The following is a 67912-nucleotide window of genomic DNA, read 5'->3' as shown; positions in this document are numbered from 1 at the left end:
TTGGGAGGACGGCGCTGTCGTCTTGCCGGGCAAAGACTCGCCGCTGCCCAAGCGGGGTTACGGCAACGCTGACGAGAGCAGTTGAGTGATTCCACTTATCTATTTGGCTATATCGAAGCAAGGCGCAATCAAGTACACCGAAAGGCACCGCGTCTTTGTTTCACGTTATAAGGCTGTTTCACATGGCGCGATTGGCGCGAAAAAAAATCGTTCTGCAGCGCACGTTGCAGAGCGATTTTCGCTGGCAGCTTTCACATGCGTCTGCGACTGTGCAAGCGACGCCGATGGTTGCCACCTGCTCACGAAGCATCCGTCCCTGCATCGCTAAATAAAAAAAAATGGAAACAAGTCAAATAATGCAACTTTCTATTATTATTTCAAATAGAATGAGTACACCATTTTTTAACACGAAAGTGTTTTATGCCGGGGTCCACCAAGACTTCACTGACGTATTTCCGTCACGGAAATACGTCATAGAACATAATACAAAGAAAGAAACCAGAAGAAAAAGTTCCACAAACATGCAAAATTTGGAAATCGAACCCACGACCTCTCGGTCCGCGACGATAGATCGCCGAGCGTTTAACCCATTGCGCCACAAACGCATTTGCAGAGAGCTACACAGACGCGCATTATATATCTAACACTCCTCCGTGTACCCGCGCTCTTGCTCGGGGCGGTGCCGCCGCCTACGAGCAGAAAAGAGAAGTACTGCATTTATGACACTAACGCGCACCGACAGTGAACGCTTCGGTGGTCTCAGCACTACGACGCCTCGATGCCAGCATTCGAAGGGACGCTGGCATCAAGAAGCACTACCAACGCCACCTAGGTGGCGTTCACCGTACTCAGCACAGCGGTGCGTGGCCTCCGCAATTAGCTCTGAAAATGTTTCTGAAGTTGATCGCGGAGGCTGCAATTACGACGCGCTGTACGCGCTGATTTGACTCGGTGACGATTCAGTTACGTGGCTTTGTCTTGCGCGTTGTATTAGTGTGTCAGTTACGTGCTACGTCTTTCGCGTTGTGCTAGCGTGTGCAGCGTAGTGCAGCTTCCATATGCACGACGGTTGCTCATGGTCATCGACGTTGGTAGTCGTGATGGAGGAGACGTGCCACCAGGCGTCAGCGTGGGTGCATCAACGCCTAAGGGCGCTTTAGCCACAAAACACCAATAGACATTATATATCAATGTGCAATAAACATTACACTACTTCTGTGAAGACACGTTCACTTTCGTGTTCTATACCGATTCCTATATAAGAGGGATCAACCCATTTTTTTTTACATTTAAAAGCGTTGAGACTTTACGATCGCTTAGTCTGCAGCCGCATCGAGTGAAACGCTGCACAACACCGCATTGTATGAGCGTGGGGCTTATGCGGCGTCGGTGGTGTGGTTTCGTTTAGTATATTCTAGTTTCTTTCTTTGTTGCGCCACAACTATATCGAAGCCACAACTCTTCTCCTGGAAGAGTATTTGCTTCGGCAGAAGGAAGCTACCACTGAGTGTGCAAACACATGGCGCAATTTGTAGCGATGAAGAGGTTCACGACGGTGACGATCAAGTGGGTACGTGCCGTAAGTTGAAGGCGGCGTCTGCTCACGACCTGTAGCGTGCAGCGTGTCCTTTCATGAAGCTCCTGTTCATGAAGCTCCTGAGCCACGGGCTCCGATGGATAGGCCCTGTTTTAAAACATAATTGAAGCTAGCACGCGACATTGCTCCGCTGAGCTTCCAACACGCGGTAAAACAAAGAAGCGCCCATTTTCGACGGCGCCTGCTGTTCCGTCACGTTGCTCCGCCCACATCGCGCCGATCGCTGCGACTCAGCGACGGAGCGACCAACATGTTGAAATCCCGTCGCGGAGAGTCCGCGACGTCGTGGCGGTCGCTGAGCGACGGTATTCGCTGTGTGTCTGAGTGAAAATCGCGCCATGTGAAACAGCCTATAGCCGTTGCAATATTTCGATATGGACGCCGTGTCATGATGAATATGCCACGCAATAGCTTAGGTGTCCCCCATGAGCGACGCAAATACTTTGCGGCCAACGTTTTTCTCCTTCCACGTATAATTGTACCCTAATGGGAAAAAAATGTCACAGTTTCGCCCTAAGGGCGAAGCAGTGAATGCGATAGCAACACAGCAATGTCATACGAAGTAAGGTGAGCGGCTTTGGTAGCAATATGAATTGTAGTAAACATGAGCTGATTAAGTAAGCAGGTGTGCTGCGGCGTAAGTAGACCGACATGAAGAGAGACTCGATGACCACGAGGAGGCGCGTGTGAAACGGTGGTGTTGATGAGAGAAGCGCTTCCCGTGGGCAGCGCGTGCGAAGGGGCACACCTGTAGTGCTGCACTGCCGATCCGGGCAGCATTGCATGTGTAGCGTGCGTTGGAAAATGCGGCCCGACTTTTACTAACTGAATGAACAAGCGTGGTGTGAGCGCGCACAAACAAACATGAATAGATCACACTGAATGACTGCAGACAACGACTGTCAAAACGCTGGCAGCGAGCGTATATACGCCGCAGCGGGCGAAGGTACGTGCGGTCTATCGCTTCAACGGAAACTGAGCGGCGAATGCACGGCGCATAAAGGTCAGAGCCGTGTGGAGATAAGAGATGGTGCGGGCGAGCGACGAGCGTGGTTGTTGGCAGCGTAGAAGTGCGCCCCCTCCCCCCTCCCCGCGCTCCCTCCGGCGCTGGCTTCCCGCTTCCTTGCTTGCGCGTGGGTGATTGAGTACTCGCGTTCGCTCTCCGTGATAGCGCGCGTCCCCGCACGCTTCCGCTCGGGAATACGGCGTGCGGCAAAGATTTTATCTATAGGGAACCTCACGGCGACGGCGACGGCGACGACTACGGCGACGGCAGAAATCCGGTAGAAGTGTCCATATAATTGCTATCGCAATAAAATATTTGGTCAAGCTTGATAGAATTAGGCTTCCGTAATAACGAATTTATTATTCGTAGCGTTTGTAAGCAAGAAAATGGCGAAAATGAAAAATCGCAGTGCTGCCACAAGTTGTGGGCTATATGGTAGCTGTCATGTGACGTTAACACTGGCTGCTTCACGTGCGGAGGGCGGTCGCGCGGAGATTGAGATTGCGTGAACTTGTCCGTTTGGCGATTCAAATTCAAAATAAAAGCAGCAGGACGTTCAGTTGTAATTTTCTGAGCAACGCAGTCAGAAATACTCATACAGGAAACGATGGTAGACTTGAAACGAATAACCTATTGATCTGACTCGGCGCAATATTTAGTGTCCCTTTATTGAATGACTATTCAGGCCGACATGAAATAGAGTTGGATCATGCGGTTTCCATACTCACGGCGCGGGATTTAGGTCACCGTTCAAATCAGCACATGCTTCAGACTTGTAGTGGCGCCTGAATCCAGAACAAGAAATCTGCTTAGAACCAGTGTGGCTATGCACTCTAATAGCAGCTGCACGCTTTGGGCCGCATTTTTTGTCACGCAACGATAATCGTCATCTATCTTACGTGCCTTTCCTGTTTTTTAACACTGCGTACTTCCAGGTCACGAAAGGCACACGTCCTATCAGCGTCACACAACGTTCTTGACAGGAAAGTAGTGAGCGTAGAGTTTTCAAGCAGGAAAACAAAAGCAAAGGTTGATGACAATTATCGTTGCGTGAGAAAAACACACCGCAAAGTGTACAAACTTTGTTTAGAGGGTACCAGTTCTGGTTCAGCTTCACTGGGAAGCCCAATTGAGATTCAAAAAGGTGCCTCTACGTCAAAACTCGAAGTCCACACTATCGCTGCAGTAATTGTATTATGCATCTCGCAGTAATACGGCGGCGATAAAACTTCTTGGCCAGCTGACCGTGACAAAAGGATTACTGGATGCCAACAGGGTGCTCCTGGAAATTTAGTGTAACCACGTTCAACACGCGATCTCTATCGAGGGAGGCCAGCTTAACAGAGCTCCTTTAGTAATTATCCGGCGTTATCCCGGATATATTAGGTCTTGGCGAGGCTAGGAGGACATATATGTACACTGATGAATAATCGCCCTTCTAATGAGAAAGAATTGAAGAACGGGTATTGTATTGTAACTGCTCTGAACAAAGTACTCATTGAAAAGATGAAATTCTGAAATCGACCTAATACTTAGTATTGATACCGATATTCCAGAGTATGTAAAGTCATTGGGTAGGGTAAAGTGGCTAGCCATGACCCGGGCCGACTTTGGTTTGGAAGTCATTCCCAGAGAGAAACGGACAATTAGTCAGCAAAAACCAGGCCAACGTTAAAGCAGCCAGCGGCAAAGCGGAAGAAATAGGATTAGTTCTCGGGAACAAATATGAGGCTTTTGCACATGAGAACGAGGGTGCCAAAATAAGTGTGCTAAGGTCTAATTAGACCTTAGTAAAATATAACTTCAGGCGCTGCAATAGAAGTCGCGATGTAAGAAGCCCAGACAGGAAATTGCCAGCCCTCCAACGACTCAGAGGACCTAATGAAAAAGCTACAGAGCGCGAAAGTGTGTAATTCCAGATTCCATAACAAATTGGATGTACTCAAAAAAGTGACCCAGAAGCTGAGAATAGATGGGATTACGAGGATTAGGAAGGCTGCTAAGAACAGGGTAAGGATTAAATCACCGAGGAGACATCAACCCGTAGCTTAAAAGGGACATTTTCATGTTCAGTAGCGTTGGAGAGGACTTGCAAAAAAATTACTGAATTTGAACCAGCAAAGTCCAGGTGTAGGCTTGACGATTACAATGTGGCAACGTAAAGTATATTAGAAAGCCTGGCAAGGAAACAAGAATGAGTTATTGGTAGTCACCTTTTTGAAGCTGCGCTTCAGCGCGTTCATCTTGGCTAAGTAGTCACAATCAGGAGAAGGAAATTTCCAGACGAATGAAAATTAGTTAGAGCGTAGAGGCAGGCATACTCGAGTCGTAAATGTTATTTTACTATCATTCTCGAAGAGAAATGTGTACACGTGGTACACTGCACTAGTATAAGCTTTTAGAATAGCAGATAAACTTGAGAAGAAACGATGGACCGCGCCACTAATACGGCAACAGAAAGTGACAGGTGCGACTTCGGTAGACAAAAAGACGGCAGTTGGGATTAACCCTTTAACTGGCAGCTCAACAATATTGTTTACCTAACAAAAGCATCTGCAAAAACTAGACAAACGTAAATTTTAGTGTCTGGCTTTCAATTTACTTTTATTTGTGTACCCGCTCAACAGTGGTATTCAGTAAAATGTCCAGCGTGAGCAGCAGCCGACGTATATTGGTTACAAATCCTGAAGGCTTCGTCGGTATCTTCTTAGCGTACGTGGGGGTCATATTCTCGACAATGCGATTTTTTTTTCGTTTAACGCAATAGCGTTAAAGGACCCGTGTCACAGAAAATCCGGCGTCGTGGTCGGCCTAAGCGTCGGCGTCGTCGTCGGAAATAATCGTCCCGAACCACCCCGAGCGGGCAGGCCCTTCGCGTGGCGCAAGGCGTTAGTGAACAAAAATTGAATTTCTCAAAGTAAAATCTGTCAGAAAATCGTAAAGTACGACTTAACACAACCTACAGATATGATAGCGTAGGATTGTAATTTGAATATACGAGAAAAAAACCTGATAAGCAGCCAGAGATCTTTGAATGCTATGACGTTTCACTCTTAAAGACGAAGCTTAAGCGCCCTCCAAATTTTTCTAAGCAAGCTCTTATTTCTTAGCTTCATAAAGATACATCCCAGAACACCTTGCCAAAGCAAGTGTCAGAGACCAGTTTTGGGCCATACAGCCATACAGTGTCACCACTTGGTCAACAATAATTTTGACCAACCGTATCTCGCTTAGTTTTTTAGAGAAACCATCTAATATTTCAATTGGTATGTATTTTAGCAAAATAAGGAAGAACGAAAGCAATAAAACCATTCTAGGTGAAGTCTTTCTTATCTTGCCAATGAAAGGGTTAAAGACGAAAAATGGTTGGCTGATTTATTTAAAGTACCTTACAGAGCCCGCATTGTGTAAGGGGGAGGGGGGGAGGGCAGTACAGTGAATACATACATAAAGATTAAAGCACAGTAACATCTTAACAAAGTCAAACATCGATTAGGGCAGAAAGTTGCGAATGAACCCGAAAGTTTTACCACATACATTATAAAAGCAAGGGAGTAACACTGACATTCAAAGTTGAAGAAACACAAATGGCAACGCTACAACGAACAAATAAGCAATTCTAACTCAGCGGCAACAGTGCTACGGAGAATATCGTTTTCACGTAATAAAAAAAAGAAAAAAAAACGACGGACATATCGGCACCAGTACTAATGGCAAGGGCAATGTTGGAAGTGGCAAATTCGAAACATCAAATTTTGGAGCATAGATATATACACATATATATATTTTAATAACTTTGCGTGATCTCGCTCTGATGCACGGTTATCCGGAAGGTCATTTCACAAACGTATAGCTCTTCGGGAGCTGATAAGTTAAATGCGTCGGTATCACCGTACACACGCGCTAGGCTAAAGTTTTATTGCGATAGCAACTATATGGACACTCAAAGCGGATTTCTGCCGTTGGCATTGCCGTCGCCGTCGCCGTGAGGCTCCGTATGACGTCAAACAGCGATGAAATCGTCGCCGCGCGCCGTATGCTCTATGTGCGAGTGAAAGCGCGCGAACGCATGGCAGAGGGCAGAACGCGCGTTCAGCGCCGTTTTCCCAGAAGGCCTCCAGAATTAAGCGTCTCTTTCCTCCTTTACAATCACCATATATATATATATATATATATATATATATATATATATATATATATATATATATATATATATATATATATAGAAAAACGCGACTTCTTCCGTCGCGCGAAATGCCGTGGGGGGACGGGAGGGAGGGGAGGCGACGTTTAGCTGCGGCACCAAATGCATATTTATATAAAAACTTTGCGAGGCGAGAAGGTGGTAAAGACTTCCGACTCTGCTCGACGAGTGTCCCTTTCCGATCTCGTCGAAAACCTCCGAGCCGCCCCGAGAGGATCCCAACACGGATCTCGCCCCGGTGTCTTCTATGTGCATGCTGCGGGTCCTTCCCCCTCTGGCTACTTTTCGGCTGCCGTGATCCACGAGGGAAACACGATTGATGGCCTCTCCTTTCGGGCCTCTACTTCAACTTAGGCGGAGGAGGTGGTCATTGCCTTGGCGGCCTCCCACCTAAACGCAAAGGTCATCATCTCGGACTCGCGCTCTGCCTGCTCCCAATACCTTGCCGGTTCCGTCTCGACCGGCTCACCTACTCCGGGCCGCCTCCTGGCGCTTCGTATTTCACCCCGTCCGACTTGTCTGGTCCCCGGGTCACGAGGATGTTCCTGGTAATGAGGCCACCGATGCGGCCGCCCGCGCGCTTCTTCCCCGGGCCGTTACCCCTTCTCCCCCCTCGCCTGATCCTGCTCACATCTTTTCGAGAAATCTTGGCCTATTACCGCGATGGTCGTCGGCTTTTACCGGCCCCGATCCGGGGTTTGTCTAAGGCCGATGAGCGAACCCTGCGCCGCTTACAGACCAACACCCTGTTGTGTCCTGTCGTGGCTCGCCATTTTCTGCCGAATACAAGTGGGCACTGTCGCCATTGTGAGGTCCTGGCCGAGACCTACCACATGGTTGCAGCTTGCCCTTTTCTCTTTTCCTCTCCCCCCTTTTCCCGTTCGCACACAAGAGGCCTGGGAGGAGACCCTACTCAGCTGCTCTACCTTGTGCGCCCAGCCTGCGCTGGTGCCGCGTGCCCGAGCGGCGGCCATCTCCAATGGAATACCGGACTAGGGAGTCCACTTAGGTGTCCCCCCTTTGGGGGTCAACTCTTGTATTTTCCTAAAATAAATGTTTTCACCACCACCACCACCCCGAGGGGCACGGGCTACAGTCACCAACGCCGCGCGTTCGGAGCGAACGCGGGCAAAACGCCGACGGCATCGACAACCGTTCTGCGCGTTGCTGGTGCTGTTGCATGTCCAAGTTTATACAGCTGATAAAACTACTGTCCTTACTCCGTATAGCTCTCTACTAATTTGCTATCGCAATTGATGCTTCGCCTTTCGGGTGAAACTGCGACATTTTATTGCGATAGCAATTATATGGACACTTCAACCGGATTTCTGCCGTCGCCGTCGCCGTCGCCGTGAGGTTCCCTATAGATAAAATCTTCGCCGCGCGCCGTATGCCCGAGCGGAAGCGTGCGGGGACGCGCGCTATCACGGAGAGCGAACGCACTCAATCACCCACGCGCAAGCAAGGAAGCGGGATGCCAGCGCCGGAGGGAGCTTGGAGGGGGGGGGGGGGGGGGGGCGCACTTCTACTTTGCCAACAACCGCGCTCGTCGCTCGCTCGCCCGCACCATCTCTTATCTCCACACGGCTCTGACCTTTATGCGCCGTGCATTCGCCGCTCAGTTTCCGTTGAAGCGATAGACCGCACGTACCTTCGCCCGCTGCGGCGTATATACGCTCGCTGCCAGCGTTTTGACAGTCGTTGTCTGCAGTCATTCAGTGTGATCTATTCATGTTTGTTTGTGCGCGCTCACACCACGCTTGTTCATTCAGTTAGTAAAAGTCGGGCCGCATTTTCCAACGCACGCTACACATGCAATGCTGCCCGGATCGGCAGTGCAGCACTACAGGTGTGCCCCTTCGCACGCGCTGCCCACGGGAAGCGCTTCTCTCATCAACACCACGGTTTCACACGCGCCTTCTCGTGGTCATCGAGTCTCTCTTCATGTCGGTCTACTTACGCCGCAGCACACCTGCTTACTTAATCAGCTCATGTTTACTACAATTCATATTGCTACCAAAGCCGCTCACCTTACTTCGTATGACATTGTTGTGTTGCTGTCGCATTCATTGCTTCGCCCTTAGGGCGAAACTGTGACATTTTTTATGCAGTCTGCGTGAAGTTCGATGAGCGAGATTAAGGTTGACAGAAGACGTCATACTGGTGTGAATGAATTTGTGGAATAGTCATAAACGAGCAATGTCACGACGACTAATTAATGGCCCAAGTGAAAGGTCTTGTTTAATTTGTGTTATGCTATACGGGTATCTGTAATTATGCGTAATGAACCGACTGGATCTGTTCTGAATGGCTTCTAACATGTTGATCGGACATTGGGCCTCTTCGATTATCCGTTCCTGACAGTCCCGGACTGCCCGAGACGATGCTTTCAGCCAATGAGCGTTGCGTATGCAGTCTTTCGGACAGTCCAGGACTGTCAGAGGCGGATAATCGAAGAGGCCCACTGTTGATACGGGGACCAAATTGAGGAGGCAAACTCAAGTTGAGGACGAACTAAAGTGCGATAAGCCTGTTTACACACACTGGAGGGAGAATTATACAGGTTACGGCGTAGATGACCTGATGACCTTGATGCGTTAGCACGGATGGAAGTGATATGTGCGAACCAATAAATATCCAGGGTTAGGTTGGTGCCTAGGTACTTGTACTGCTTAGTACGTTCCACAATGTTGTCAATTTTATATAGGCCGCTAGAGTTATGAAGTTTACGACTGAAGGTGATTAGTTTGCACTTGGAAACGTTTATTGTAATTAACCAAGTCTCACCAATACGTTCAAGGTCCTGTTGAATGGCGATATGATCACCATTGTTGTGAATTGGACAGTAAATAATTTTATCATCAGTAAACAACCCGCCGTGGTTGCTCAGTGGCTATGATGTTCAGTTGCTGAGCATGAGGCCGTGGGATCGAATCCCGGCCACGGCGGCCGCATTTCGATGGGGGCGAAATGCAAAAACACCCGTGTACTTAGATTTAGGTGCACGTTAAAGAACCCCGGGCGGTCTAAATTTCCGGAGTCCCCCACTACGGCGTGCCTCATAATCAGATCTTGGTTTTGGCGCGTAAAACCTCATAATTTCATTTCAATATGCGCATACAAGATGATATGTTGTCGGGCAAGTTACTATAGTGCAGAGTATTCCAAAGAGTATTGCGAAACAAACGTTGATGTCAATGTTCGTGTATAGTATTTAATGCGCTGCAAATTGCCGTGTTTCTCCTCCTCCACTACCTGCAGTACTGCGAGTCCCGATTGCGTCACTGTTCGCCCAAGGCCTGGTCCGAGATGTCATGTTCTGGGAGACCAGGTAGGCCCGCCTCGCTCTTTTTGCGCGAGACAACGTACCGAAAAGCAAGCACAAGGAACAGAGCACCAGAATGCACCCCGGTAGTTCACGTTTTGAACCCCCTGCATGCAGAGGTGGTTAGTAAAGGAGTTCATTTTAGTCCCATGCACGACTCCCAGGAATCCTGAACGCTTCATGTTGACAGTGGTGCGTGTGCAGAAGGAAGCCAATCGCTGTTGCTGGACGCGCATAGAGCTGCTGCTAAAGCTCTCTATATTTATATAAAGGCGAGCGTTATTCATGTGTTAAAAGATACAGTTAATTCCAACTCGACCTTGTTCGGTCTTGTACTTATCAGCTAAATAATGTATAGCAAACACACATGCGCCGACATGTATGAGATCCCCATGTTTGACCTCTCCTCCCAATAGCTGTGCTTATTGCCGCAAGTGAAGAAGTGAAGAACGCACAGGCATCTCGGAGGCAACGTGTTTGTCTAGATAAGCCTAAACACGCCCTCGTATTCTTTGACAAGAGCCTACCGCTCAACGGAGAACGCTAATAGATGGCGCGTGGCAATACTCGATTTGAGTCAAACGTCTCATCGGTATCAAATCGTTTCTATGACGTTATCTATTAGGTGTTCTTTTTTTTTTCTGGCTCTGAAAAGCCCGTGAAATATGTAAACATAACGTCATAGCGCTCCCCCTAGTCCAAAGTGCAGAGCCCTGAATCGTGTTTCGAAAGAATGAAGCGCATTATCCAATTGCAAAATAAAGAAAGCGATCAGCCGAAGCGTCGAGCATACGTCCCTGTGAAGATCGAAACCCGCCATGCTCCTAAATGATAAGCGATAGGACATGGCTGTCTTCTGGATAACACTCTCGTCAGCTTTTGAGAGGCGTGCGGAATCTTTAAACACGATTGAAAGCGCTGCAATCCGGATTCGCAAGCGCTCAGTGACTTCTTTTTAAATGCGAATCATTTCTTGGCGAACATTTGCTACTTTGACAGTATCTAACTAGCCGCCTACGTTTTTGTGCTCTCATGGTCGTTTTGTTAACTTGGTATGCACCAAAATTGGGATACTATGACAAGAGTATATGACGGACATAAATGATAAGTCATGACATGCGTGTCATGTAGATCATGAAACAGCCGCCAACGTCTTGGTGCTCTCATGGTCGTTTTGTTAACTTGGTAGGTACCAAAATTGGCATAGTATGACAGGAGTGTATGACAAACATAAATGATAGGTCATGACAATGTCATGACATGCGTGTCATGTAGGTCTTGACACTTACACAGCGAAAAAGATAAACACTCAAAAGCCACTGAAATGGGTTCCGACATGGTCACTAAGTGAAGGAAACACTAAAGGATGCTAGTAGAAGTCATAGTCATGAGCATGACTCAGCGAAAATGACAATGATTCAGCGAAAAAATATTAACACTCAAAAACCACTGGAATGGGTTCGGACGTGGGCACCAAGTAAAGGAAACACTAAAGGATGATGGTAGAGGTCATAATCATGGGCATGACTCAGCAAAAACGACAATGACTCAGTGAAAAAAGATTAATACTTAAAAAGCCGGCAGATCTCACGCCCTGTGGGAATCGATGTTATGCGAAGCAGTGTGCGGGGAGCCCACCAAGTTAACGAAACGACCATGAGAGCACCAAGACGTACGCGGCTCTTTCATGACCTACATGACACGCATGTCATGACATTCATGTCATGAGTCCTCAGGCATCCCTTTAGCTACACCTAAGAGACCTTAAGGCGAAAGCCTTAGTCATGCTCATGACTATGACTTCGACCATCACTTTAGCCTTTTCCTTCGCCTAGTACCACATCAGAAACCATTCCATTGGGTTAAGTGCTAATCTTTTTTCGCTGAGTTATTCTCATTTTTGCTGAGTCATGGTCATGACTATCACTTCTACCACAGTGCTGGATGGTAGAGTAGATGGCGAGCAGCTCGCGGCCAAAAACACTGTAGCGAGTCTCAGCAGGTTGGAGCTTCCGAGAGAAGAAACCCAGTGGGCGCCACTCGGAGTTGATTTTCTGCTGGAGAACAGCGCCGATGGCCACACTGGAAGCATTCACCATGATGCGGGTTGGCACGTTGGTTCTCGGGTGGATGGGCAGTACTGCATCGGCGACGGCTTGTTTAGCAGCCCTGAAAGCAGCTTCAGCTTCGGGGGACCAGGAAATTGCGGATGAGGAGCCCTTGGTTGTGCGAAGAAGGTCAGTCAGTACGTGTAGAAGCTCAGCGCAGTGGGGAATAAAACGCCGGGAGAAATTCACTAGGCCGATGAACTCACGCAGCTGACGTAGGGTAGTGGGTGATGGGAAGTCTTTCGCGGCCTGGACGTGAGAGGGCAACGGACGAATTCCTAGTGCCGAGATGTGGTGGCCCAGGAACTCGAGCTCAGAAGACCCAAATACGCATTTCTGGGGGTTGACAACCAGGCCAAATTGTTGAAGGCGCTGAAAGAGTTCCCGGAGGTGACGCTCATGATATTGTGGATTGGGACTCGCGACGAGGATGCCGTCGATGTAGGCAAATACAGCCGGGAGGCCGCGCGTTACCTCGGCAATGAATCGTTGGAACGTTTGAGCTGCGTTGCGAAACCCAAAGGGCATGCGCACATACTCAAACAGGCCGAAGGGTGTAGTAATGGCTGTCTTCGGGATATCAGCGGGCTCAACGGGGATTTGGTGATAGGCCTTGACAAGGTCCACCTTACTAAAGATTTTGCATCCTTCCAAATGGCCTGTGAAATCTTTGATGTGCGGAAGGGGATAGCTATAGTGGACCATGTGAGCGTTGAGCGCCCAGTAGTCATCGCACGGACGCCAGTCAGCCGGTTCTTTCTTGGGCACCAGATGAAGCGAGGAGGCCCAATTGCTGGACGAAGGGCGAATAGTGCCTAGCTGAAGCATGTGCTCGAATTCCCGTTTAGCAATGGCCAGACCCTCATCGAGGAGGCGGCGCGGACGGGCGGCGACGGGTGGACCACGCCTGACAATGTGGTGGGTGACGCTATGCTTGGGTGGCTGATTTAAATTGCAGGACCTCGTCAGCTCAGGGAAGTCTTCGAGGATACGAGCATACGGGCATGATTGGGATCAGCGTGCGGATGCCAGGTGGGAGCGACAGCCGACAGAACGCCAGGGATCGAGAGGTGCGTCTTGCTGTGAATCAGGCGATGGCGGCGCATGCTGACGTCAAGGTCGAAATGAATCAAGAAGTCGGAACCGAGGATAGGCTGATGGACGTCGGCCACGATTAAGACCCACCGGAATGTGCGCCGCAGGCCAAGGTCGAGAGTGAGGGACCGCAGACCATACGTGGCGATGGAGGTAGAGTTTGCCGCGCGGAGCGTAGGTCCAGGTGCCTTAGAAGCGCGGTCACGTTTGGAGGACGGCAGTACACAGACCTCGGCACCCGTGTCTACAAGGAACTGCAAGCCGGAAATGCGATCCATGACTATGAAAAGGTGGCCGGGTTGTAAGGCGAGGTCCCATGCCGCCGTCAGTGATACCGCGGTGCGTTTCCCGACCATTCGCATGGGGACTTGCACTGGTGGGCGCGTTGCTGGAAAGTGCGTGGCACCCGCAGATAGGCAAGCGTCGAGGACTGCGCGAGCGGGGACTGGTCGGGGAAGAGGGACGGCGGCTGGGACATGAGGGGGAGTCGCGATGGTCATGGGAGGACGTCCGAAGGGCGTCGATGGAAACGGCGAGCTGGTCAATCCGGGCCTCTAAGCGGGCCATGATTGAGGACTGTGGCGTTGAAGAGAGGGCGGCGACTGAAGCAGAAGTCGCGTCGTGGAGTCGATCAGCGAGCTGGGCGAGGCGGTCGAGGGTCAAGTCCTCTGTAGCGGCCAAGACAAGGCAGGTGGACTGTTGTAAGTGCTGCAGGAAGAGCTCCAACAGCGCACTGTACGAGTCGACGTTGCTTGTGCCCAGGAGCTGTCGCATGCTGTTGAGCATCTGGGAAAGGCGGCGATCTCTAAGGTCCTCGGAGGTGAGCAGGTGCTGGAGGCGCGCGCTCTCAGATTCCGTGGTGCGTTCTAAAATACTCTGCTTCAGTTGCTGGTACGGGGCATCACTTAAAGGTGCAGCAGCGATAACGTCCGCCACTTCTTGAGCCACCTCAGGAGACAGGTTGCAAAGTAAGTGGCAAAACCGCGAAGTCTCCGAGGTGATGTGATGCAGATCGAAGATGGCTTGGACCTGGGCGAACCAAACCTGCGGGTTCTGGCGCCAGAACGTGGGCAGGCGGAGCTGTAGAGCTGCTATGTCCAGTGGGCGCGAGGTAGCGTCAGGCGGAAGGTTACCTGAGGGCGGGAGGCTGCTGGGGTCGGTCATCTCTTAGGCCGGAATCACCACTGTCGTGAACCGAGGGGTCGCAGCGGAGCGCCAGAACAAGGGGACCAGCTCAGCTGGCTTTCATAACGGACTAGCGCGTGCCGTGCTTGCGCTGCTGGCACGCGCCGCCCAACTTTATTTTTCTCGTCATTCGCAGCCGGCCCCAAGGCGCCGGCCGAGCGGGGACGGTGGGCGCTACATAAGTAAAGGAAACACTAAAGAGTGATGGTAGAGGTCATAATCATGGGCATGACTCAGCAAAAATGACAATATGACTCAGCGAAAAAATATTAACACTCAAAAACCACTGGAATGGGTTCGGACGTAGGCACTAAGTAAAGGAAACACTTAAGGATGATGGTAGAGGTCTAATCATGGGCATGACACAGCAAAAATGACAATGACTCAGTCAAAAAAGTGAAAACCACTGAAATGGGTTCGGACGTGGGTACTAAGTGAAGAAAACACTAAAGGATTGTGGTAGAAGTGATAGTCATGACCATGACTCAGCAAAAATGAGAATAACTCGGCGAAAAAAGATTAGCACTCAAAACCAATGGAATGGGTTCTTATGTGGTACTAAGTGAAGGAAAAGGCTAAAGGTTGATGGTCGAAGTCATTGTCATGAGCATGACTAAGGCTTTCGCGTTAAGTTCTCTTAGGTGGAGCTAAAGGGATGCCTGAGGACTCATGACATGAATGTCATGACATGCGTGTCATGTAGGTCGTGAAAGAGCCGCGTACATCTTGGTGCTCTCATGGTCGTTTCGTTAACTTGGTAGGCTCCCCGCACACTGCTTCGCATAACATCGATTCCCACAGGGCGTGAGATCTGCCTCCTTTTTTTCTGTCCTTTTTTCTGTCTTTTTTTCTTTTTTTTTTCTTGCGGCTTTCTTCAGAGTTCGGACCAAAAAAGAAAACGACGTAAAAGATTACGTCGTATAGAAACAACTATAGGCTGTTTCACATGGCGCGATTGGGGCGAAAAAAAAACGTTCTGCCGCGCACGTCGGAGACCGATTTTCGCTGAGAGCTTTCACATGCGTCTGCGACAGCGCGATTTCCGTCGCAGCGACGCCGAAGGTCGCCTCCTGCTCACGAAGCATCCAAACCTGCATCGCTAAAAAAAACAACGTGGAAACTCGCCATATATTAAAATTTCTTATTATTATTTGAAAATAGAATGAGTACACCATTTTTTTAATGTTTAAAATCGTTGAGACTTTACGATCGCTTACTGCAACCGCGGCGAGTGAATCGCTGCACAACACCGCAAGTATGAGCGTGCGGCTAGTGCGACGTCGGTGGGTGGTTTCGTTTAGTACCCCGTTGTCGCGGTAATATTGCATCAGCCGCAAACACCCAATGTGTTCCACGGGGGTGCTCTTGAAGACGTCGAAGACTGACTTGACCACTTCGAAAGGGTAGCCGAATTCAACGGTTGGTCCCAAGAGCGCAAGCGGCGCGTTATGTGTACTTCGCTCTCGGGGATTCCGCAAACACGTGGTTCGAAAACCACGAGGCGACACTGACATCGTGGGACGAATTTCGTCGGAAGTTAGTTACACCAGCACCGACAGAAAAGAGAGAGCGGAGTTGGCGATGCAGGCAAGAATTCAAGCCCCTAATGAGAGCGTCACGACGTATATTGAAGATATGGCTCGGCTCTTCAGACGTACAGACGCTTCAATGCCCGAAGACAAAAAAGTTCGACACCTAATGCGAGGCGTAAAGCAGGAAATCTTTGCCGGCCTTATCCGCAACCCACCGACTACGCTTGCGGCCTTTCTCGCTGAAGCCACTGCAATGGAAAGGGCACTACAACAGCGCGCCAGGCAGTACAATCGAAACGTGACTGCAATTTCGAGTGGCGTCCATAACGTGACACTGGAAGCGACGTCAGCGACCTGAGAGAATTAATAAGAGCGGTCATAAGAGAAGAACTCCAAAAAATGCAGGCGGTCGAGCCCCCGGTCGCGCGACTTTCTGTGGCGGAGATGGTGCGAGACGAGCTCAGGCAAGCCATCCAAGTTACTGAACGCTTCGGGGCACGACAGCCGCGGGAGCAAGTTAGAATGACTTATGCGGAAACCGTACGACGTCCGTCGCTGTATAATACCTAAAACGTCGTGCACACCACGGAACGGAAAGAAGTCGGGTTCAGCCGTCGTAATACGCCGTTTATCAACGACTCCCAGCCAAGAAAGAGTGATGTCTGGCGCTCTCCTGACCACAGTCCGCTCTGTTTTCATTGCGGCGAAGCCGGCCATATCTACAGGACGTGTCCCTACCGACGCGTGGGTCTTCGTGGGTTCTCTCCGAATGCACCGCGTCCAGTACCTGGTGAGCGTCCGGTGGAGATCGAGAGCTTCCTGGCGAGTCGTCCCAATTTCTTCGAACAGCCAAGGCACGAGCCTCGCTCGTCGTCACCGGCGCCGTCACGATACCTGTCGCCAAGTCCTGCCTTCCGTCGAGACGCCCCTAGGCGCCGTTCGCCCAGCCCTGCAAACCGGGACAACTGAGTTCAGCGACCTCCGGAGGTGAGGCCGCTGACGCCGAGTGTACCGAATATCCTCCATTTCGACGCAAGCGACGACAGCGACGACAACAGACCGACGTTCAAACGCACTCAGGTGATCCAAGGCACGTCGTAACATCGGATATACCAGTCAGCATAGACGACGAAGAAGTCACAGCTTTAGTCGACACTGGCGCGGACATCTCTGTTATGAGCCGAGAACTTGCCGCTAAACTGAAAAAAGTTTACACGCAGTGGACTGGGTCGCAGGTCCGTACTGCCGGAGGACACCTCTTAAATCCCGTGGGCAGGTGTACAGCACGAGTCAATATTCGCGGCTTTACGTACGTCAGAGATTTCATTATCCTGCCGAGTTGTTCGAGAGAGCTTGATCCTTGGAATGGACTTCCTGCAGGCTAATGAGCCATCATTAATTTGCAAGAGTCGCGGGTAACGTTTTCGACGGCGCATGCCATAGCAAGCAACAAGTACGACAGTCATGACAACGCCTTGCGCATCGTCGACGACAACGTCACGTTACCGCCGAGGAGTAGCGTATTAGCCCTTGTAACCTGCGACGCGTTCGACGACAATGAGCGCATTGCCGAGGCAAATATTCCGCTGCTGCTCGAACGGTATATCTGCATAGCTCTAGGCCTTGTTCAGTTGCAGAGGAAACGGTCACTACTTCTTCTGACGAACTTCAGCAACGAGTTTCAGCACATCCCTCAAGGCATGGCTGTCGCCTTCCTCAACGAAATTGCGGACTTCTCCGACTTCGGGACTTTAGAGTTGACTTCACCGGACGTGACAGATGCTACCACGCTTAGCAGCCGCATTCATATTTATGCCGTATTGTCGGAACAACAGAAGCAATGACTATTAGGCCTCGTGAGCGAATTCTCTAGCTGCTTCTCTACAGAATCTAAAGTTCGGCGCACCTCCGTTTCGAAACACCGTATTTTCACAGAGGAATCAGGCGCGCCCAGTTCGACAGCATCCATATCGCGTGTCGCCAATGGAAAGAGAGGCGATTAAACGCCAGGTTAAAGAAATGCTGAACGATGACGTGATTCAGCGCTGCTTCGACAAGCCCGTGGGCGTCCCCCGTCGTTCTGGTAAAAAAGAAGGACAATACACTACGCTTCTGTGTCGACTACAGACGGCTTAACAAAGTCACCAAGCGCGATGTTTACCCCCTGCCAAGGATTGACGACGCCTTGGACAGTCTACGTCATGCCCAGTTCTTTACCTCGTTAGATCTTAAGTCAGGGTACTGGCAGATCGAAGTCGATGAGCGCGACCGCGAGTAAACTGCATTCGTGACACCTGACGGACTATACGAATTTAAAGTCCTCCCATTCGGCCTGTGTTCCGCTCCCGCCATCATTCCAGCGAATGATGGACACTGTACTCGCTGAACTGAAGTGGCAGACGTGCCTCGTCTACCTGGACGACGTTGTTGTGTTTTCAAGCACGTTCGATGAACACCTGGCACGGCTGAAGAGCGTTCTTGATGCTATCCGCAAGGCAAACCTCACCATCAAGCCTGAAAAATGCCACTTTGGTTTTCAGGAACTCAAGTTTCGGGGACACGTGGTCAGCCCCAGGGCGTTCGGCCAGACCCTGAGAAGTTGGCTGCCGTTGCTGAGTTCCCTCGTCCTACAGATAAGAAGGCTGTTCAGAGGTTTTTAGGAATCTGCGCCTACTACCGTCGTTTCGTTGAAGGTTTCTCAAAAATCGCTGAGCCTTTGACGAGATTAACACGCCACAATGTGCCCTTTCTGTGGACGGAAGAACAAGAACAGGCTTTCACAGAGTTACGCAAACGACTGCAAATAGCTCCGGTGCTCGCGCATTTCGACGATGATGCTGAAACTGAAATCCACACGATCGCCAGCAACATTGGTCTCGGAGCCGTTCTTGTTCAGTGGCAAGACGGTACGGAACGTGTAATCGCTTACGCGAGCCGTAGTCTCACAAAGGCAGAGGCTTACTACTCGACCACTGAAAAGGAGTGTTTAGCAGTCGTTTGGGCCATCAGTAAGTTTCGACCCTACCTGTATGGCCGGCCATTTCGAGCGGTCAGCGACCACCATTCGCTTTGTTGGCTTGCCAATCTCAGGGATCCATCAGGCCGCCTCGCTCGTTGGAGCTTCCGCCTACAGGAGTATGACATAACTGTCGTCTACCGATCTGGACGAAAGCACAGCGACGCTGACTGCCTGTCACGTGCTCCGATTCCACTGACATCATCAGATTTGGAGCAAGATTTCCCGTTTCTTGGTGTCGTTAACATGGTGCGGATGGCTGACCTACAACGTGCGGACACCTGCTTGCTCTTATCCAGTATCTTCAGGGCGCTGACGTTGTTATCCCACGACCGCTGTCACGAGGACTGACATCGTACTGCCTGCGGAGCAATGTACTTTACAAGAAAAACTTTGAAAACAGTCAGGAAACGTTCCTTCTCGTCGTCCATACGGCATTGCGCCAAGAAGTTCTGCAGGCATGTCACGACGACCCCGGTGCCGGACACTTAGGCTTCACCAGAACACTAGCGCGCATACGCCAGCGATACTATTGGCCACGGCTATTTTCGTCTGTTCAGCACTATGTGAAAACCTGTCGTGACTGCAAGAGGCGTAAAGTACCACCCGTCAAGCCCGCCGGTCTCCTCTAACCTCTAGACCCACCTCCAGCGCCGTTCCAACAAGTGGGCATGGATCTCCTAGGTCCGTTCCCTACGTCATCTTCGGAAAACAAATGGATAATCGTCGCAACTGACTACCTAACCCGTTACGCCGAGACCAAAGCTGTACCCCGGGCAACAGCTGCTGAAGTCGCCAATTTTTTCGTCCTCAACATTGTACTGCGCCATGGTGCACCCGCTGTGCTCATTAGTGATCGCGGTGCAGCATTTACTGCTGATTTAATATAAGAAGTGGTCACGTTGACGCACAGCAACCATCGGAAAACCACTGCTTATCACCCCCAAACTAATGGATTGACAGAGCGCCTTAACAGAACACTGGCCGATATGCTCTCGATGTATGTTGATGTAGAGCACAAGACATGGGACGAAATTTTGCCTTGCGTGACATTTGCCTATAATACAACTGTGCAGGAGACCACCCAGCTCACCCCATTTGAACTTGTCTATGGACGTCGCGTCACTACACCTTTAGACGCCATGCTTCCAGTAGACGACGGCACCGCGACAAGCGAGGGCGCTGATGACTTTATCCAGAAAGCAGAGGAAGCTCGCCAGCTAGCTCGGAACCGTATCCGCAGCCAGCAGAGTACCGACGCCCGTCGTTACAACCAGAGCCGACGGAATGTCCAGTATGTCCCGGCGACCACGTGTGGGTGGGGACACCTGTCCGTCACCGTGGGCTCTCGGAGAAATTATTGCGACGATACTTCGGACCATACGAGGTTGTGCGCCGGCTTAGCGATGTGAATTACGAGATCCTGCCCCAAAGCGTTGATCCTCGCTTGAGCCGACGACGTCCCCGCCCCGAAGTTGTACACGTAGTACGGATGAAGCCGTACTACACCCGCCAGTGAAGTGCACCTTTCAAACCCTTCGCCGTCCTACGCAGTGTTGTGGTTATCCTTAGCTTTCTGTGACCACATTTGCCATTAGAGCTGTCCTGCCACCTTGTGCACTTTATTTTACCCAGCCGTCCGGGACGGTCGCTTTTGAAAGGGGAGAAATGACGCGAGATAGGCTGGCACCTGCGGCCGCCGGCCGCTGCAAAGAAAACGACGAAGTGTGTACTGGAACGCGCGCTCTCCGAGTTATCAGCCTAGATTTAAAAAAAGAACACCGTTTTGCCAAGGCCTCGATTGCAAACTTCGTGACAATATATCGAAGCCACAACTCTTCTCCTGGAGGAGTGTATGCTTCTGCAGAAGAAGCGCCCATTGAGTGGGCAAGCACCTGGCACAATTTGTAGCGATAAAGAGGTTCACGACGGTGACGATCAAGTGGGTACGTGCCGTATGTTGAAGGCGGCGTCTGCTCCTAACCTGGATAGCATGCAGCTTCTCATTTTAAACGAATTGTGTGAGCTCGAGAAAGCAAAAATTGTTCATGAAGCTCCTGAGCCACCGGCGCTGGGGGGTACGCTCTGTTAAAACATCATTGAAACTGGTGCGCGACATTGCTCTGCTGAACTTCTAACACGCGATAAAACAGGAAAGCGCCTATTTCGACGGCGCTTGCTGTTACGTCACGTTGCTCCGCCCACATCGCGCCGATCGCTGCGACTCAGCGCCGGAAATACCAACATGTTGGAATCCCGTCGCGGAGAGCCCGCGACGTCGTGGCGGTCGCTGAGCGACGGAATTCGCTGTGTCGCTGTGTGAAGATCGCGCCATGTGAAACGGCCTTCTATTAGGTGTTTGGGAGCACGCTCTACAACTTTAAAACAAGATATGCAGTAAAACAAGTGTCTAAAATGGTACATAATTAAACGTAACTAATTATCTTAAAACTAGTCACACTTAAAAAATAACCTAGCTGACGATATCTACGGACAATATTCCATTGTTTTCATTCGTCTAAGGTACCACTCTACCTGTATCTATAGGTTTGGTTCAAGTTACGTGAAACACCTGGTATAATATGAAGCTTCGTCCAGCTTTAGCAGAAAAAAGGATACTAAAATACAGACAATTAAACACGTGCTCAAGCAGAAATACTACATGGTATACGGATAAGGAAACTCAGGCAACATTTTCTTGAGAAAGCTAGTAAGAGGGCTTATCTCCTATGTCGTCAGGACGACTATCAGCGTGGTTCACGCTCCCGTCACTATGTGTGCTGATGACGATAAATAAGAAGGACTCCCACCACAGAAGAAAAAGAAAAGAATTTGGACTCTCGTTAGAGGAGCCGAAAAGGCATTCTTTCCTTGTATTCTGTGGTGGGCGTTCTTTTTACATATCGTCATGATACATCCGACCAGACTGGCTTTCGTCACAACCTCGACTGTTTTTCTGATGTGGTAGGCTTCATCCGAGGTCCACCTTGCAGTGGTTGGCTGCTCATGTTGTAACAGCCACTCGGTGAACTGCGGTTGATATTGGAATTTGCACTCGCTGAGGTGTACAGCACAGTGCTTGCCAGATTCACTGCTTACCACACACGCACGTGCTCTTCGAAACGGCGATGACGTAGTAAAGGCTCAATCACACTAGGCCGACACGACACCGATTTTGGTCTGCCGACTGTTGGTGACAGCAGTTTACCTGACGGAAAACACTGTGGCCAACGGTTTAAAGGAATGAAAACGCTGTCGCCAACAGTCGGCAGATCAACATCGGTGTCGTGTCAGCCTAGTGTGAATGAGCCTTAACTAGTCAGCCCAACCGTCCGTTAACGGTCCGTTGCAATCGTCGAGGTAAAAACATTCACCTCGTGAAGCTATTAAATGTAGTAGCTTTTAGTGAATGCTTTCTCTTCATGTAAAGAAAAAAAAATGAAGTTGAATTGAATTCAGCATTGTATCGCTCTTAGTTATTCGATTTTCCTACTCGTCAAAGAACGCCAGGTAGTGAAAATTAATCTACAGGCCCTCCACAGCGTCCCTCAAAAAGTCCTGCATTGCCTTTGGGCGTTATAGCTACAAATGAAATGATCAGATGCTGAACGCACTGTATGCTGTGGCCGGACTTGGTGATAACCAGCATCACCAACACATCCTCACCCAGCTTACATCCTGTATTAATACCTTGACTGTCACCGGCGGTTGATGGGTCATTCACAAATAACTATATTTGAGATTCCGATATCGCTATCGATTTCCCCAAATACAAATGTGCGCGAATTGGTCCCGTGTCTTCCAGGCGATACGTGACCATCTTCCAAGACCTGCTGTTGTGCGCGGTGAACGCCTCGGTGATCGTGTCTTACATCGCGCTGTACACAAACGACGCCAACCGGTACTTTGTCGAGTATCTTCACAGGTATGGGTATGTGCCGCATAGGCAGCGTGTGTGAAATTACGCGCCAGCTATTGTACGCCTATTCCGAAACAGTTTTCTATTGGGAATCCATGCTACTTGCCCAAGTGCGAAAACTCCTGCAGGAAAATAAATTTTTATCAAAACAATTCTCGACAATACAATCTGACTGTTCCTCTGAAAGGTATTGAAATTATTGGCAATGCATCGATGACATCTCTTAGCCACCAAATTAATTCATAATGTCTATAAGCTTTCTTTTTGATCACGCAATGTCGAATGTCCTTTTTTTTTCTTTCACCTCGCGAAAGTGTCATTATATCATGTGAACACTTAGCACCGCGAATTATTTCAATATTAGCTGCATTTATAAAAGCTTGTGTGGCTATTGCATGCGTTGCGACTGTTGTGTGAGCGGCTGAGACTTACGTTACACACGTGTTCTTCTTAAGCGCAAAGTAATTGCAGTAATATCTCAAAAGTAGCGGTAGATGACTACAACAAGTTGTAACAGCTCGAGATCCTTAAGGTACTTTTTGACAGGCCAATGGTATAAATTTTTAGGTATATCTTCCATGAAATGTCTACTCAGTCTGATTGTTTAACGCATCAATATGTGAAGAATCAAAGCGCAAACCAATCTTGCCTCCTACGTTCTTCCTTCATCACTTCATCTTGGACTGTCCTAATCTTGAAGCAGAAGGACATGCTGTTGGTCTATTTGGTGCTTGCTTAATGACACAATGCAACGCAAGGGCACAACCTACAAAGAAGACACAGGAGTGCACGTCACAGATATGATGCACGTCACAGGTAGAACGTCACGGTGCCTGTGACGTGCATCTTCGCGTCTGCTTTGCGGTTGTGCCTTTGCACCAAATTACGTCCTTAAGATTTCAAGCAGTCAGCCATTCAGCACACTACTCGACCGCAATTTCTTATGGTACACTCAGTTGGTACCTACCTCGCTCTGACTTGGATTGCAAAGAGGCGAAGCCCGCTCTTGACAGGAGCCAGAGAAAGCGTGACCTGTCAAACGTGCAGTCGCTCGCCAGAGCAATCGGATACCTGGAAAAGAAACACTTTGAAACACGTCTGCGCTTCCTTGTGCTCTAAACAAGCAAGGCGCGCGTGTGCCTTGCTTCCGGCTGCAGCAGACACCGCGCCATCAACGGAAGCTGCAGGATCGTAAGTCTACAGCACGAAGGTTAAACGTGGATGAGACAAGTGACAAGGACAAGCTCGGACTATCAACTGAAGTTTTATTATTAATGCGCCCAATTTATACAAACTCTACAAATTATGCAAATTTATACACTGCCGAGAACTGCTCGCGGGGCCTCCGAGAAGAGAAGCGTGGCGCGCCGGCGCCTGCGAACGCTGGAAATTGTTCCGTTGCTTGCCGCACACTCAGAGGCACATACTCGGCGACCGAAGTTCACTGAACAGCGACACAAACGCAGTGCATTCATGGCGCAGCTCGCTAAAGCGATGGCGTGAAAGCGTTCATTGAAAAGTGGCACATACCCAGTGCAGTTGCGGCAGAGCCTGCTAAAGCGTCGGGTTGCTGTCCTTGAGGAACCCTAGTGCGCTCAGTTCCCCTGACCATCGGAGAAATTTAAGGGAAATGTTTCGTCATTGTACAGTGGCACATTCCCAGTGGCACACACCTAGCTACTCAAGTTGGCGTCAAAAACGTTAATCGAAGAGTGGCGCACACCAACTGGCACATACGCAGTGACCCAAATTAGCATCAAAGAGGTTCATTGAAGACCAGCACAGACCGGCCTTCAAATATCCAGTGCTCCAAGTCGGCGCCAAAGAGTTTCTTCCAGCAGTGGCACCCACGGTGGCGGTATACCTACCAAGTCCCACATCTAACAGTGGCCCACGTCGGCGTGATAGAGGTTTGTTGAAGACCGCCCCATGTGTACACATTAGGGCACTGCACGGGCTCGGGCTTACCCGAAAGCCCGGGCCGGGCCGGGTAGGGCAGTTTTGTCACGAGCTCGGGCCGGGCTCGGGTATTTTGACGCGGGCCCGGGCCGGGCTCGGACTTTCTGGTGGTGTGCATGTAACGTGCAGCGAGTTATCCTCGCGCATCTCGACTCTGAAAAACCGGTTGCCCCGGTGCAGCTTGAAGCTAGCAGTGCTACTCCTGTGTACTTCCCTTTTCTTCTTCCGTCGTATTTTGCGCTGTTGGAACAGAATGTAAAAGTCCAGAAAGACCGAAGTTGCCTAAAACCACAAAACGTTATTGTATTCCTTACCTAAATCAGTGTAATTAATGCTTTCAGCGCGGTGCGAGCGTGTTCGCGACTTGCTGATTCTTCAAAGGCGAATTGGTAAAACGATGACTGGTAAGATAAGATAATTCGTCACGCGGCTGAAATATGGCACTGCGTCCATCCATGATTGCACGCATGTTCTCAACCGGCCGCCTAGCAGCCGCGCATTACGCTGCACCATGGATCAACGAGAAGCATTCTTTCTCCATTTACTCCATCCATGCGCTGCGCTCACGACCGGTCGTGGCTGTAGTGTACTAGAATACGGTTGAGTGGGACCAGCGGCTATGGCGACGCAGGCTTTGCAGTGAGGCGCCAGACGTGGAAAAATACTGTGGCGGCGCTGCGATAGAAGTGGATTGGGCCGCATCAAGGTCGCGCCGTTGGAAACTACTGGCGATACTGCTCGGCAGGGTCATTCGTACTACTTCGCGCGCTGGTATTTGCGTTCAGACCGCTCAAATGGTGTTCATAATTGCATATGACATGTATTTATGCCTTAAGAATAAATTTCTTTCATTCTCTTCTTTATTTCATTTTTTAAATGCCACTCGGTGATCTTTTCCGGTCTCGGGCCGGGCTCGGGCCTAAGGTAAAGGGGTGGCGGGCCGGGCCGGCCGGGTAAAGTAGAATATTTCCGGGCCCGGGCCGGGCCCGCGTCTCACCATAAAACTTTTGGTCGGGCTCGGGCGTGTAGCCCAACGGCCCGTGCAGTGCTCTAGTACACATTGCCACATACTCATTGACCCACGTTGGTCCGACCGTTGGTTTCAAACCCTGTTCGCTCAGCACAGCCGCCTGGTGCGCAAACAATTCGACCGTAGACTACCCAGTGACCCAGGTAGGCGGGAAAACGTCACATACTAACACACACACATGCAGACAGACAGCCCCCTGAAATTGCGTGAAGTGCCCCTAGTAATGTTAACGCATTCAAGCAAGAACTAGTCAAGACGGAAACAAGAAAATCAAACCAGTGAGTTTTTATGACAACCATATTGATAACACTATTGGTAATCCAGGCGCATCGATAATAAAACTTCAGTTAGTAGTTTGTCCACATTTAGCTTTCGCGCTGTGCGCTTACGATTATGAATCAGGGTGACCAATCAGCCATCCTGCTAAGCTGCAGGAGAGCCACATGACCTGGAACTCCGCCAGATCGCAGTGGCATTCCCAGGTTGAGGGTGAGCGCACCTCCGAGCGCTCCGAGCTCGCGCGCGCCGCTGTCAAAGAGCCAGCCGAATGTGTTCCCAGCGCTCGATTTCGACCAGCCGAATGCACCATTAGTCGGTCCTCTCGTTTTGCGTAGCAGGGGTTCCGCTGGCGATAGGCTGATCAGTCGCATCGACTCTCTGCACAGCCGGTACGGCCACGACGCTGTGAACATGGGCACTTGGTGGAGCCTGCTGGCACCGATGATGGTCGTGTCGTCCATCACATGGTGGCAAAGCCTCAGTAGCGGAGCCCTCCATGACTTGTAAGTTAGCTCTGGATCAGTGTGTAGCAACCGTTAGCGTATACAAAACTCTTCCGTATGCAGTAAACATCGCGGGTCCAATGTACACATCTGCAACTCTGCGGAGCTTGGCTGGTTACTTATACTATATATGCTCATGCTATCCTCTGGATGTAGCGCTGCGGCGTTGGAGGGCTTGCACAGCAGCGTAACAACATTGTCACCGCCAGGCAGGCCGCTTCGATACCATTTCACCCTTACTACTTGCTGCGTCGCAACAGCACGATACCCGCCGTGGTGGCTTAGTAGTTATGGCGCCGTGCTGCTAAGGACGACGTCGCGGGATCAAATCCCGGCCGTGGCAGGCCGCATTTAGATATTCGCGAAATGCAAAAACGCCCGTATACAGTGTATTTGGTGCACGTTAAAGAACCCCAGCTGGTCAAAATTATTCCGGGGTCCCCCAATACGGTGTGCCTCATCACCCACTGTGCAGTTTCGCGACGTTAAACCCTAGAATTTACTTAAATTATCGCGGAGGTGGCGCTCCCCTGTGGAGAAGCAGGGTTATTTATTTCTCCGCTTTCCTAACCTGTCATCCGCATTTTACCTCTGGCTTCATTTAACTTATTCCACCTCGCTGCTGGTTTGCAGTTAAGTTGCAGAGCGTGTCGTTAGCCATTCATAGCAGTTATTGGCGCAACCACGCTTCCCAAGCGCAGTATTTTTTTTTTTTTTTTTTTTTTTTTGCTGTAGCATCGGCGGGAGTGGCCGACAGGTTAAATTTCCGACTGCCAGTCTGTGGGGCCACAGTTCAAATTCATTTGGGGCACCACACATTTTCTTTATTCGCAAACTTCTCGCAAAGCGCTTAGGGACCTCTGCGACAGACGCCGGCGCCAATGGCAGCAATCGAAGTGACATATGGTCTATCGCTGTAAAAAAAAAAAATTTACCGTTTCAGACTTCGCGGTCGAGGCTAGATAATAGAGCGAAGATCTGGAGTGCTATTCATTTGCTCTGTGCGTAGTGTGCATCCCGATAATGACAGCGACTTTCTGGTTAGGCGGAGGAAAGCTGTGACCAGATTTCCTGAGATTATCGTTTGAATGCGCGCGTTAGTTAAGCATCTTTTGGTTTAGGTCAAAAAGGAGCACTAGCGTACAATCTTTCAGTAAATACCTAAATCAAACATGTGAAACACATTGTGTAGTTCTAACTATACCAGCGGCAACAAAATTCAGGGCTATACATGCAAAGTCCTCACACGTGAACTTCGGTTGTTTAGCCAATTGGCTGCAGAATTAAAGGAAGTTGTCCGCCATGTATTACAGAACCTTTGGTGGCTTCCAGACAAAAATAGCGCAGCATGGTGCCCAGAAGGAACTACGGCAACTTCTGCTTTGAAGTCAGGCCTGTTATTAAAAAAACGTCGCAGTTTCGCCCGAAAGGTGAATGAAGCCTCGATTGCGATAGCAAATTAGTGGACAGCTATACGAAGAAAGGATAGTAGTTTTCTCAGCCGTATACACTTGTAAATATAGGCATACTGACTAAATTAACAAGCATGGTGTCACGCGCGCGCGAGCAAACATGAACGCATCTCAATCGATGACCGCGGAAATTTGCTGTCAAAACGCTGGAGTGAGTGCGTCAGTTGACGCATCATTGCTTTAGAGACTTGTGCCAATGAACGCATAAACCTTTGATATACTTATAAAGTATATTACATGTGATTTCATATGACATTTTAAGAACGCCAATAGTTGTATAGATGTTGCCGTTAAAATCATGCCCCATCGTCGCCCGTCGTAGTGAACTCGGACTGGGGTCTGCTTTAAATCAAGTTGTTCTCTCTCTCGCTCGCTCGTCGTATAACCTACACCTTTCAGGATTTGAAGGCGCAGACAACGACAGGCTCCGCAGCACCGCATGAACAGTTAATGTGGTTTGTAAGCGGCCGAGCGAGGCGACGCTCTAACGACCACTGAGTATCGCGCTATTCGATGAGTGATTGAAAGCGAGAAGCTGTATAATTGAAGTGAACAGCGAGAAGCAGTGTTGACACGCTCCTCTAAAACAGAAACGAAAGCTCGTTCCTCATTCCTTGCCAATCTTGAAACGAGTTCCCGTTACAAGTTCCTTTTAATGCGAAAGGAACGCGTTCCAGTTACACTTCGAACTTTCACGTTACATTAACGTTACGTTGGATTTTCTTAATTAATAGTGTCGGATGATGCTGAGGCGAAATAAAGTGAGCAATTTAAAACTCCCATCGAACTACGTATATTGCACGAATTTGAACATCGCCGGCAGCACATTATCTGGAGATAAAAAGAAGCCAAAGAAACGTTTCTCGACAGATTTGTTTAGGAAGCACCGTACATACTCCAGACATGTCTAACCGCAACTTTGGTGCCCGTCTATTACAAGTGCAACACATATGGCACTTTCCACTTCGGTCTCCAATTGCGCAATCAGGATACTCCGCTTCAGATGTGCAAATAGAAAGTTACTCACATACACCAATATAATTAAATTTCTTGCACAAGAAACCGCATCGAAAGGCGTTTAGTGAATTATGATTCAATATTGCAGCATGAGTGGGGAAAAAGATGTCCAGAATACATATCCGTCCCTTGTTTTAACTCAGCAAGAGTTGCATCTCGATGTTGGTGTCCGACAGACTAACCCGTTTTTTCGTCAGCACTTCGTTGGCCATTTCGAAGAGCCGTTCCACCGAAGCGCTTGAGGGCATTGTCATGTTGTACTTGAAAAAAAGTTGGTTCAGTTCCTCGAAGTTCTTCATCCGCGACAGTAGGTAGTCAACTGGTACCTGCAGGTACCACGGCAGCTCATCCTTTTCCTCGGCCGGAAGGGTTTGGTGCCCGACCGAGAAGATATCTTCGGGCACGTACAAGGTGGCAACATATGCGCTGGCTGGTTTGGTCACCGCAGCCAGCTCTGTATTATGGCGAAAGCCTTTAATGGCTCATACTCGCGGCGTCCGTCCGTGCCCTGGAACGGTGCCAGCTGAGGCCTCTCCCCATCACACTGTCTCAGAAAATACGTGATGGCACAGCGGCGCATACCAACAGTTGCGCCGCCACAGTTGTGGCCTCTCCCCCATAGGGAAAGGATGTCTCCCCCTTACACTCTCTCAGCAATCACCTGATCGCACAGCGGCGCGCGCGGCAACGCTCCCTCCTCAGGCGTCTCGTTGCAGCAGTCGAGTTAGTCGGATGGCTCCCAAGCGGCCCGGTGATGATTCCACGGCAAGGGGTTCGGAGAAGCGCCCCAAGAATGTGGATTCCCCCGATACCAAACGCCAGAAGAAGAATGAGCGAATGCGCATGCGGCGGTAGTCAGTCGAATGGGCACGGGCTTTCGCCGAACACACTTTGGAATTTACAAAGTGTCCTTCAATTTTTCATTGCGATAGCAATTACATGGACACTGATAGCAATTATATGAACGGCCGCGCGCGCCCGCCCGGGCCGCTGTATTTTGAAAGACATCTGCAACGAGGACAGAGTCCGGCGCGCGCTGTGTTTGCGCGGCTTAGTTCGCGTTGATGCGAGAGGTACCACGAAGGTCAATCCGCTCGCTGCTGCTGCCGCACTTCCTCACTCCAGCGTTTTGACAGCGAGTTTCAGTGGTCACCTAGTGAGATGGGTTCGTGTTTGCTTGTGCGCAGGTGACACCATGCTTGGTAATTTAGTTAGTATGTCTATGTTTACAAGTTCATACGGCCAATAAAACTACTATCTTTACTTCGTATAGCTATCCACTCATTTGCTATAGCAATCGATGCTTCGCCTTTCCGTTGAAACTGCGATTTTCTTTTCTATTGCGTCTCTCGACCAAGCAAACAATAGACAATAAGCAATAGGTTTATTGTGTATGCGCCTGCGGTCTAAGCGCTCTCGGCACCAGATTTCACTAAAAATGCTCTTTCATATGCGTGTCAAATACTCAAGACACTATATATATCTAAAAGAACTCCTAACGAAGCCAAAGCCAATAACAGATCGGCTGTCTAAAGGAGTTTATAACCCTGACATCGTCTGTGCACGTCTACGTGTGTATGTCCGTGCCTACCATATACAATGCAAAAACAATTATGCATCTCACTCGGCTGCGTGCAGTGATGCACCAATGCAGGCGGACGCCCAAAGAACCATCAAGGTGGCCTTGCGGAAACAGCTGAATGGCTACAGAAACCTCAAGTGAGCACTACATGCCGCTTCCCTTCTCCGTGTAGTGTACAAACGAGAGAACGCTATACACAAACATTTTCACGCTATTTATGTTAAGTTTCCATTTGCTCGTGTAATATAGCATATATCTGAAAAAAAAGCTCGCTCAGTCGCCCAAATGTATTTTAGCTTAGAGCTCAGACTAAACTCACCAAATCAGACTCGGCTGTTCTCAATGGAACTCACCAAAATTAAGACCCAGCCAAGCTCATTAGGATGCAGAATAACGAAAACCAGACCCCGCCGAACTAACTCTGACTCAGACTCATCAAAATCGGACGCAGTCAGGCTCACTCAAAATCGCCGGTACGGGGATTCATGCTTATCCTGAGTCCCTCCGATTCGCAGTATCGCCGAACAACTCAGAGTAACGGTATTGTGAGCTCTGACTTTCTGAACCCCGTACGCCCACAGATTTGCGCACAAAAACTCACCTGACTCCGATTAGCTGGCTGATAACCCTGACTCGGTAAGTACACCTCATGGTAAATGTGCTCGCTAAGTTGTCATCGATTCCCGCACCTCCACCACGTGTGACGTAGCGTTAACACGACCTTTATTACACCCCGAAGACGCAGCGGACCGATCACACTCAAGGCGCAGATTAATCTCAAGATCAGTCCCCACAAGCGATCAAGACGAAGAAGCCGATGTGATGATCAAGTGTAGCCAACGCAGAAGTGACTAAGAAATGCCCACAATATATATATATATATATATATATATATATATATTGGCGCCTTCTTTCTCTACCTGAAGATATAAAAGACTGTTGCAAGATTTTCCTGTATCCCTTGAAAAAGGTCGGTCGACCGACCGAAACTGTTGGGAAAATAATAAACCTAAGATAACCGCGAAGTTGTGCTTCTGATTTTCCTAAATACGCTTGGCCCATTGAAAAATCCAGTTGCTACTATATATATATATATATATATATATATATATATATATATATATATATATATATATTGTGCGTGCGTGCGTGCGTGCGTGCGTGCGTGTGTGTGTGTGTGTGTGAGAGAGAGAGAGAGAGATCTTTTGTTCAATCCCCTGGGGCATATAGCACAGTTCGAACCTTCGAGAGGGATTACGCAAAAAGGCAGATATTACTTGGACGAGAAATAGAAATTAATAATGACTAATTAACCAAATTTCAGTCATTCAGATTTGCGCTGCTGAGCACGAGATCGCGGGATAGAATCCCGGCCGCGGCGACCGCATTTCGATGGAAGCGTAATGCAATAACGCCCGTGTCCTTGCGTTGTAGTGCACGTTAAAGAACCCCAGGTGGCCAAAACTATTCCGTACCCCTCCTCTACGGCGTCCCTTATAACCAGAACTGCTTTTGGCACGTAAAACCCCAGAAAAAAGAAGAAAGAAGAAGATCATTATTATTTTAGCTAATTACTTTACGACACATACTCAAATTTACGTGTAATTTATTGTATAAAAACGCGTTCACTTGCATAGGCTCAAGATAGCTACAAATACCCCACTCTAGTCCAATTCAATAATTGCGATATTGCCTTATTATAACCTGTAGTTTCGTAGACTCAAACACAATTGCAATTGCGTATGTCGTTTTCGCTCTTTACGTGAACCCTGCGCTGGTACTTAAGGGTGCCTTCACTTGCTGCCGCAGTAACTGGCAGGTGGCGTCCGTGGTCGTGTTCCTCTGCTGGGTGCTGCGCCGGTCCTATCCCTTCGTTTACAACCTGAAGGAGGACCTCATCGATAAGTAAGTCGCCCGCTGTGCGAACGATTTGCAACGTAGCAATAAATCAAATGGGGCGTTATATTTAATCAGCGTCGATGCACGCATCAACATGACAATATGGAAAGCGCTAAAATCTTCAATAGAACATTTTCAAAAATTGACAGTTTTGCGTTGGGCTTAATTTCCTCGGAGACTGGTTACGTATACGCGGGTGCGACATGTTGGCAAGCCAACTTTTGGTCGGTCAAAGGCTTCACAGCTCCCAGTTGGCTACCAAGTAGGTGCCTCACAACAACGATGAGCGTCATTGCAGGTAGGGAACCTACATGCAGGCGCTGTTTATCGTGTTGACAACACCAACATTTTGACCACTCTTTACCGCCAAATTTGGTGAGTTGTCATTTTGATTCCGAATCTCGCTAGATGTCGCGGCGCATTCCTGCGGGTTTTTTTTTTTTTTGTTTTTTTTTTACACGCTTTAATATACCCATGTTGGCATGCGATTTATTAAACTTCTTTAATTTAGTTTTGCACTAATGCGCACACGAATGCTGCATACATCTTTAATTACTAGTTGCCTTTTCCTTCCATTTTAACACATCAAACTGATCGTTTTTTTTTTCCTATTGCATGTTGTCCGACACATATAAAGTTATAAGGCATGGTTGCGTGCTCGTTCTATTATTATCTCACGCCAGTAATGTGAACTGCATTAAGCATTGTCGTTGCCGTCCACTTGTACGTAATATATAAAGGGTTCTTTTCGAAGTGTGCTGTAACAAAGACTGTGCTTACTGGCCTGTTTAACTAAAGCGTAGACGTGCCGTGTAGTGCGCTCAAACATGCTAAATGTCTCTGGCTGCTGAGGCCAAAGTTTATTAAAAAAAGGACTTTCGCCATTTTGTGTCCCAAATCTTATCGTCGGAAACATTAACCCTACAATTCAGCTGGCGGCGGCAAGTGCCCTTACAAAGGATGTCACCACGTTAAAACAGCGCTTGCATGTAAGCTCCCTAGTTGCAAGCATGGCACCTCGATGATGCATCAGATGAGACCGACGGGAAAGTGTTGGCGTTAGTCAGCTCCCAGTGAAATGATAATGTTGGCGCGTCGTTTCCTGTCCATTCCTCTCACACGAGTACATAAAAAAGTGGTCGCAGTTTCACCTGAAAGGCGAAGCATCAATTGCGATTGCAAATTTGTAGAGAGCTATACGGAGTAATGATATTAGCTTTATCAGCTGTATAAACTTGGACATGCAGCAGCATCGGCAACACGCAGAACTGTTGTCGACGCCATCGGCGTTTTGCCCGCGTTCGCTCAAAATGCGTGCGGCGTTGGTGACCGTTGCCGGAGCCTCTGATATAAATAGGCACTTGGTGCCACAGCTAAAAGTCACCTCCCTTCCCTCCCCCTCCCCCCCCCCCCCCACCGCCTTTCGCGCGTCGGAAGAAGGCGCGTTTGCTCTACATATATGGTGATTGTAAAGGAGGAAAGAGACGCCTACTTCTGCAGCCCTTAAGGAAGCACGGCGCAGAACGCGCGTGTGTTCTGGCGGGGCTTCACCTGGCGGCTGACCTACTGGCTGAGGACCCTCCTGCACGGCCGGTTGCTGTGCTATGCGACAGCAAACCGGCGCTGCAGTCCCTTTCCAACTGCCATCGAGTTTGACTGACGGGGTCCCTCTTGACCGCGAAGTTCTCGGTGCTCGCCTCCTCCGGAGTGTCCGTCTCCTTTCACTGGCTGCCCTCCCATGTGGGCATAGCTGGTAACGAGGTGGCGGACACCCTCGCTAAAGCTGCCCACCACCCAGGAGTCACATTCACTCGATCAGTGGCGGCTTCAGACTACTCGAGGCCACGACTGAAGCAGCTTCTACTGGCGATCCACCCCGACCCGAGGGTGGCAAATGGCAAGGGACCCAAGCTGCTCCCCGAGTCTGGCCTCACCAGGCGAGACAGAGCCACCCTGCTGCGACTCCGGACTGGCTGCATATGGACAGCAGCTAGGCTTCATGCCAAAGGCCGCAGCGCCTCCCCCTCGTGCCAACGATGCGGTGACCCCGAGACACTCGAACACCTCCTCTGCGCCTGTCCAGCCCTAGCACAGGAACGTTCGAAGGTCATCCGAGCCTATAGACTGCAGGGACTTCCTGCTGACTCACTGACCAACCTGCTGTTCCCATCCCGCTACCATCTCCCCGCACTACACAGCCTCGTGGAGTTCGTGGAGGCGAGTGGGATAGCAGCATACCGCTGAGCGTACCTGCCCGTGACGGTCCCTGCCGCCTCTGCTGCCTACCCATGTGCGGACGAGCCCCCTGAACTATCTCTCTTCTCTTTTTCTTTACCTCCTACTCCCCCTATCCCCTACGACGCTGCGCCGTGCTCCCTTATGGGCTGCAGAATTAATCGTCTCTTCCTTATGTATAATAAACACCTCCTCCAGCTAAACGTCGCTTCCCCTCCCTCCCTCCCGTCCTCCCTCGGCCTTTCGGGCGACGGAAGAAGTAAGAGACGCTTCATTCTGCAGCCCTTCAGGGAGCACGACGCAGAACGCGCGTTTGCTCTCCGCCGTGCCTTCGCTCCCCGTGAAAGCGAGCGTCCCTCGCGCGCTTTCACTCGCACATACAGCGTTCGGCGACGATTTCATCTCCATTGACGTCATACGGAACCTCACGGCAACGGCGACGCCGACGGCAGAAATCTGCTTTGGAGTGTCCATATAACTGCTATCGCAATAAAACTGCAGGTGAATAGCAACGCGAGTCAGCTTATAATGTGCGCCCGCACGGCGCTCCTGTCAACAGCGGAAGGCAGAACGCTGTCCTGGCTCTGCAACCGAAACCATTTTGCGAAGCGTCGACGCTGCGTCCTCTTCGCTTCACCGTTTTTGTAGCGTGAGCTACACTGCCGAGGTTGAGCAGTTCTGCGTGGCTCCTGGAGAGCCGTGCTGCGCATGCGCGAGGAGCAGTGACGTCACACGGCGCACAGCTGGCGCACCGGGCGTTCGCCCGGCGTTTGCACAGGGCGTTTGATCGTTTGCGCTGGGCGTTTGCCAGTGTGGTATAGCCATGGAGAAGGAGAGCGAAATTGCTGCTCAGCGGCGCAGAAGAGCGGAGAAGCTTAACTCATCGGATTCTGAAGTAGTTGCCTGGCAATTAGCGGTTGAGCGTAGGAAGAACGAACAGAAGAAGGCTAAACGTGCTGCGGAGACACCAGAGCAAAGGGAGGAACGTCTAGCAAAGCGGTGTCGCCAGGAGGCTGAGCGACGTGCCCGACCATCTCACCAGCAGCAACAACAAGACGCCGTTGATGTAGTCAAGGCTCGCCGATTGACTGACTATACGGTGAAACATAGCGAAAGCGCCAGTGCGACTCGGACCTTCGAGACGGACTTTGTAAACAATCCGTTTATTTTGGTGTGCGACGTGTGTGAAAGACTGTGGCACATGAAAGACTTGATGCCGGTAAGTAGTGTCATGAGTGAAACGTTGAGTTTGGCGGCGCCGCCCGAGTGGGGTGAAACCGTGGCGCGGGCTTGTACAACGTGCAACAACTTTCTCGTTAAGCAGAAGATTACACCCTTTAGCGTTACCAATGGGTATCGTTATCTGCCCATGCCACCAGGTCTACCGGTTCGAACGATGTGGCCGACTTAGCTCACGCTACGTATATCCTGCCATAGCCGAGCTAAGCCACTGCTAATTTTTCTCAGCGAAACGCACTCTTGTCTCTGGAAGCACTCTAACACTCCGTGCGCCAGCCGCGCATGCGCCGTTGGTAGCATGACAGCATGATGGCGTCGGCGCCAAGCCAACGACACTGTACCAGCGACTATGGAGGAAGGCATAGAGTTTCTCACTATATTACCTAGAGAGAAATCTGGCGCTGCTGCGCTGTGGTATGCTAGAGAATGCCGGTATATTGCGACTTCGGATTGTCATCGTTCTTGAAGAGCCAGAATGCCTTGAAGACGCGCCTGGCTAGCATCGTTCCGTCTGCCACAATGATTCATTTCCTGCTGAAACAGCATGTAAAAACTGTCAGCCCTTCCACTGGGGTGGAGATGGAAGACCAGCGAAGCTGTCTTATGGTGGCAATTATGTATTCCCAATTATGTATGACTATTAATATGCGATGGTGTAATTGGTTATTTGAACTATTAAAGAATGAGAAATATTGACACGAGATAGAAGAAGACCGGCACCGAAGCAGAGGTCAGCATTAGACTTAGACCGGCACCGAAGAAGAGGAAGTAGAGGTTGCTCCTCGCCATCTTGGCTGGTTGCTGCTACGCCTGTGCTACTCGCCTATTTTGTAAATATTTGTAAATATACGTTTTTGCGCGACATTTTCTGGTGGAGGTGCTGGGTACGCTGCCTGTTCATCCCCATCGCCCAAGCACGGAACTCCGAAGTGGTCGCCGCGTTGTTCCCTCGGTGATGGCCACTGAAGCACGCACCGCGCCGGAACCTACCGTGCAGCAGCCGTCCCCGCCATCTGTCATCTTATCGCTTCCGCAAGATCCGGGAACCTTCTCTGGCACAGATAACGTGAACGTCGAGGACTGGATTGCATGGTATGAGCGTGTCAGCAAACAGAACAGATGGGACGATACGCTTATGCTGGCGAATGTGATATTTTACCTGAAAGGAACCGCGCGCGTCTGGTACGAGACGCACGAACACGATCTGACCAGCTGGGACGTTTGCAAAGAAAAACTGAATGACTTGTTCGGCAAGCCCTTGGGTCGTCAACTAGCCGCTAAAAAAGAACTTGGCTGCCGTGCGCAGTCATCTACTGAATCATACATTTCGTATATTCAGGATATTCTAGCGCTTTGCCGTAAAGTTGACGGTAACATGTCCGAAGCGGACAAGATCGGACACATACTCAAAGGAATCGCCGATGACGCATTCAACCTCTTAGTATTCAGGAACTGCGCCACCGTGGATGCTATTGTGACAGAGTGTCGGCGATTCGAACAAGCTAAATCCCGCCGTATCGCCCAGCAATTCACCAGGCTCCCCAATTCTGCCGCATCGTCACCATGTGAGGAACCACTACCTACGTCACAATCGCCGGTTTCGATCACTTTGACACGGATCGTTCGACGGGAACTAGAAGCAATGTCACCAGCCCCTCTCGTGCCCGATGTCTCGAATGCCAACCAGCCTATGGTTTCATTGATTCAAGCCGTGGTTCGACAGGAGGTCGCGAATTTGGGACTCTCCTCTGTATGCGCTGTTCGCGTGCCACCAGTCGCACAAGTCACACCACCAGTTCCACCAGTCGCACCGCGGAAACCAGCCCTTTTACTCGCGATACCGCAATCCCGCTGAGTGGAGGACGCCGGATGATCGCCCAATATGTTTCGCGTGCTCTCGAGTTGGGCATATTGCGCGACACTGCTGGAGCCGTCAGACGTCACCGACTGGCTGGAGCACCCGGAACCCTCGTCCTGAAGGCTACTCCCGTACAACATCGTCGCGCTCTCCACCGACTGACACCAACGTGTACAGCAGGTCACCATCGCCGCGCGATCGCCGATCTCGCTCACCGCAAGCCTGCCGATTCCCTTCGCCGCAAGCCCGCCGCTTCCCGTCGCCTGCCAACTCTAGACGCTACGCATTGGAAAACTAACGAGTGCAGCGCCCGGAGGTGACGCTGCATTCTCGACCCGGCCTCGAAATCCTCGTCTGACAGTTCCTACCCGCTCTAATTTGCTGGAAGTCCAAGTCGACGGTGTTAGTGTTATGGCCCTTATCGACACTGGTGCACAGATCTCGGTGATGAGCTCTAGTCTTCGTGAGAAGCTGAAGAAAGTCCTGACACCCGCCGTGCTACGTACAGTGAGAGTTGCCGATGGAAGAACACCTACTGTTGTTGGAACGTGTACTGCCCGCGTTACTATATCTGACCATACAACGAGCGCTCAGTTTCTTGTGCTTGAGCAGTGCCCATACGACGTGATCTTGAGCTAGAGCACTGCACGGGCTTACCGGAAAGCCCGGGCCCGGCCCGGCCCGTGGGCCGGGCCGGGCCGGGTACAGGAGTTCTTTCACGGGCTCGGGCCGGGCTCGGGCACGGCGTGTGCTTTTTGACCCGGGCCCGGGCCGGGCTCGGGTTTTCTGACGCGGGCCCGGGCCGGGCTCGGGCTTTCTGCGAGTTATTCTCGGACTTCTCAACTCTGAAAAACATGTATTTTTCGGTCTCGGGCCGGGTTCGGGCCGGTTTCGAGTCGGGCTCGGGCCGGGCTCGGGCTTAAGGTAAAGGGGTGGCAGGCCGGGCCGGGCGGGTAACGTAGATTATTTCCGGGCCCGGGCCGGGCCCGGGTCTCGCCATAAAAGTTTTCATCGGGCTCGGGCGGGCCGCCCAATGTGAAAACGGGCCCGGACCGGGCCCGGGCCGCAAAAATCGGCTCGTGCAGTGCTCTATCTTGGGCATTGACTTTTTGTCGACACATTCAGCCCTCGTCGACTGCGGCACCGGTGTCCTACAACTTGAACTCTCTTCTGCCCCAGAGACTCTTCCTGCTAAACCTACGCAACTGTGTTCTTCAGAGTACGTGCGATTACCGCCCCAATCCACTACTTAAGTTCTTTTGACGCCCTCTCCTGCTGTCGCTGACGGGGATTACGTTGCATCCCCTATTACTGACGTTGTCTTGGCACACAATGTGACCCTACCCCACACGGTTGTCGAAATTGTCAACAACGAAGCTTATCTGCCTGTGCTGAACTTTGGCTTATCCGCCCGTGTTCTACCATCCGGAATTGCGCTCGCAACGTTGGCATCCTTCAGCGACTGCCAAATATCCACGCTAACATCTGAGGCGACTTTGAGTCCGACGTGCTCAGCAGGATCCACCAGCTTGCCTACCAGTGAATTCAACAAAATGATAGCCGCGGACCTTTCACCTGCGCAGGCTGATGAGCTCTGCCGTGTGTTAGCGTCGTACCGGGACGTTTTTGACTTCGACAACCGCCCACTTGGCCAGACAACGGCTGTCATGCACCGAATCGACACAGGCGACGCAAACCCTATTCATCGCCGTCCTTATCGTGTTTCTGCTGCTGAACGGGCGATTATACAAACAGAAGTCGAGAAGATGACTGCAAAAGACATTATAGAACCTTCGTCTAGCCCATGGGCATCCCCAGTTGTGCTTGTCAAGAAAAAAGACGGCACCTGGCGTTTCTGTGTCGATTACAGACACCTGAACAAGATCACTAAGAAGGACGTATATCCGTTGCCACGCATGGATGATGCCCTCAATTGCCTCCACGGAGCGAGTTATTTTTCGTCCATCTACCTGCGGTGTGGCTATTGGCAGGTTGCCGTAGATCCCATGGACCGCGAGAAAAACGCTTTTGTGACACCTGATGGGTTATACCAATTTAAAGTTATGCCCTTCGGCCTATGCAATGCGCCAGCTACATTTGAGCGCATGATGGATTCGCTCCTTCGTGGCTTCAAATGGTCGACCTGCTTATGTTACCTAGATGACGTTATTGTTTTCTCAACGACATTTGACAGCCATATTCAGCGCCTGTCCGCCATCCTCCAAGTGTTCCGCAGCGCCGGTCTCCAGCTTAACTCATCCAAGTGCCATTTTGGTCGCCGCGAAATAACAGTGCTCGGCCACCTTGTTAATGGTGTAGGAATCCGACCTGACCCAGAAAAAATTCGCGCCGTGAAGCATTTCCCTGCGCCTCACTCAACCAAAGACGTTCGCTCCTTCATTGGCTTATGTTCTTACTTTCGTCGCTTTGTCAAAAATTTCGCTGACATCGCCCGTCCGCTCACCGACCTTCTCAAGAAAGATACGCCTTTCGTCTGGGGCCATCTAGAAGCTCAGGCATTTTCTGCGCTTATCCGCCTTCTGACGACTTCTCCTCTGTTGGCGCACTTCGACCCATCTGCTCCTACGGAAGTTCGGACGGATGCCAGTGGATACGGAATCGGAGCCATCCTTGCCCAGCGCCAGCATGGTCGTGACTGCGTCATAGCGTACGCCAGCCGCCTGCTCTCTGCCCCAGAACTCAATTACTCCATTACCGAGCGTGAATGCCTTGCCCTTGTTTGAGCAATCTCCAAACTTCGGCCGTACCTCTTTGGCCGCCCATTCACGGTAGTCACTGACCACCATGCGCTCTGCTGGCTTTCCTCGCTTAAAGATCCTACAGGCCGTCTCGGACGCTGGGCTTTGCGATTACAAGAGTACTCGTTTTCCGTCATCCACAAGTCTGGCCAATTACATCAGGACGCGGACTGCCTGTCCCGTTATCCCGTAGATCCACCCGACAGCACCAACCCTTACACCGATGCCTGTGTCCTTTCTATATCTCAGTTAATTCATTTCGGCGATGAACAGCGGCGTGATCCGGCGTTACGTTCCATCATCAACCGTCTCAGTTCCGGGCGCCCTGACGAGTCACTCCGGATGTTTACCTTACATAATGGAACTTTATACCGCCACAGTGTATACTCCGAAGGTCCTGAACACTTGCTTGTGGTGACCTCCCACATGCGTACTACTGTCCTCGAGCAGCTTGGTGTAACGCGCACTTATGATCGCGTGCGGTGTCGTTTCTTTTGGCCTGGACTTTATCGCTGCGTACAGAAGTATGTTGGCCGCTGCGAACTTTGCCAACGACGCAAGAGACCACCGACGCTTCCCGCCGGCCTTCTTCAGCCTATCGATGTCCCAGTAGAGCCGTTCTTCCGCGTCGGCCTCGATTTGCTTGGACCCTTCCCTACATCAACATCAGGGCACAAATGGGTCGCTGTCGCGACCGACTATGCCACGCGTTACGCTATTACGCGCGCACTTCCAACCAGCTGTGCCACCGATATTGCCGACTTCCTCCTTCACGATGTCATTCTGCATCACGGAGCGCCTCGTCAACTGCTCACCGATCGCGGTCCTTACTTCTTGTCGCGTGTCATCGATGACCTTCTACGCTCATGTTCCACGAAACACAAAGTCACCACCGCCTATCACCCTCAGACCAATGGCCTCACCGAACGTCTTAATCGCACCATAACCGACATGCTGTCCATGTACGTTTCCGCCGACCACCGCGACTGGGATGCTACATTACCCTTTGTCACATTTGCCTATAATTCATCACGCCACGATACGGCAGGTTGTTCACCGTTTTACCTTCTTTTTGGCCGGGAACCGACACTACCTATGGATACTGTACTACCAGCCGCCCCACAACAACCATCGGAGTACGCACAAGATGCCATCGAAAGGGCGCACGCTGCGCGTTATATCGCGCGTGACCGACTTCAGATGTCGCAGGTGTCACAGAAGAACCGTTACGATTGCCGTCACAAGGATGTATGTTACGCTCCTGGATCCTTAGTGCTCGCTCCTCTGGTGGCCAACTCGACACGTTGGTCGCTCTGCGAAGTTCTACCACGCTACCATGGTCCTTATCGCGTTCTGCGCCACCGACGTGACGTGTGAGATTGCACCGGCACAACCAATGTTATCTTCTGCGCCGATCAAGACTGACGTAGTTCATGTCGCCCGGCTGAAGCCGTATCACCCATCCGCTGATGCTGCACTCTGACCTGCCCGGATGGTGCGCGTGTTTTCGCCCGGGGGGTAGTGACGCGAGACAGAAGAAGAAGACCGGCACCGAAGCAGAGGTCAGTATTAAACCGGCACCGAAGCAGAGGAAGTAGAGGTTGCTCCTCGCCATCTTGGCTGGTTGCTGCTACGCCTGTGCTACTCGCCTATTTTGTAAATATTTGTAAATATACGTTTCTGCGCAACAATATATATGATCCGGTGGTTTTCATTTATTTAGTGACCACAGGGACCATGGCCTTATGGTCACTACGGTACACCACTATATAAGGTGTACGGCAAAGGTTGGCACGTTCTTCATAAACACGTCACCAACGCTCCGCGCGTTCGGTGCGAACGCAGGCAGAGTGCCGCTGACGTCGACAACAGTTGTGCGCGTTGTTTTTATGACCGCACACCACTGAAGTGGAGGTCAGTGCCGCACACAACCGCTGTCAGAACGCTGGCTATGTGACGGAACGGCTAAACGCCGTTGTCGACACTGTTAGGGGAGAGGCGGGTGAGAGCCCAGAGAGAGTCCACGGCACAGGTGGCAGAAGCCGGCAGGGCTGCGCGCATGCGCCGCAGTGGGAGAGCGGGCACGCACACGCACAGTCTAGGGTGCCTGGCGCTGAGCCGTGCTCCCTCAAGGGCTGTAGAAGATAGCGCCAACCTTTCCCTTTCCTTCAAGAACCACTTATCATATCCTCCTCGCCCACCACTCCCCTTCCACTCGGAAGTCGCGTTTGCTCTCCGCCGTGCGTTCGCTCCCCGTGAAAGCACGCGTCCCTCGCCCTCGCGCGCTTTCACTCGCACATAAGTAGCGTTTGCTCTCCGCCGTGCGTTCGCTCCCCGTGAAAGCACGAGTCCCTCGCCCTCGCGCGCTTTCACTCACACATAGGTCGCATTTGCTCTCCGCCGTGCGTTCGCTCCCGGTGCAAGCGCGCGTCCCTTGTTCTCGCGCGCTTTCACTCGCACATACAGCATACGGCCAATGACAGTTTTTTTCTATTGCCGGACGCGACCATTGAAGAGTGAGCTGTAAAAGCTGTTTGAGCTTTATTAGACAGTTTTAGTATTGCGGAAATGGCACCACGCTAAACGCAATAAAATAGCGGGGTCAGACTGCGCATGCTCAGAACGCTATTTCAGTTTTGCGGATAGCGTGCGTCCGCTATTTCTGAAATATAGCGGAGACGCTAAACGCTCGCTAAGTTTTTAGCGTTGCAAACATGGTGGCACCCTCGGCTCGAACGCTTGACATGCAGGCTCGTTTCAAGGCTTGGCGTGGATCAACACGGCTAGTTTGGTTGTCGAGCTGCTCAGTTTGCTGCTTTGACTACTCGCAGCTAGATGGTTTTGCGCTTAGCGGCGCATCGTTGTCTTACGCTATACTAAAACTCTATCGAACAGCGTTCCGCAAAGATTTAGCGTGCGTAACACGCTAACGCTAACGCAAGCATTTTCCGCAATACTAAAAGTCTCTATAATTACACAAAGACATGTCTTGTTTATATTTGGGGAGTTATTATTGGATGTGCAATTATATGAAACGTAAAAAGTATCAGCTGGCCGCTAAAGTTGGAAGACAGACGACAAGATTCTCGCTTGCTTTGGAACAACTTGTCTGTTCTTGCTTTTCTTCGGTTGATTCTGTATTGAAGGTGAGTAAACTGTATTGAGAGATGTAATATGGGTGAATGAAAGCCGTTTATGTAGATTTTATTTTAAGAACGCAGTATTGGTGTAGCCCTATCCACGTTTTAGGCGAAGCCTCGTACAACACCATCCAACACAGGCCTCACAGACATATCCGATCGTAGCCCAGTATATTCCGGAAGTGCGCGCGAACTTTTCATCTTATTACTCATGCTGATGATAATTTCTTTTCGCGTGTCTCGGACTTAGGCATTCACTGCGTGTTGCATAGCGCAGCTTACAACACCAACACCGCGTTCCAGGAGACCCGCTCGGTGAATGCGTCTCTCTCTCTCTCGCTCCCATAGCGCGCAAAACCTCTTCACGAGCGTACGAACGCACCAGCTGTGGACGAAGACGACGCTCGAACGCAATCATATGGTTCGCATAAACGCATGTTGTGCACGTGTAGCTGTATAGCCTAGTGATTACGACGCTCGCTTTGGGACTGGGGATACGCGGGTTCCAATCCCGCCTCGGCAACAAGGTTTATTTTTGTTTAAATCTGCATAGTTTCCTTATACGAACCACAAATTACGGCTGGCCTAAACACCTTCGCAGTTAAAAAAATTACACCATCTTCCCGTAGGGGAACCCTGAGTAGTATGCGAAGCAGCCATGGGGTCGACTGAAGGGAGTTTTATCGGCTGTATAAACTTGGACATGCAGCAGCACCAGCAACGCGCAGAACTGTTTTTGACGCCGTCGGCGTTTTGCCCGCGTTCGCACCGAACGCGCGCGGCATGGATGGATGGATGGATGGGTGGATGGATGGGTGGGTGCATGGATGGGTGGGTGGATGGATGGATGGGTGGATGGATGGGTGGGTGGATGGGTGGGTCCTCCTTTTTTTTGGGGGGGGGGGGGTTGTCCCGTCTGCGCTACACAATCCGAAGATTCTTATGTTATTTTTTCTGTTTCGGCAATATTTTCTATGTTCGCGCTATGACTCTGTGTTCTTACTATACATCAACAAGAAAATAGATGTTTAAAATATTGTTAATGTTTGTCGCGTTGTTTCTTCGTCATTCCCTTCCTCCGTAGAGGCCGTGAGGTCTGCCACTGAGCCTCGTTTTCTGAATAAGCTCTTGACCAATATTTTCCACTCTCGCATATACAGACAGCAGCGACAGATGATAGCCATGTTGTAATTTGGTGAATTGTACGTCAGCCATTAACGTTTTTTTTTTCTAAATATAGTTTACAAAGACATATGTTCCAGGGGGTGGGGGGGGGCGAATTACAGCAAATGATTGAGAACCTTAACTGAGAAAGTGTAAGAGTGGGGTTGAAGATCAATATGCAGAGGACAAACATAATCTCCAAAAGCCTGGCAAGGGAACAAGAATTCAGGATCGCCAGTCAGCCTCTAGAGTCTGTAAAGGAATACGTTTATCTAGGTAAAGTTCTGTAAAGGAAGTTTACAGAATAGAATTGGGTTGGAGTTCATACGGCAGGCACGACCAAATCCTGACTGGGAGCTTACCACTGTCGCTGTAAAGAGAAATGTACAATCATTGCATTCTACCGGTGCTAACATATGGGGCAGAAACTTGGAGGTTAACAAAGAAGCTCGAGAACAAGTTAAGTACCGCACAAAGAGCGATGGAACGAAAAATGTTAGGCTTAACGTTAAGAGACAGGAAGAGAGCGGTGTGGATCAGAGAGCAAACGGTGATAGCCGATATTCAGTTGACATTAAGAGGGAAAAATGGAGTTGGGCAGGCCATGTAATGCGCAGGACGGATAACCGGTGGACCATTAGGGTTACAGAATGGATACCAAGAGAAGGGAAGCGCAGTCGAGGACGGCAGAAAACTATAGGGGGGGTGATGAAGTTAGGAAATTTGCAGGCGCAAGTTGGAATCAGCTAGCACAAGACAGGAATAATTGGAGATCACAGGGAGAGGCCTTCGTCCTACAGTGCACAATAATATAGGCTGATGATGAGATGACGATGATGATAATATTCCAGGCATCGTATACCTTTTCTTCTAGTTGATACTTAGAACATATGTTACCCAGTAACGAATATTAAGCGCTAAAAACGACGGACATTAAAATTGAGGACGCAAGACGCGCGCTAACTTTCAATGTCAAGGATGCGTCAAGTGATGTCAGCTCGCCCAAACCGCCACCATTATGAAGTTTTTCACAAATATATTATTGGAAACCGAAGCACACATACGAGTTCTGTCTCAAAAGTTCATACCGTACATTTGAAAAACATAATTTCACAAACATCGAAATACATAAATGCAGTCATTTTCAAAATACTCTCCATTAGACATAACGCACTCGCACCGTATTCTGAAACAATCCACTTCGGCGATAGTATTGCCTCGGCAACAATATCGCCGTTAGGCGCGCGCTGATTGGCTGGTTGAGCAAAGTTGGATGACGTCGTGCTCAACCAGCCAATCAGCTCATCCAATTTTGTAGAACAGACACTCAGCGCGTGTCGTTGGCCGAGGCGATAGTATCGCCGAAGTGGATCCTTTCAGATTACGGCTTCTGGTTGCCCCTAGTCTTCTATTGCTAAGCGCCAGCGATGTCGTTTACTTTTGAATTTTCGTTACATCCCCATTACGCACCAAAATCTCATGCACTATCTATACAGCGTGCGCAGGGGCATTATCGTGGTGCAGAATCAAGCACCTCTCAACAAATTTGGTCGCGCGTAGCGCGCACGATCCCTCAGGTGAATCAGGGCCTCCATCTAGAAAGCCGCATTGACAGTTTGAACTTCAGTGCACCATTAGGTGGCATTCAGAAAACACAAGCAACCTCATTTTAATTCTAGTTTTGCTGTTCCGCGCTCTTCTTTTTTTTTCCTTTGCTATTTTTTTACACTTCTTGTGTTGCGACTTCAGGATGATGTCGTATTCGTAAATCCAAGTTCCTTCGCTGATGGCTACCCTTTCCAAAAAGTGTATCACTGTCGTCTGAATGTTTTCAATCAATGCAACATTATACTTCGCAACTTTTGCTCATGAAGTCGGTAGTTTTGACACCAACTTGGCGCAAACCTCTTAAACAAATTTTCAGTCAAAATCCGGTGAACAGGTAATTTTCCCAAATCAAGTGCTTCTGGAATCATTCTAACAGTTAATCGACGGTCACTGGTCACAAGCGAACGCACACGATCGGTGTTCATAGCTTCGCACGAGGCGGATGGGCGTCCTGATCTTTCATCGTCCTTGAGATCTTCACGGCCTTCCCGAAAATGTTGGATCCACTCAAACACCGTTCTGACATTCTGTCATGAAACGCCGTTCTGTCCATTAGAGCATCTTTCCCATAGATCGTTTCATAATTCTCTGCACCTTTCTTGCCTAGTTCTTGCCTAGTGTCGCAAGAAGTTTGATATTCATCCTTTGTTACGCCTGTTCCTCGATGCCTTATTTCAAAAAATACTAAAAATTGGTTGCACAAAAAGTGCACGTATAGAATTATGCCTCATCATACAGCAATCCGAATCGTACTAGAGGTCAATCGGGTCCTTTCGAGTGACGCCATATACCCTCTCCCATTTTTTTTCGCTGACTCACTGCATAGATTTTTGGGACGGACATCGTATATACTAGGGTCATACAGAAAATAATGATCAACTTTTTCAAAAATGATTACGCTACATTACTAAAGTGAAACTTCAGACTTTCCTACACTTTTCTGCAATCTCCATTTGGCGGCATACATTTTTCTCACCAATTGGGAAGCTTTAAAATACCCCTGCGATAGAAGTGCACTCGAACCTTCTAGAGACAGTGATGCAAGGCTGCACGGATCGGCTCTGGCGTCTCTTATCGTTGGTCTCGCTTTTAGTCGCACTTGTGACGGGTGCCGCGAGCGCTTCTGTCAATTCTCTCCAGTGCTAAGGGAGAAGTTTGAGTGCGCGCATTATTGCGCTGCAAGATCACTTTTCTTGCGGATCGCGCAATGTGCGACAGAGCTTCCGCAGCATTTTGAACATAATGAGCAGCGTCTGATTTGCGCTAATTTAAGCTTTCAATAATCTTCTGCACCATTCAAAGCAGGCTCGCTATTCCGTCTATTGTTACTCGCCCGTGTTTCTTGATGATGCATCATGTTCGCGTTAGCCGCAGCTCACCGACGGCGGCCACTCCCAGGCTGAAGGCTAACGCTCGTATGGCCATTTCTAAAATACCTGGCCTGTGTTCGCAAACTGCGCCATCTCATTCGCGCATCGCCTTACGCGAACTGAAGTCACTTGTTAATTACTGTGGCTGAAATTTGCTCTTCCGTCGTAAATTATATCAAAACACGCTTACGAAATGCGACACCGTGTTCTGCCATTACATTTAAAGTACTGGTGGGTACATTATGTAACCTGTCGATGCCAAATAGTCATTCACGATTGCAATAAGATGGCGCCACATATCACCAAACACCTATTCTTGCACGCTTTCAGCCTTAGGTACAAAAAGAAAATATTTGATCATTACTTTCAGCGCCTCGTACATCATTTCACGACGTGCATATTCCACCACAGATACTACTGCGCAGAGACAAGATTTGTTGCTTTAATACATGCGGTTATTAACAAAAAAGAATCACTGTCAGATGGCGCACTAGGACACATTAAAAATTGACAAGTACCTTTCTGACAGAGGGATCCCACATCCCCCGATCACGCAATCAGAATTCAACCCTGAAATATCTGCTGCATTAATCTTCTGAATTCGTCTCTGCGTCTCAGCAAAACCAAAGTTATGTGAAAACAAAAAAGATTCGCACCCACATCTCGTGGCATCTATGGTTGTATATGTACGTCGTTAACAAAAATGCGCGTTCCTGTGGTTTTCAATCATCCATTTGGTAAATATTGGCACTCGTATTGTCCTTCCTTTTAGCCCCAGTCATTTTCAGCAAGTTATGCGTGGTACCATGTCAGTACAAACTAGTACCAGACGTCAACCCTCTTGAAGCTCATATATTCAAACAGCACGCTTTAGGCTTTCCTTAAACCGACTCTAACGCCACAGCGGGAAGGAAGTGTTCAGTCTAACGTACGCTCCTCGCCGGCAGCTTCGACGTGCTCACCGTAGACTTCGTCATGGTGCTGGTGGCGCTGGCGCTGCCCGCTTCGTCGAGCCGTCTGCTGGAGGCGCCCACGCGCGAGTACGCCAACCTGTGGTTCCGTCTCCCGTGGACGGCCCTGCTGACGCTCGGCTGCAGCGGCTACATGGCCGAAGCGGTGCGTACCTCGGACGTGGTCGGCTGGCTCACCCAGTGGGCACCGCGCAGCGCGCAGTACAAGTTCGTCACGCAGCTGCTGCTCACGCTCGGCGCGGCTGTGCTCACAGAGTTGGTGGGCCGCAAGGCCACCGTCTCGGTTATGATGCCCGTCATCATGGACATCGTGAGTATCGCTCATTCATCGCAAGCATTGTTATTGCAACCCACTTTGCAACCCATTCACACCTCTTTCAAACTACGCAGCACTGAGTCGGGCTTGAAAGCACCCCGAAAGAGACGGAAAATCGAGACGGCGATACTAACGCTGACTGGCAACTCAATGCAGGTGCATTCGACAAAACATTTAGCGGCCACAGAAATTGGAAGCACAAATGAAGAGGCACACGGGAAAGGTCATCCACGTGGTCATCGACATCAGCGAGGTGGCATAGAGCAAGGAAACGAAAATAGCGATAGAGGTATGCCGTTACCACGGCGGCATCAAGTATAGGCAGCAACAACGGGGACAACATGCAGGAACCAACTAATGTTGCCAGACAGCGTTAGTCTCTTTTCACTCGCATGTGTCCTTTTCGCTGTTTTCAGCACAGAATCTAACGACGTTGTGTAATATATTCAGTACCTTAGTGAACTTGATCTATACTCGGTGCTCTCAGCGGGGCTTCCTCGAGAATGATTTATGTTTGAGGACAGACATGTTGCATCATTTTTTAAAGCGAAGCTGTTCAGTGCTAGTTGCCCCAGTATCGTGTCCGCTTGTAGAAAAAACTATCATCGTTAGCATTGGCTCGAGCGTCGTCGTCTTCCGCACCTGGCTGGTTGGCGCCCCTCGGTTTGCGCATGCACCACTGCTCCCGCGTTCGTCGTCGTCGTCTGCTTCCACAGCTGGCTGCATTGCCGCTAATCATTCCAGCGTAGAATTTCACTTCTCTTCTGTCGTCGTAATGGGGAGGCCGCGTTTACGGGGGTATGATCCATTGCTTAAGGGGGTATAAGCCATTCATGAGCATCTGACGACGTGTGCTAACGCATTTGAATAACGCCGCCGCGAACGCGCTGTGGAAAGGCTCGTCATCTACGTGCCTAGCGTGAGGGCTTCCGAAGCCCGGGCGAAACGTCAGCGAACAGCCGTGGACCCCGAGTTGAGGGAGTGCGATGTTGAGGCCAAACGTCAGCGTCGTCTTGCCCTCCAGGAATCCGACAACGGTGGTGCACGCCTCGGCAACGCTAGCACCAACTTCCCCGGTGCGACGGCCAGGTTTCAACGCGAGTTTCTCAACCGGAACGTTCATGATAGACATGTTCGGTTGGGTGATGCCCAACGACAATACGGCCATTCTCATCGCGGTGGCAATATTCACTACAGCAGACCCACCATAGTCACAGCTTCGCTGGCTTCCATCTTCACAGTAGTGGAAGGGCTCTGACTTTTTTACTGCAACGCCACATGAAAGTGTTCCGATGGCAGGCGAGACATACTCTGTAAGACAGTTATTGCTTCTTCTTGTTGTTAAACTTGTATCATTTTCGACCGTACATGGAGTGTGCAAATGCCTACATTAAAGGTTCGTAATGATGTGTTAATGCAGTGTCTGCTATGGGTAAAATGTCCAGGTCATCAAAACGCACCATTCGGGCGCTCTCAACTTTAGAAAGTGCGAAGTGCGTCCCAAGGTGTTGTCATGGCTAATTACGCTATAGGTTCACTGTGTGGGAATATTCGGCAGGCGCGTCAATAAAAGTTGTGGCGACCAATGACTGTCACCAAAGGAGGTAGTCCTGGCATCTTATATTGCTGTTGCTTGTTCAACGCAACCCACTTCTGCTTGACTGTTAGTGTCTGCTCCAGCTTCGGCAACTGCATTCTGTCAGATGACTGATGTTCCACAGCTAACCCGTATGCCATCGGCCGCATTTTAAAGCGAAGCTTTCTTTGCCCGTTCTCCAGGAGTTGTCGTAGTAGCACGGCAGATATACTAAATAACGAATGCCCAATACAAGCTGTCTAACCAATGCCGCCACGAGGAACTGCAAATGCTTGCAGGGAAGGCGAAAGTGGCTTCAAGTTGCTTGTGATTCTCACGAGAAGACAGCGGTTGGGAGGTGCACTATTATTATAAGTTAAGCACCTACATGAAATATTATATCCAGAGAAAAAATGTGAATGAGAAAACTGTAGACCATCCTGAAATATTCCCGATCGAGCTTTCGGTTGCTCAATACATGATGCGTAAAAGTTTTTCCCATGCTTGAAAGAATCCCGTGAAAGCTCGCGGAAAGTGCCGCCGGCTGAAAGGTGAAACACACAAAAGAAACTGCTGGCTCTCCCGTAATCGAGAGTAGATGTAAGCATGAAATGGCTACCTGGCGAAGCAGATTGGTTGGAGATGTTACTAGCCACAATCTTACAATGGGTGTAGTGAATGTTCGCAGCGGCACGCCGCCCCCCACCGTAACACGGCATACTGTGCATGTGTCCATATGGACGCTGCCCAGCTAGAAGAAGAAAAGCGCCTCAAGGAGGCGCCACGCAGCGTGGCGCAATCTCTCGTGCCGGCGCAAAACCTGCGCCGCGGAACTCATGGACCGCTAACATTCAAAATAGCACAGGCAACCCTGTCTCAGCGCCAAAAAAAAATGACAATCAAGTGTATGGTGCCCTGTATCTGCCTTTTGAACGTCGCTAATGGAAATGACAAATAAACGTTCGGCGTACTAGAAATTACAGCTTGAGTGACATTGTGCACAAGCATTAGGAAGAACTCGGAAGCAATATTTTTGTAACTTGTTTTGGCAGTAACTAGAGTATGTAATGCGGTCCTGTACAAAGGGTTGGGGCCCACAGACCATATTTTCTTTACTTTTGACTGGTTGCCCAGATGATCTCGTTTTGTTCTCGCATTGATGCTCGGGTGGTCTCGTTTGAGTGCCCGGATAATGACTGTGGCTTTTGGCTCAAGTTCTCTTGAAGATCGCCGACTTCGGGATCTAAAATCATTTCATGCTTAAAATAATCTGAATTGCTCCAAGCGACAGCAAACAACATTATATTTGGTTCAGTCCAGCTACTTGGTATTCGCATATATATATATATATATATATATATATATATATATATATATATATATATATATTATTTTGGCACAAGTTACGTGGGACAGCCTCTGTATATGCGAAGGTTATATGTGCTCCGAATGCAAGCACAGAAAACCGCTGATATAAACCCTGTAGGCTGACTGTCACAGTAGCGCGGGTATGAGCACGCCCGTGTTGCTTGATAAAAAAAATGAATTCGTACCTACAATCTGAACACATATTGTCAGCTTGTAGTAATATCTGAAACACACGGAACTCATAATGGAATAGCGCAATCAATTCAGCCGATTCGTTGGTTTAATTGGTTTCTTTTATTTAGCCATTCGGTACGTGTCGCTGGGTGTCACGTGTCCATTCTCGACTAATCCTCCAGGATGAGCATGTTCCATTGTGAAACAGCAAACGGAATCTAAATCCTCATCACAACAAATGTAGGTATTTAAGCACGTGATTCGTTTATTTAGAGCGAAGCTTTCTACGTTTTCATTCCGGGTTTTCGGCACGTCTACTCGATCAGCTTGTTGGGACGGTCCTCGTAATAGTGCTATAGTATCTTAGAGTAGCGCTTAGGGCTACAGTAATATCTATAGTATCTATTGGTAACTCTAGAATCCTTTACTCGAGCTGGAAACACTGTCCAAATAAACAAAGATCGCTACGACATCCAGGTTCACGGCGGCCCTTTCGCATGGTGCTGTGCTCAAGTTTCTCGCTTGTGGCGTAGAATCGAAGTGTTTCGTCGAAGCCGAAAGGGCCCTTGTTGCCGATTACCTTATTTTGATCGGTCTCAAGGATTTCAGCGACGAAACTGCGGAAATCGTTGCGCTGTGCGTTCAAACGTCCGACCTTTCGCCCGACCGAAGCGAGGGTTTACTTTTGAGAAATGTCTCTTTTATTAGTGTAAATGCATGAGTTGGAAACAAATCGAACGAGTTGTAATGGAATTTAGCTTTGTGCACGGAGTCGGAAAGCAAACTGTGGGCGCTGAAGCCAGGTCGAACGCCACAAATCTGGAACGAGCACTGTTTGCAGTTGCTTCTAAATTTCATGCGAGCAAATAAAGTGCCGACTCACCGCGCTGAAGGAGAGAACAGCATCATCCACTTGCACCGCTAAACTTGAGCATGCCGTTAAAACAATGTCGCCTCGCGGTATAACATGTGTCATGATCAGCTTCGGATCTTCCGAGCTAGTTATCGTTCCTGCGACCAGTGCCTGGGGACAAAAGTGCATTAGCGGGAATATTACTGGTGGACAACATGAGGCCACTAGTTGCATGCCCGAACAGACAAATTGCTTCTCGCTGTTGACTGGCCTAGCAGACAATTTTAGTCAGAGTATGTGCCACCGGGTATGTATGTATTTAGAAAAAAACCGGCAGGACCCATCTCACGATTAATGCCGGCGTTAACGCGATTAACATTGAAGCAATGTGTCGACGCAGTGTATTTCAACCGCCAAAACGCTTCATGTGTGAGGCTCGTATGCTGCCAGTCTGCTCTGTCGCGCTTCCCTCCTATGGTGCCTCGATACCACGCTTATTTCCCTCCGGTCACGCTCCACCAACTAGTGTCGCCGCAGCAAAGTCCCCGCGTCGAGCAAGTGTGGATACATATTCAGACAAAATTGGCTGGATATATTGGACGTGTGTTCGATGCCACCCAGTACCGGATAAATTTACAGCATTTCTTTGTCATTGAACATCCGCAAGTACCCCGTGGCTCATATCCAGTGACCCAAGTTGGCGTCAGCGATGTTCATTGAAGGGCGGCACATACCCAATCACACATTCCCGGCGACCCAAATTGGTATGGAACAGGGTTATTTTGGGAGTGGAACAAGCCTTATTGGCACATACCATGTCGCCCAATTTAGTGTTATAGAGGTTGACTGAAGTGTGGCACATACCTAGTTTCACATAGCCGGCGTTTTCTTCTTGAAACGTACTCTGAGTGGAAAGCACATTATTTAACCGTAACTTTCAGAAAATCCCTTCAAGCATCGAATGTCCCACGTAACTGGAAAACTGCTAACGTTATTCCGTTGTTTAAATCGGGCAACACATAGTTAATTTCGAACTACAGACCAAACTCCTTATTACCTACTTCTTGTAAAACTTCTTGAACATGTTAATCCGTTAGCATTCTTAGGATCAATCACGCACTTTAGGGGGGAGGGGGCTGTCTATCTCTCTGTGTCTATCTCTCGCCTACCTGGGTCTAGTCAGTGGTCGAATGAGTAGCGCATCGGGTTGCTGTGCTCATGTATAACAGGGTTCGAAACCAACTTGGACCAACTTGGGTCGCTGTTTCAAATGTGTACACACATACCACTCTTCAAAGAATCTCTACATTCGTCGCTGTAGACGCGGGATAGGGTAGGTACCACTGTTCGAAGAACCACTATGACGCCGACTTGCAGTTTACTGGGTATGTACCACTCGGTATGTGTGCTCTCCAGTGAACATACTTATTGCCAACTTGGGTCACTGGCTGTGTGCCAGTCTGTGTGCGTCGCTTTTCAATGAACCTCAGCCCAACTTGTATGCGCCACTGAGTGTGCGACAAGCCAGCAAAAATTCTCAGCCTTCGAAGGCCCCTGATCGCCGCGCTTCTAGTCTCAGAGGCCACACATCACAGCAGTGTGTCCAGAAAGAAGCGCGAGAGGAGCCCGGTTGCCGCATGGAGCGCTTCTCAGTGTTCGCTCACACCGGCGCGCCATGCATTTCGGAGGCCACGCGAAGGCTTTGCGGCGGCGGCGATATATGGCGCCGAGTGTTCTTAGCGAAGCGCGAAAGAGGAAGTCCCGCTGCAGTACGCGTCTCACACATAACTCGTTTCGACGGTGGAAATACGTTTGTGTCGCTATAGTGATTCAATGCTAATGCATTACCATCGACAGACGTCGTGATATACAGGTTTTGCGGCAATTTTATTCATAATCACACGGTTCAGTACTTCTCAGAGAACAACATTATCTCAGAGTGTCAACACGAATGCCGCACCGGCTTTTCTACAGTCTCGCAGCTGATCGAGTGTTCATATGACATTGCGTCGGCACTAAACGACCATGGTAAAATCCACGCCACCGTTATAGACTATACAAAAACCGTTTGATTCTATATATCACGAAAAACTTCTTGACAAGTTTCGTGAAGTTCTCAGAAATAAGAATCCCGTCGCCTGGATAACCGATGATTTGCATTTAAGGTCTCATTTCGTTTCATATAACAATGTTCAGTCCTCCACTGCTAAAGTCGCTTCTGATATACCCCAAGTCTCAGTTATGGGCCCGCTTTTGCTTATGTGTACATCTATATTGTTGTTCAAGTTGCCCGTAATATACCAATAAAATTGCGGCTGTACGATGAAGATTGCGTTCTAAAACTAAGTACAGCGCGTTAAGTTCTTTATTAAACACTCTGCACTCGTACATATCGCAACTCTGTCTCGTTACTTTCATCATCATACTCGTCACAATAATCATCATAACATATTGTCACGAGCCTCAAGAAGTAGTCGTGAAGGTTTAATAAACCGTAGAGCAGCTGGCTCTTGCAAAACGCGAACGTCCGGGCTGGCTCAAGCAGGGAAGGGGCACGCGGTCTTCTTTGTTCTCTTGGGTTCGACCCACTCTTGCTCTCAGTCCACTACCTACAGGTGGCAATATAAAATATATCCTCAACAATTACACGCCCATCATGGGAAAATTGATAGTTATTGTGAAGGAAGATGCAGATGTCGAAAAGCCGTTTGTTCCATCCGACGGCAGTACAACACATGACACGACACACCATGGTCGCCGCGTTAAGGGTGCAGTGTCGCAGAAAATCCGGCGTCGGCAACCGGCGTCGGCGTGCGATGTCGGCGAGTGGAGGAGAAAATCACCCCCAACCACGCAGGCCCTCTGAATATATTTAGGTGCATGTATATGCCGCGCCTTCTTATATGACATGCTTTATATGCGGGTTATATTGCCACACCATTCTATCATTAATGTTGCTCAAACCTTGTCTTGCATTCTTGGCAAAGCTATTCCTCGGAATTTTGAGAATGACAATCCACAAACAAATGTCATGAAACAAAACACCCACAGCGCATGCCTTTTATGTTAAATCTTCTTAGACTGAAAAATTAAAAGTACGAAACAAAAGCCGGCAGATTCCACGCCCTGTGGGAATCGATGTTATGCGAAGCAGTGTGCGGGCAGCCCACGATGTTGACGAAATGGCCATGAGAGCACAAAGACGTAGGTGGCTGTTTCATGGCCTACATGACACGCATGTCCTGACACTCATGTCATGAGTACTCAGGACTCCCTTTAGCTACACCTAAGAAATCATAAGGCGAAAGCCTTAGTGATGCTCATGAATATGACTTCGACCATCAACCTTTAGCCTTTTCCTTCACTTAGTACCACATACGAACCCATTCAATTTGTTTTTGAGTGTTGATCTTTTTTCGCTGAGTCACTCTCCTTTCTGCTGAGTCATGGTCATGACTATGACTTCTAACACAATCCTTTAGTGTTTCCTTCACTTAGTGCCGCGTCCAAACCCATTTCGGTGTTTTTCAGTATTCATCTTTTTTGCTGACTCATTGTCATTTTTGCTGAGTCATGCTCATTATTATGACTTCTACTATCTTCCTTTAGTGTTTTCTTCACTTAGTACCCACGTCCGAAGCTATTCCAGCTGTTTTTGAGCGTTAATCTTTTTTTCGACGAGTTCATGTCATGTTTTACTGAGTCATGCTTATGACTATGACTTCTACCACCATCCTTCAGTGTTTCCTTCACTTAGTACCCCCGTCCGAATCCATTTCAATAGTTTTTGACTGTTAATATTTCTTCACTGAGTCATTCTCATTTTTGCTGAGTCATGGTCATGACTATGACTTCTACTACAATCCTTTAGTGTTTTCTTCGCTTAGTGCCGAGATCTGAACCCATTCTAGTGGTTTCCTAGTGTTAATTTTTTTTTCGCGAGTCATTGTCATTTTTGCTGAGTCATGCTTATGATTAAGAGTTCTACCGTTATCCTTTAGTGTTTGGATACTTAGTACCCACGTCGGAACCCATTCAAGTGGTTTTTGAGTGGTAATCTTATTCGCTACATCATTTTCATGACCTACATGACACGTATGTCATGACATTTATGTCATGACCTATCACTTATGTTCGTCATACACTCCTGTAATACTATGCCAATTTCGGTACCTACCAAGTTAACGAAACGACCATGAGAGCACCACGACGTAGGCGGCTGTTTCATGACCTACATGACACGCATGTCATGACATTCATGTCATGACATATCATTTATGTTCGTCATATACTCTTCTCATAGTATGCCAATTTTGGTATATACCAAGTTAACGAAACGACCATGAGAGCACAAAGTCGTAGGCGGATAGATAGATAGATAGATAGATAGATAGATAGATAGATAGATAGATAGATAGATAGATAGATAGATAGATAGATAGATAGATAGATAGATAGATAGATAGATAGATAGATAGATAGATAGATAGATAGATAGATAGATAGATAGATAGATAGATAGATAGATAGATAGATAGATAGATAGATAGATAGATAGATAGATAGATAGATAGATACTGTCAAAGTAGCAAATGTTCGCCGAGAAATGCTTCGCATTTAAAAACGGAAACCTGAAAATTATGCAATTTTTTGGCGCGGCTGCGCAATATCTCCGGTATCGCCCCACGCAAGAGTCCGCGTTTCTACCAGAAAGCTCGCCTTCATGCATAGCGTTCGCCACCAGTGTTTCCCGGTAACCATTACGGTTGCTTAAGCTGCAGCTGTCGGGAAGCTGTGAGAAGCAGTCAGGGATCTTGAATGCTATCGCGTTCCAATCTTAAAAGCGAAGCTTGAAGCGTCCTCCAATTTTAAAAGGCAACATCGCTCTGCGCACTTAACAGCAAATGGGCAGATAATCAACACAGGCACGTTATCATGCGAATACAACACTAATCGCATTAACATCGCCTGTCATCTCCATAAAATGGGTGCTCCGCCAATTCTTCTGAGCACGCAAAGTGAAAGCGATGCGGGACGTCGAGTGTTATTCAAAAATGTCCTCTCCTCGTAGGCAGCGGCGGTGCCTTGCAACCCCCTGTACCTGTGCATCCCGGTGACCGTGGCTGCAAGCACGACGCTCTTGTTGCCAACATCATCGTTCGCCATGGCCTACGTGTACGACCGTCTCGCGATCGGACCGTGGGACCTGGTACGCCATCAAACTCCTTCACACACACATTTGCGTTCGACGAATGCCTTGACAGTGTGAGCGGAGGGAACATGCAACTCGATTGTCGTGTAAAATTAAATTGTCCGTTTTAATCCTTTAATGCCTATGGATCATATACGTACTGGAAACTTATTACTCATATATATATATATATATATATATATATATATATATATATATATACAATATATAATACTCCCAGGTTTAGTTCTAGTTGTAAAACAAATACCCCAGAAAGTGGATGGGAAAACGGCTCCGCGGTAGCTCAATGCTGAGAGCATCGCACGCGTAATGCGAAGACGTGGGTTCGTTCCCCACCTGCGGACAGTTTTTTCATGCATTTTCATTTCCATTAATTTATCATTTCTTTAATTCAGTTAGTAAGTACAATTTCCCCTAAGTTGTCCTTGGTGTCATTGTTTGTTGGCTTTTTATAATGTGATCATATATATATATATATATATATATATATATATATATATTGTGAGACGACGCCCGGGACGAAGGCAGAGCTCTTCTATTGTCACACAGCGCGAGACAGCCCACGAACACCAACCCGACGAAATGATGATGATTATAAGGATGGGTATTACATATGCAGACGATGATGAACTGCACAGTTAGCGCTCACACTAACTTCCCCCCCCCCCCCCTCACGAAAGCGGCCGGTAAGGCAGCGAGTCAGAAACGGTCGGAACGCCGAAGATACGGCTTCAGGCGAGAGACGTGTAGAATTTCAGTGCTGCGGCAACGGCGGTCAGTAACCGAGGTAACAGGAGCTACGCGATAGTTCACGGCAGATGTTCTTTCAAGCACGGTATATGGGCCGCGATACCTGTGAAGAAATTTTTCACAGAGCCCTGGCACTCGAACAGGTGTCCACAGGAGCACTTCGTCGCCTGGTCGGAACGAAATGACACGACGGGTCGCATCACAACGGACTTTCCTCTTGTCCTGAATGGTCGCGGTGTGGGCGCGCGCAATTTCGCGGCAGTGGGCGACGCGGGCGGCGAACTCCTCTGGTAGAGATGTGGATGGAACAGAAGGCGTAGATAGAAAGTGGTGTCCAAAACAAAAGACGGTGCACGGCCGTACACGAGGAAAAAGGGGCTGTAGTTTGTTGTGCGTTGAACGGCAGTATTATATGCAAACGTGACGAAAGGAAGTATAGTGTCCCAGTTTGTGTGGTCGGGTTTCACATACATGGAGATCATGTCGGACAGAGTTCGATGGAAACGCTCTGTAAGACCATTGGTCTGGGGATGGTACGCAGAGGTGGTCTTATGAATGGTGTTTGAGGCTTGCAGGACTTCAGCAAGAACATGGGAAAGAAATGTCTTGCCACGGTCACTTAGAATAACACGAGGCGCACCGTGGCGCAAGATAATGACTTGCAGGACAAACTCGTCGACCTCAGAGGCCGCACCAGAACGAAGAGCTGCCGTCTCGGCGTAGCGAGTGAGATGGTCCACGGCGGTGACAATTCAGCGGTGACCCGCGGGTGTAAGCGGAAGGGGTCCGTATAAGTCGATGCCCACGAATTCAAAGAGAACGGACGGGCACGGCAATGGTTTTAAAGGGCCGGCGGGAAGAGAGGTCGAACGTTTTCGATGTTGGCATGACGCACACGAACTGACGTTCTTGGCAACACTAGTAGACAGGCCAGGCCAGAAACAGCGAGTCTTAATGCGGTCGTAGGTTTTATGAAATCCTAAGTGGCCAGACGTTGCGTCGTCGTGAAAAGCTTGTAAAATTTGCAGTCGAAGTGAGCGAGGGACGACTGGGACCCATCGGTGACCGGTAGGGTGGTAAACTTGCCGCAATAGTGAGCCATCATGAAGTTTAAACCATGCCAGTTGTCGTCTTAAGCGGCTGTTGGGAGGCCGGGATAAGCCAGTGAGCCGGTCAATAATTGTGCGGCAGTACGTATCTGCACGTTGGAGGGAGGCGAGGTCTTCTGTGGACAGAATGTCGACCGAGGTCACGAACCATACCGGGGCCATGGTTGTGGTCGGTTGGCTGGGCGGTGCCGAACGGAGGGAAGGTGAGACATGGGCATTTGGCGACAGCGGGCAACGAGATAAAGCGTCAGCATCTTGATGTTGCCTGCCAGACCTATATGTGACAGTGTAGTCGTACTCCTGCAAACGCAGAACCCAACGGCCGAGGCGTCCGGACCGATTCTTCAGGGAGGACAACCAACAGCAGAGCATGGTAGTCTGTCACAATTGTGAATTGGCGGCCATATAAATAGGGGCGAAACTTTTGTATGGACCATACGATGGCGAGGCATTCTTGTTCGGTGATAGTATAGTTTCGCTCAGCAGGAGAAAGAGTACGACTCGCGTAGGCCACGACTTGCTCTTCAGACGCGTGGTTTGCTGCAGCAGGACAGCGCGTCAGTGTGGAGAATAGTAGAGGCTGTGGGATCAAAGTGACGTAGCACTGATCCTGATGTGATGTATCGCTTGAGGGTCTGAAAGGCGGCTTCACATTGATCCGTCCAGGTAAAGGGTATGGTCGTGGTCAGGAGTTTATGAAGAGGAGCTGCGATAGTCGCGAAGCCACGGACAAAGCGGCGGAAGTACGACGCTAATCCGAGAAAGCTGCGAAGGTCTTTAGGTGTGGTTGGTGTTGGGAAATGCTGTACAGCAGGGACCTTGTCGGGATCTGGCTCAATGCCGTGCTTGCTGACCACGTGACCTAATACTTTGATGCTGCGGCTCGCAAATCGACACTTCTTAGTATTCAGCTGGAGACCGGCCTTGGCTAGACACGTGATAACGTCATCTAAACGTTCTAGGTGCTGGGAGAAGCTGGACGAAAAGATGACAATGTCGTCCAGGTAACATAGGCAGGTTTTCCATTTGAGGCCGCGTAGTACGGTGTCGATCATTCGTTCAAATGTGGCTGGCGCATTGCACACATCAAAAGGCAATTCGTTGAATTCGAAAAGGCCATCAGGTGTTGCAAACGCCGTCTTCTCTTTGTCGGGTTCATGCATCGGGATCTGCTAATATCCACAACGCAAGCCGAGGCTCGAAAAGTATTCGGCACCTTGTAAGGTATCCAAAGCATCGTCAATACGGGGCATAGGAAATACGTCCTTACGGGTAATTTTGTTTAGTGCCCTATAATCGACGCAAAAGCGTACCGAACCGTCCTTTTTATTAACTAGGACAACAGGAGACGACCAAGGGCTTGCTGAAGGCCTTATAACGTTCCGTGCGAGCAGGTCGTTGACTTGGTCTTCTATAACTTTCCGTTCAGCAGACGATACACTGTAAGGGCGGCGACGAATGACGCGAGATCCGTCGGTTTCGATGTGATGAGTGGCCACGGTTGTTTTACCCAAGCCATCCGAACACACGTCAAAGCAAGGTTGGTGTTTCCTTAAGATGGTCAGCAAGGCATCAGTCTGAGTTGGGCTCAGATCTGAACTCACAGTGGCCCTGAGAGCACTGGGTAAACCGTCCGTGGGCGTACACTCGGCGAAGGAGGAATCAGGCGAAGCAGTGACGACACATACTGGTGCTGCGTCGATAACCATGGCAACAGTGGACCCCTCCGGCAGCAGAAGTGGCTCTGACGTCGTGTTGTAGGCGGTCAGACTGGCGCAGCCGCGTGAGAAACGCACTAGACAAGAAGCGATGGCGATTCCCCGAAAAATACTGCGCTGAGAAGGGGAAACCACTGCGTCGCCGTCGATATTTTCGCTAGATCTAATGGTGAGAATGCGGGCTTGGGCGGGTGGAAGAACAAAATCTGCCGCTGCGACAAGGTGGGGCGGCGAGGAATCGGCAGCGTCACAGAGCTCGGTGTCCGTAATATGTATAAGTGGTTGTCCGCACGAAATGATAGCAGATGCAGCTGACAAGAAATCCCAGCCTAAGATGATCGGATGAGCGCACGACGGAAGCACAGTAAACTGTATATGATGGCGAATTCCGTCGATGAGGACACGAGCAGTACACTGTCCGGTAAGGTAAATCGGACTGTCGTTGGCGCCACATATGACCGGACCAACATACGGAGTTTGCACTTTTCGTAGACGGAAGCATAGTACACGATGAACAACAGAAATGGCGGCGCCAGTGTCAATGAGAGCGTCGACAGAAACACCTTCCACACAAACAGCGACTAAATTAGTCGGGAGAGCAGGAGGAATTGGGACAGTTCGCAAACAAACAGTTTCTCCTCCAAAAACTGCAGCGTCTAGTTTTCCGGATGGTTGTCGAAAGAAGTGGAGGCAGGACACCGGGACGATGAAGTACAGCGGAACGGAGACGGGGAACGATGACGGGGTGAGCGAGAAGACCGGGACATGTTTTGGGATAACGGAGGGGAGGGCGAGCGACGTGACGAGGTTATATAGGGTCCTGGAACGTAGGCGTCCGATCTGGGCACATAGTCTCTCTCATAGGCGGAATAGCCCCGTCGTTCATCATGCTGGCACCGGCGGCAGAAACGAGAGATATTATTGCGATATCATCTAGAGATGCTCAAGAGACGAGCCGCCGCGAGAAAGACGATGAAGTGTGTCTGGCCTTTTGGCGCGAGCAAGGTGTCGGCCTGGCGGTTTGATTCCAGTGTAAATATATTGTAAATAGCTTCTTTCGTGTGTGTCTTTCCACACGTAACATTCTGGTGGAGGATTGCGATCCCCGTCCTCGCCACGGAACTCCGAAGTGGTCGGTACATCGAGCTTGTCACCATGCCTCCCGGTGACGAGACCGCGTCTGCAACGGCTTCGGCTCGTCCGCCTGCTCCAATCGTCACGGTTGCCCAACATCGCGACCCTGGTGTGTTCTCTGGCCTGGAGGGACAGGACGTTGATGAATGGCTCAAGCTCTATGAGTGCGCCAGTGCTAATAACAGGTGGGACCCAACGATTATGCTCGCCAATGTCATCTTTTATCTCGGCGGCACCCCACGCGTGTGGCACCAAACGCACGAAGATGAGTTAACCAGTTGGGACAGTTTCAAAGAGAAGCTACGGGAACTGTTCGGCGACCCCATTGGGCGCAAGGTTGCCGCGAGAAAGTCTCTTGTGTCCCGTGTTCAGACATCTACGGAGCCCTACGTTTCATACATCCTCGACGTTTTGGCTCTATGCCGCAAAGCGGACGACACTATGTCTGAAGCAGATAAAGTGGCACATGTGCTAAAGGGCATCGCCGACGACGCTTTCAATTTGCTTGTTTTCGGCAACGTCTCGACTATCGACGCCGTCATCAAAGAATGCCGTCGCCTTGAACAGGATAAGAGCCGCCGTATCTCTCACCACATCACGCGGCTACCAAACACTGCTGCTACGTCGACATGTGAGGGTCGACCTCGTCAGACGACCACCTGTGACGACGTAACCCGTATTGTTCGCCGCGAGCTTGAGGCCACCTGTTCACCAGCCTTCTCCGCGACGCCTCCCGATCCGCCTGCAGCCACGATTGCAATGATTCAGGCCGTCGTACGACAGGAATTTGAGAACATGGGTCTGAACCACTCAACCCAGCGTTCACCAGTTCTCTAGCTGCCCTCCTCGTCCCCGGCAGTCATTTTCTGCTCCATACCGCAACCCGTCCGAATGGCGTACCGCCGATGACAGGCCGATCTGCTTCCACTGCTGTCGCATCGCCCACGTCGCTCGTCACTGCCGCAACCGATGGCCACCACCTGCTCGGACGTACGCCGACGCTTATTCCCGTACCTTTCGACCTACTGCTCCCTATGCTACCCGCCATGAACCCGCTGCCGTTGATGCCCCAGCTCCGAACCTTCGCTACAGCCGCTCGCCCTCCCCTCGACGCCATCAGTCTCGTTCGCCCCAACCCCGCCGCTTTTCTTCGCCTCCCATCGCCTCCCGGATCCAGCCGGAAAATTAGCCACTGCAGCTTCTGCAGGTGAAGCTGCGTTGTCGACCCTGCCCTCCAATCCTCTGCTCACGTTGCCTACGAACCAAAACCTTCTTGACGTTGACGTTGACGGCTATCGTGTCACTGCACTGATCGATACCGGAGCCCATATTTCTATTATGAGTGCTGCCTTCCGACGACGACTCAGAAAGCTCCTCACCCCAGCGTCGACACGCGTCCTCCGCGTTGCGGATGGAGGTACTGTCCCTATCGTCGGCATGTGTACGGCCCGTGTCAGCATCACCGGCTGCCACACTCCTGTACTCTTCACCGTGCTTGCTCATTGCCCCCACGACCTAATTCTCGGCCTCGATTTTCTCTCCGCGCATTCTGCTCTTATTGACTGCTCTGCCAGTACCCTTCGCCTTGAGTTGCCGATTCTCGCAGAACCTCCTGATGCACCCCAGTGCCGCTTACGCCCCACCGGCTTTATTCGCCTGCCGCCAAAGTCATTAGCCTATGTTGAACTGATGTCTTCCCCACCTGTTCCTGATGGCGAGTACCTAGTCACTCCTCTGCCCGACATTCCACTACAGTATGACGTCACCGTGCCTCACAGTGTCCTTACTATTAATGACAACTGCACTCGAATGCCTATCTTTAACTTTGGATTGGCAAAGCAAATTCTCCCGCAAGGTATTTGCCTTGCCAAGGTTGATTGTCTCGGTGACCATCAAGTGGCAGCTTTATCAACCGATGGTTCTTCCGAACATGGCGGGCCCCTCGCGCCAGCCTCGGGCGCCGATCGCAACATAAAGAAAATGGTTGCGGCAGACCTGTCCTCTGCGCAGGCTGAAGACCTTTGCCAAGTGTTATCGTCGTACCGAGATATTTTCAACTTCGACGATCGGCCTTTAGGCCAGACGCTCGCGGTCAAGCATCGGATTCCTACTGGCGATGCTACGCCCATTCACCGACGACCATATCGAGTTTCTGCGACGGAACGCCGAGTAATTCAAAATGAAGTAAACAAAATGCTAGATAAAGACATCATTGAGACTTCTTCGAGTCCCTGGGCGTCACCTGTGGTGTTGGTTAAAAAGAAGGACGGCACGTGGCGCTTCTGTGTAGACTACCGTCATTTGAACAAAATTACTAAGAAGGACGTCTACCCGCTCCCACGTATCGACGACGCCCTTGACTGCCTTCATGGTTCCAGCTATTTCTCTTGTATTGATATTCGCTCTGGATACTGGCAGATTGCTGTTGACGATATGGACAGAGAAAAAACCGCGTTCATAACACCTGATGGCCTATACCAATTTAAAGTAATTCCGTTTGGATTATGCATTGCCCCTGCCACCTTTGAGCGTATGATGGACTCCTTGCTCCAGGGTTTTAAATGGTCCACGTGTCTCTGTTACCTCGACGACGTCATCGTCTTCTCGCCAACGTTCGACACTCACCTTGAGCGTCTAACAACTATACTTGATGTATTTCGAAAGGCGAAGCTGCTACTCAACTCGTCCAAATGTCGTTTTGGCCGCCGCCAAATTACGGTTCTGGGCTATCTCGTCGACGCTTCCGGAGTACAGCCTGATCCCGACAAAACTCGCGCTGTCCGAGACTTCCCGGTTCCGAAGACAGCCGCAGATGTTCGCAGTTTTGTTGGGCTATGCTCGCACTTTCGCCGTTTTGTTCAAGATTTTGCGGCAATTGCTAGACCCCTCACTAATCTGTTGAAGAAAGGCATACAATTTTCGTGGGGTACTTCAGAAGCCACCGCCTTCTCTCGTCTCGTCACTCTTCTCACCTCACCACCCATTCTCGCCCACTTCGACCCTGATGCCCCTACAGAATTGCGTACAGATGCCAGCGGTCATGGCGTCGGTGCCGTCTTATCCCAGCGTCAGCGTGGCCAGGATCGCGTTATTGCTTATGCAAACCGTCTCCTATCACCATCGGAGCGCAACTATTCCATTACGGAAAGGGAATGCCTTGCTGTTGTTTGGGCAGTTGCGAAGTTCCGACCTTACCTTTACGGTCGTCCTTTCTCCGTAGTCACTGACCATCATGCCCTCTGATGGATCTCATCGCTAAAAGATCCTACAGGCCGGCTTGGTCGATGGGCTTTGAGGCTACAAGAGTTTTCTTATTCCGTGGTCTACAAGTCTGGCCGCCTGCACCAAGACGCTGACAGCTTGTCGCGTTACCCTGTTGACGACTCTGACTCCTCCAATATTGACAGTGCTGCTTGCGTTTTCTCAGTATCCAAGCTCCTTAATTTCGCCGACGAGCAACGTCGTGATGCCTACATCAGAGCACTCATCGACCGTTTTGAACACGCTCCGGCCGATGCTACTCTACGCCTCTTCGTCCTCCGCGACGGTACTCTATACCGTCGTAACCTTCATCCGGACGGCTCTGAGTTCCTACTTGTCTTACCTAAACACCTTCGCTCAACCGTTCTAGAAGAGCTTCATGACGCTCCAATGGCAGGACACCTTGGCGTATCTCGAACCTATGACCGAGTACGTCGCCGTTTTTTCTGGCCGGGCCTTGCACGTTCCGTACGGCGTTACGTCGCCGCTTGTGAACTTTGCCAACGACGCAAGAAGCCTTCCCAGCTTCCCGCTGGTTACCTGCAGCCGCTCGACATCCCGGCCGAGCCCTTCCATCGTGTCGGCTTAGACCTTCTCGGCCCATTTCCGGAATCTACATCAGGCAACAAGTGGGTTGCCGTCGCTGCGGACTACGCGACCCGCTACGCCATAACACGCGCTCTTCCGACCAGTTGCGCTACTGATGTTGCGGACTTCCTCCTACACGATATTATTTTGATGCATGGTGCTCCGCGTCAAATGCTCACCGACCGTGGCCGTACGTTTTTGTCCAAAGTCGTTGACGACATCATGCGTGCCTGCTCAATATAGCATAAAATTACCACCTCCTATCACCCACAAACGAACGGCCTCACTGAATGTTTGAACCGTACCCTTACAGACATGCTATCTAAATACGTTTCAGCCGACCACCGTGACTGGGACCTGGCTCTACCTTACATTACCTTTGCGTACAACTCTTCCCGTCTTGAAACTGCTGGCTTTTCCCCATTTTACCTCTTCTATGCCCGAGAACCGACGCTACCACTAAACACTCTGCTTCCGTCCACTACACCTTCAACTAGCGCTTATGCCCGTGATGCAATCGCCCGTGCTGACCATGCTCGCCAACTTGCGCGTGCTCGTCTGCGAGTGTCTCAAGACAAACAGAAGCAACGCTATGACCTCCGTCACCGTGATGTGCATTTTGCGCCCGGCCCCCTTGTGTTGCTTTGGTCACCATCGCGTAAAGTTGGCCTTTCTGAAAAACTGCTCTCTTGTTACACAGGCCCCTGTGATTATGATTATGATTATCATCATCATCATCAGCCTATATTTATGTCCACTGCAGGACGAAGGCCTCTCCCTG

The 67912-nt window shown here is 49.9% G+C and overlaps 1 protein-coding gene across 1 annotated transcript; it reads left to right on the top strand.

Moving 5' to 3' along the window:
• Positions 1–12042: 12042 nt before the first annotated feature.
• LOC119455264 (solute carrier family 13 member 3-like) lies at positions 12043–58628 on the top strand. Its single transcript, XM_049668630.1, has 10 exons — positions 12043–12134; positions 13089–13158; positions 14098–14155; positions 14657–14687; positions 22874–22993; positions 26591–26758; positions 30886–30966; positions 32639–32734; positions 49049–49382; positions 58431–58628. The coding sequence occupies exons 1-10, from the start codon at positions 12043–12045 to the stop codon at positions 58626–58628; spliced, it is 1248 nt and encodes a 415-aa protein (XP_049524587.1).
• The last annotated feature ends 9284 nt before the right edge of the window (positions 58629–67912 follow it).

This window comes from Dermacentor silvarum, chromosome 6, assembly GCF_013339745.2.
Source record: "Dermacentor silvarum isolate Dsil-2018 chromosome 6, BIME_Dsil_1.4, whole genome shotgun sequence".
NCBI classification, from domain to species: domain Eukaryota; kingdom Metazoa; phylum Arthropoda; class Arachnida; order Ixodida; family Ixodidae; genus Dermacentor; species Dermacentor silvarum.
Note: the sequence above shows the minus strand (reverse complement) of the source record. Positions and strands in the feature narration are given on the sequence as shown.

Bases quoted from the DNA above. Each gene is read 5' to 3' on its own strand.
- LOC119455264 (XM_049668630.1), top strand. From the start codon at position 12,043: ATGGTCATGACTATCACTTCTACCACAGTGCTGGATGGTAGAGTAGAT. The intron at 12,135-13,088 runs GTTGGAGCTTCC...ATTCCCGTTTAG, and splicing joins ACTGTAGCGAGTCTCAGCAG to CAATGGCCAGACCCTCATCG. The intron at 14,688-22,873 runs GTGGGCGCTACA...CGTGTCTTCCAG, and splicing joins GCGCCGGCCGAGCGGGGACG to GCGATACGTGACCATCTTCC.